This window comes from Epinephelus fuscoguttatus, linkage group LG23 (genome assembly GCF_011397635.1).
Source record: "Epinephelus fuscoguttatus linkage group LG23, E.fuscoguttatus.final_Chr_v1".
Taxonomy (NCBI): domain Eukaryota; kingdom Metazoa; phylum Chordata; class Actinopteri; order Perciformes; family Serranidae; genus Epinephelus; species Epinephelus fuscoguttatus.
In genome coordinates, this window is record NC_064774.1 from 6,660,108 (window position 1) to 6,731,999 (window position 71,892).

A 71,892-nucleotide genomic window follows, 5' to 3' on the forward strand; every position below is an offset into this window, starting at 1 on the left:
CTCGGGAAAGTGGGCGAGAGGTACCCTCTAAAACGCGGGCTGACTTATGAAGTGTTACCCAGTTTTTTTGCTCTATCCAAAAAAGCAGCAGCTAGGGCAGCCCGGTGGTTTAGTGGGTAGAGCAGGCATCCAACATACAAGGCCATAGTCCATAGGCATAGCAGCCGCTGGTGCGATAGCTTAACCTAGTTAATTTTGTTATCTTCACTTGCCTATTAGCTATGTTAGCCACTTTAGCTTAGTAGTTAGCGATGCCCCACATGTTGCTCAGCGTGTCAGATGTTTACCTATTCCACTGCCTCCTGTAGGAATAATTATTTGCTGCATTGGAGGCGAGGCTCAGTGAAGTAGAAGCGCGGCTCCACACCATGGAAAACCATTCAGTAGCTGCAGTATTTTGCCAGTCCCCTGTAGCCGGAGCGGAGCCACATAGCGTAGCCTCTGGTAGCGGTCCCCCAGTAACACCCGTGCAGCCGGGAGCCTGGGTAACTGTCCAGGAGAAGCGTAGCTCCAAGCCAAAGCCCATCAATCAATCAATCAATCAATCAATCAATCAATTTTATTTATAAAGCCCAATATCACAAATCACAATTTGCCTCACAGGGCTTTACAGCATACGACATCCCTCTGTCCTTATGACCCTCACAGCTGATCAGGAAAAACTCCCCAAAAAACCCTTTAACGGGGAAAAAACGGTAGAAACCTCAGGAAGAGCAACTGAGGAGGGATCCCTCTTCCAGGACGGACAGACGTGCAATAGATGTCGTACAGAACAGATCAGCATGATAACTTAACAGTAATCATATGACACAATGAGACAGAAAGAGAGAGAGAGAGAGAGAGAGAGAGAGAGAGAGAGATGCAGGACAGACAGTAATGACAGTAGCTTACAACAACATTAATGAAAGTAATAATATTATGATTAATAATAATATATTAATATCTGATAGTATACATATGTCACAATAATCATATGTGTATAATAACAGAAGACGTATGACTAATGACTAATGATAACAGCAGCAGCAGGAGGCATCTGGCAGGACCACGGCAGCAGCACAACCACACACGTCACGCTGTCCAGGCACCGCTGCGATATGAGTTAATCTGAGAGGCAGTGGAGCACAAAGGCTCCGGAGAAGAAGCCGAGTTAGTGACATCCAGAATGGCCGGGTTAGCAAGATACAGTAATAGGATGAGAGAGAGAGAGAGAGAGAGAGAGAGAGAGAGAGAGAGAGAAGGAGAGAAGGTGCCCGGTGTATTATAGGGGGGTCCTCTGGCAGACTAGGCCTAAGTCAGCCTAACTAGGGGCTGGTACAGGGCAAGCCTGAGCCAGCCCTAACTATAGGCTTTATCAAAGAGGAAAGTCTTAAGTCTAGTCTTAAATGTGGAGACGGTGTCTGCCTCCCGGACCGTAACAGGAAGATGATTCCACAGGAGAGGAGCCTGATAGCTGAAGGCTCTGGCTCCTGATCTACTTTTGGAGACTTTAGGGACCACGAGTAACCCTGCGTTCTCAGAGCGCAGTGTTCTGGTGGGATAATATGGCACTATGAGCTCTCTAAGATATGACGGAGCTTGACCATTTAGAGCTTTATAAGTTAACAGTAGGATTTTAAATTCAATTCTGGATTTCACAGGGAGCCAGTGCAGAGAAGCTAAAACAGGAGAAATATGATCTTGTTTCTTAGTTCCTGTTAGTACACGTGCTGCTGCATTCTGAATTAGCTGGAGAGTTTTTAAGGACTTACTAGAGCTACCTGATAATAGAGAGTTACAGTAATCCAGCCTTGAGGTAACAAAAGCGTGGACCAATTTTTCTGCATCTTTTCGGGTCAGGAGAGGCCTAATTTTCACAATATTACGCAGATGAAAAAATGCAGTCCGTGAGGTTTGCTTTAAATGAGAATTAAAAGACAAATCTTGATCAAATGTTACTCCGAGGTTTCTTACGGTAGTGCTAGAGGCCAGAGCAATGCCATCTAGAGAAACTATGTCATCAGATAAAGAGTCTCTGAGTTGTTTGGGGCCAAGAACAATAATTTCAGTTTTGTCTGAATTTAACATCAGGAAATTGGTGCTCATCCAAGTTTTTATGTCTTTAAGGCAATTATGGAGTTTAGTTAATTGATTGCTTTCTTCTGGCTTCATTGATAAATACAACTGAGTATCATCCGCATAACAATGGAAATTTATAGAGTGATTTCTAATGATGTTACCTAAAGGAAGCATATATAGAGTAAACAGGATTGGTCCGAGCACAGAACCTTGCGGAACTCCAAAACAAACTTTGGTACGTAAGGATGATTCATTGCGAACGTCAACAAATTGAAAACGATCAGATAAATAAGATTTAAACCAGCTTAGTGCTGAACCTTTTAAGCCAATTAAGTGATCCAGTCTCTGCAGCAGAATTTGATGGTCAATTGTGTCAAACGCTGCACTAAGATCTAATAAAACAAGTACAGAGACGAGTCCTTTGTCTGAAGCAATCAGAAGGTCATTTGTAATTTTAACTAGTGCTGTCTCAGTGCTATGATGCACTCTAAATCCTGACTGAAATTCCTCAAATAAATTATTATCATGGAGAAAATCACACAGCTGGTCTGCGACTACTTTCTCAAGGATCTTTGACATAAAGGGAAGATTAGATATTGGTCTATAGTTGGCTAACACCTCTGGATCCAGGGAGGGCTTTTTTAGTAGAGGTTTAATTACAGCTACCTTAAAAGACTGTGGTACATAGCCTGTTAATAAGAATATATTGATCATATCTAATATATGAGTGTTAACTAAAGGAAAGACCTCCTTAAGTAGCCTAGTTGGGATGGGGTCTAAGAGACACGTTGATGATTTGGATGAAGAAATCACTGTGGTCAATTCTTGAAGAGAAATTGGGGAGAAGCAATCTAAATATATATTAGGTTTTACAGCTGTGTTTGAGGTTAGATAGGTACTATCTGAGGGCAGGAGGTCATGAATTTTGCCTCTAATAGTTAGAATTTTGTCATTAAAAAAGCTCATAAAATCATTACTGCTAAGGGCTAAGGGAATACGAGGCTCAGTAGAGCTTTGACTCTCAGTCAGCCTGGCTACAGTGCTGAAAAGAAACCTGGGGTTGTTCTTATTGTCTTCTATTAATGCTGAGTAATAGTTTGCTCTGGCATTGCGGAGGCCCCTCTTATAAGTTTTGAGACTGTCTGTCCAGATTAAACGAGATTCTTCCAGTTTGGTTAATCGCCAATTCCTTTCAAATTTTAGTGATATTTGCTTTAACTTACGGGTTTGACAGTTATACCAAGCAGCAAACTTTCTTTGCTTTTTTAACTTCTTTTTAAGAGGAGCTACAGAGTCGAGAGTTGTTCGCAGTGAGCCTACGGTGCTATCAACAAAATGATCAATTCGGGAGAGGTTAAAGTCGGCACAGGAAACCTCTGTTACTGAAGGTATTGGTATTGAATTTTGCCTAAGTAATCCTTTCAGCACTATCTGATAAACATCTAGTATAGTAACTGTTGCTGAGTGGCGTGTAATCGAGTAAAAAGAAATCAAAAGTAATCAGATAATGATCCGATAGCGAGGGATTCTGTGGAAAGACTGTTAGGTTATCAATTTCAATTCCATACGTCAGAACTAGATCGAGGGTATGGTTAAAACAGTGAGTGGGTTCATGTACACCCTGACTGAAGCCAATGGAGTCTAATAATGAGATAAACGCGGTAGCCAGGGAGTCATTATCAACGTCGACATGAATGTTAAAATCGCCTACAATAATAACTTTATCTGATTTTGTTAAGGCAGTTCAATATTAGGACCCAAAAGCAGACACCACCAGAAGACTGAACAGTTTAGACAGTTTATTTTTTTGGGAAAAAAGGAAAGTTGGTTGAAGGCTTGGCTGGAGTGGACAGGTTGGGTTCGGCGGAGCAGGGCAGGTGGTGGAGTTGAAGGAGGAGAAACCAAATTGGCTGCTGAAGACAGAATTGAGGCAGGTCGAGTCTTGTATAGTGGTGGAGCTGGCGAGGAGGATCTGAGGCACAGAGAAAAAACAGGTAAACTGGTTGTCCAGGAAAAAACACCAAAAATACAAATGATCCAAATAGTCTTAGGAAAGGAAGCCTAGACGTCTGTACCGCAACGGAGACTGAACGATCTGGCGGAGTCTGGAGGTCTGAACCAGGGTTATATACACTGCAGGGCTTGATTGGAGATTAGGTGCAGGTGAGGAGAACCAGCAGCTGCAGGAGATCAGATGGGCAGGCAGGAGGAGGGAACCCAGAGTCCACGCCCAGCAACACAGACAGACTGAGACAAACATGACACAATAGGGAGGAGAAAACAGGAAAACACAAGGAAAGGGAGAAGCTACGCCCAAACTCTAACAGATTTAAGAACTAAACTGGATAAAAACTCTGAGAAGTCAGATAAAAATTCAGAATACGGGCCAGGAGCACGGTACACTATAACAAATAAAAGTGGCTGCGAGGTTTTCCAGGTCAGATGTAAAAGACTAAGAACGAGGCTTTCAAATGAATTATAATCTAGTTTAGGTTTAGGGCTGATTAACAGGCTAGAGTTAAAAATGGCTGCAACTCCCCCTCCTCGGCCGCTGCCTCGAGTAATGTGGGTATTATCATGACTGGGAGGAGTGGATTCATTTAGACTGACATATTCATCTGGACACAGCCAGGTTTCAGTGAGACTGAGTAAATCAATATGATTATCTGATATTAATTCGTTTACTAACACTGCTTTAGACGATAGAGACCTGATATTTAACAGTCTGCATTTAATTCTCCTGTTTTGTCTTTCTGTCACAGAAGAGGTTTTAATTTTTATGAGGTTGTTATGCACAACTCCTCTTTGTTTAATTTTAGATTTAGATAATTTAGGCGGTCGGGGGACAGACACCGTTTGTATAAAACTATTAAAACTATGGCTGGGTAACTGAACTAGAAGCTCAGAGAGGCGTTTAGGACTGCGTCTCCGAGTCCTGGTCTCAACTCTGGGTTGTCAGGGATTTAAATTACTAATAAAGTTTGCCAGGTTCCTAGAAATGAGAGCAGCTCCATCCAAAGTGGGATGAATGCCGTCTCTCCTAATAAGACCAGGTTTTCCCCAGAAAGTTTGCCAATTATTAACAAAACCCACATCGTTTGCTGGACACCACCTGGACAGCCAGCGGTTAAATGATGACATGCGGCTAAACATGTCATCACTGGTCAGATTTGGGAGGGGTCCAGAGAAAACTATGGAGTCCGACATCGTTTTTGCGTATTCACACACCAAGGCAATATTAATTTTAGTGACCTCCGATTGGCGTAACCGGGTGTCATTGCCGCCGACGTGAATAACAATCTTACTGAATCTACGTTTAGCTTTAGCCAGCAGCTTTAAATTTGATTCAATGTCGCCCGCTCTGGCCCCAGGGATACATTTGACTATGGCCGCTGGTGTTGCTAACTTCACGTTCCTCAGGATAGAGCTGCCAATAACCAGAGTTTTATCCTCAGCGGGTGTGTCGCTGAGTGGGGAAAAGCGGTTGGAAACGTGAACAGGCTGCTGGTGAGCCGTGGGCTTCGCTTGAGCTGTGCTTCTGGCGAACCGTAACCCAACCTCCCGGCTGAACGGGGTTACCGGAGGACAGTTAGCAGAGGCTAAGGCTATGCTATGCGGCTCCGCACCGGCTACAGGGGACTGGCTAACTACCGCAGCTGCTGAATGGTTTTCCATGGTGCGGAGCCGCGCTTCTAATTCACTAAGCCTCGCCTCCAACGCAGCAAATAAGCTACACTTGTTACAATTACCACTGTCGCTAAAGGAGGCAGAGGCATAACTGAACATTTGACACACCGAGCAGGAAAGAGCAGGAGAAGGAGAAGTCATGGCTAAGCTAATGTAGCTACCAAGGCTAGTAACGTGCAAACAACAGCTAAGAGATTAGCGAGAAAGTCGTAGAAAGGAGGAGAGCTATAGGTGCTTAAACAGAACCAGTGTGGGTTATGACTTGAAGTAGACGTTAAAGCAACTGAGGTGAGAAAGCAGGCAAGTGGAATTCACCAGAGCAGTACAGAGACGCTGTCACAGAAACACCGGAAATGACACAACTCGCTTACCGCAATACGTCAGCCACGTATTAGGAGCAGCTGGGCAAGGAGCAGATTGGCCTGTTCTCACTCCGGATTGGACTATTGCTACTCCAGGCCCGCATTACCCCCCCCCCCCCCCCACCCACCCTTACAAGCACCATCCCAAGATGGACCCCCGCAACCCAATGATCATAAAGACATGTTGCCAATAGTTTCCCCCGCCTCATCCGCCACGACAGAGGACAGTGCTGATTATTCACATAGTTATTCACCAACCACCCCACCACCTGTTAAGCTGCGTCAGGCTAGCCCACCACCTCAGAATGAGGGTCACCTGAGCGTGCATGGGCTAACACCGACAACCCGCACTCTCCTAGAGCAGGAGTACAATGTGGATCCAGACGCAGTAGAAATCTGCCTCCGATGTCTGCCAGATGGAGCACCAGTAACAGCACAACATCTGAAACTGACAGCCGAGCTGCGTAACCAGCTTCATTTTGTTCCCGCGTTGCCTTTTCGCCGGCTGGTGCGTAGTCTTCCTCTCAACCTGCGAAAGAGGCTTCACAGAGTCCGCCACAGTACCTACGCAATCAGGAAGGGAGAAAATAAGGGAATGCACAAGGCGCACTTGCATCAACTCGAGCAGCAGGTGCTGGATCTGCGTGGCCAAGTCCGTGAACTGACTCAGGCCAGGGACACCTTGCAGCAGCAAATTAATGCTTATGAGGCCACACAAGAAGAGGTCGACGCGCTAAAGGGTCAGCTGGCAACATACAGACGTCTGCGGATGCCAGCCTACGGGTTCAAAGGACTGTAAGGGGACAATGTTAACAGCCACGGTAGCTATAAATCCTGCCAACTGTAACCGCTATGTGTGACATGTTAGTACTGACTGTAGTCACAATCACTGTATACGAATGTCATTCTACACCCTCATGCCACAAGATGACATTACTAGGCTAGCTCTTATTCTCTCTGACTTATGTGTGATATATGTGTGATATCTACTAATGATCTACTGATATAATCACTGGAAAATGAAATTATGTATGGTGCTAACAAATCTTAAGCTAATGTTATGGGACTATATAGTCCCAAAGGGGGGATATATATATTTTCACCCCTTTATCTGTGATTTAAAAGTGTTGTGTGGGACTATGGAGCCCCAAAGGGGGGAATGTAGTGTAAAAGTCAAAACCCTCATCAGGTGTTAGACCATATAAGTTGGATAAGATACAAATAGCTATATAACCATGTTAGTGTGTAAGACTCTTACAAAAGTTAATACTGCATTTATGAGTAATATGCAATATAATGGTGTGAAGTCTGAGTGACATCTCAGTTGTGAACTCTTATTGACATACATAACCTATCATGCTCTGTGTAATGATGTAATGCACCAACCTACACTCACATGATGTTGTGAACTTACAGTGACACTCACTTGACTGTATTGCCGAATGCACTTAAGAGTTTCTATCACACGGGAAAGGTCACACACACACACTCAAATGATTGTATTGCTTAATGTGCATATAATGGTCCATATTACACGGGAGCACGAGGGACTGTAGCAAGTGAGTCCCCAGATCACATGTTTTTTTTTTTTTAAAAATAGAGTGAGAGCGATTCCGGAAATACTGGTGGCAGATTCCAGTTTGAGCTGGAACAAAGGCAAAGTCTGCCACCAGTAAAAATGGATCGAAATGGGAAGGACTACAGAAATGGGTGGAGATCTCTTTGACCTCCACCAGCATATAAGCGGGAGCGCTGAAAGCAGGTAGTCAGTCGTTAGTTAGAGGAACCAAGGAGGACAGGGTCGGGAGCCGTCAGGCCCAATTCCAGGCACCGATTTTTGTCACCTCAATCCATACACATACATACAAATATACCTATGTACATGCATGTCTACACACATACACATACACACCCACATACCCATGTATACATGTATATACATATACTCATATGCCCACATGTAACACGTTAAACAGCACCCACCGGCCCTCTTCCTTAGTTTGTTTTCCTTATTGTTAACCAGTCTTCCTTAATTTAAGTTACAATAAACTGCTTTACCTTTTAACATCTGGGTTTTTGTGTATGTGTATGTGTTCTGTGCTGCTGTCCCTTTTCCCTCCTTGTAGATCTGCCCAGGTGTGCTGCATTAGTTAACAAGGTGCAGTGCACCTGGCATGGAGGAGATGCTTCAGAGCTCCTGTGCCAGCAGCAGAGGAGAGAGGCTCTGGTGTGGGACTGCTGGTCCTGCTGCTTCTCACCGAGGGGTTTTTGTTGTCTTGTTTGCCTGTTTTAATTCTAATAAATCCCATGGATTTGATTGTTTTAAAGGTGTTTATGTGGTTGTTAATGGGTCAGTGATTGAGTTTTGTTCGCCCCATAGGGCCGCCTAAGGGTGGGGTGTAACACTGTACCTGGATTTGGCTATGTGATTTACAATTTCCAAATGTCATGTATTTTGTTTTACTCAAATTTAATGATAGCTTGTTTCTATCAAACCATTTTTTAACTTTATTCAGTTCCCCAGTGATTGTGGACAAAAGTTGCTGTAAGTTCTCATCTGAGCCCAAAATGTTTGTGTCATCTGCGAACAAGATCAATTTTAATTCATCAGATAATTTACATATGTCATTCATGTACAGATTAAAGAGTATTGATTCCAACACTGACCCCTGGGGGATTCTCGCCCCACTTCACAAATTGATGTCTGCTCTTTAAATAGCTTCCCACCCAATTCAGAACTAACCCCGTTCTAGTTTTTCCAGTAATATATCATGATTTATTGTGTCAAATGCTTTCTTTAAGTCAATAAATGCCCCAACAGCGTGTTTCTTTTGGTCTATGGAATTAGTCATTTCTTCTATGAGTTCAGATATGGCTAATGATGTTGAGAGGTTAGTTCTGAATCTGTACTGGCTGTCTGTGAGTAAATTGTAATTATCTAAGAAACTGCATAATCTGTGAGTTTTTTTCAGAATTTCTGAGAATTGTGGTCGGAGAGAGACCGGCCTGTAATTTGTGAAGTGGTGTTTGTTGTCATTTTTATATATCGGTATGATTTTTGCTGTTTTCATTTTACTAGGAAATTGTCCGGATTGAAATGACAAGTTACAAATATGTGTCAATGGCTTAGAAGTCCCCTGAGAAAATCAAGATTTGTCCCACACGATGTATTGCTGCTCCCGTGCTTTATTCCCACACCAAATCATGTAGGAGGCTTCATCAGGTTTACAGAGTAGAGGGCAGTCCCTCGTTCTGGATCCATAAATTAAAGACACTCCAACCCCATGGGATGAATTTGGACTTTGATATTAGATCATTTTTGTAAATAGTATTTTTTTTTTTTAATAAATGTTTTTTATAAATGTTTTTTCATAAGTGTATTAATTGAATGTGTGAACAACATGGTAAGATGCATCTGTGATTGATTGATTACTAATATTATTCCTGTATGTATTTTGTAGGTCTCCAGATAGCCTCACTCCTATTGGAGGACAGCCTTTAGGATATTGTTACGCACCCGTCTAGGGGCCGGGAAGTGTAACATAAAAATGAGCCGACACAAGAAAATGCACAATCAAAACGGGTGAGTTTATTCACCATCACACAAAAAAGAAATAATTTTTATAAATAAAGAAGCTTGTCTTCAGGGTGAGCCCAGGCCAAAACAATAAACAAAACAAACTATCTTTCCCCAAAGTACTAGCTAAACCCTATGTGAAAGAAAAGAAACAAAAATACAATTACTAAACCTAACTCCCTAAACTAAACAAAAACAGGAGAAAACAGGTCAACGTAAATGGCAGCTCACCCCTACTGCTTAGTGCTATGTGCAAATATTTACAAGTGACGTGCAAGTGACAATAAAACTGCTGCTTAGCGCTGCAACAGGTCGGCAGCAGACAAACTGTTCCCCGCTCGTAGCGGCAGAACACAAACAACAAGCTCACAGTTCAAAAATAAGGCCCACCGCTCTCCAGTCAAAAAAACACACAACAGTTCGCAAAGGCACGGGCAGGTTTGGTGTCGGGATGCGGAATAACGCTGCTGTCAAGACGACCCTCGAGCTTGATAGATGGCCGGGGTTTAAAAGAGGCCAAGCCCCCGCGACAGCCAATCAGCAGCAGCCACGACGAGAGCCAAGCCCTCGCGACAGCCAATCAGCAGCAGCTACGACCAGAGCCAAGCCCTCGCGACATCCAATCAGCAGGAGACGGGAGCGGCACCTGGCACAGATCCTCAGAAAGAGAAGAGGACTTACTCTCACATAAAAAAACAACATACATGCAATAAATGTCACAATATACGGCCGCAGCCCTAACAATATGCTATAAAAAGAGGGACTGCCCCTACTCTGTAAGCCTGATGAAGCCTCCTACGTGAGGCGAAACGTTGCTTATTTGTTTGGTGTGGGAATAAAGCCTGGGAGAAGCAATACATCGTGTCCGACAAATCTTGATTTTCTTAAGTTTTTCCTTTGATGTCAGCACCGATTGGAAAAAGTCTATTCGGAAGATGTGCATTCTTTATGTGTTTCACCATTAGAAATCCCCTGAACGACCCTTTTTACTATTTTCATGTCAATTTGATCACAATCAGTAGATGTTTTGTTTTTGTATTTATTAACAATCTCAATAATTTCTTCTTCTTCTATCAGTTTAAGAAACATTTTTGCACGTTTCTTTCAGTAAGAGTATCTTTTGTATGTAAGGATGTCTCTGGATCAGGTATTTGTTTGGCTAAATTGCGTCCAGCGTTTACAACAAAAAAGATTAAATTTATCAGATACATCTTCCATATTACTTATGTTCATCTCATTGTCTATAAAATACTGAGGGTAACTAATTTGTCTAGAACCATTTGTAATTACTATATTTAATATATTCCATATACCTTTAATATTATTTTTACTATTTTCTAATCATTTACAATAATACTCTTTCTTAGCCTACATGTTCTCATAATACTAGTTAACTTGTTTTTGTATTTCTTATGTTTAGTTTCTGTTTCTATATCTGTGTTTTATAAATTCTCTATAAAGTGTTTTTGTTTTAATCCCTTTGAAATCCACTGGTTATCATTATATTTACTATTTCTACTATGTTGTTTAATTTAAGTTATTATCATATAGTAGTTTAAATATTCTTAAAAATTCATTATAAGCTATATTAATTTCTATTTCTTTATATATTAAGTCCCAGTCATAACTCATCAAATCGTTTTTTAATGCCTCCATAGATTCTCCAGTCGTGACTCGTCTGTACTGTGGTTTATTGTCCTGAACTTGGTTTTTATGATTATAGTTGTGAAGACTGATTAGTGATATCGTTTATTAATGATCCACTTGCTATAATGTTATCTATGACATTAGTGAAGATATTGTCAATTAAAGTTGCACAGTGAGGAGTTATATGGCTCGGTCTGGTGATTTTGGGATGTAAACTGAGACGATACAAAGTATTGATGAATTCATCTGTCTTCATATGCTTAATTGGATCTAATAGATCAGTGTTAAAGTCACCACAGATAAACATGACTGTCTGATGTGATTTAGTGAAATGTTCTTCAGTCCATTCCTTGAATGTGTCTATGTTAGTACCTGGTGTTCTGTATATACAACTCACTATAATATTTTTCTTGTTTCCATTAATATTTCTGTTGTTACACACTCTAGTAAATCATCCACCACACTTTTCCACCACTTTGTATTTGAAAGTCCTGTCCACAAACAAAGCCTCCCACCTCCATTCTTGTTTTCTCTGTTCATACAGACCATTTCATACCCTTCATATTCAAAGTCCTTGCCTCTATCACTGTTGATTCAAGTTTCTCACATAGCAATAATACTGAAAGGTTGTGTAAACTGACTGAGGTAATACTTGATGCTCTGGAAGCTGGCGTACAAGCTTCTGCTGTTAAAGTGGGTTATTGATATGTTGTTTCTGTCTTAATGGTATTTTTAAACTGTTCTCCAGTATAATAGTGACAGTTGCCATTGCTGGTGAGAAAAAATTGTTATCGGGATCAATGCTGTTTTCAATGTCGTGTGGATGCTGATCGTTATGTTAAAAAGTCATTATTTCAACATCATCATATTCAGCAATCCTTTGTGCTAACTGACTCTTATCAGACAGTGTGGGAGTTAAGTTTGTCGTCATTCAGAAGTCATCATACCTTTTAGTGCTTACTGGTCTCCAGGTTGATTTGGTGTACTAGTGTGGGGATGAATGATCAGCTTGTCGTGTTATAAGTAGGCGATATCTCCTCTCCCTCTCTCGCCGCTCTCAGCGCCAGCATCAGATCCTTCCTCTTTCTCCTCACGGTGTCTGTGAAGTCCTCGTTGATGTAGATTTTAGTGCCTTTAAGAGAGTTGGTACGTTGTAAGATGGCAGTTCTGTCTTTGTACCTCAGGAATTTCACGACGATGGGCCTCGGTCTTCCTCCTCCAGGTTTCCCTGTACGATGGGCCCTCTCCATCTTGATCACCTGATTCATTTGAAGCTTTTCAGCCAAAACCTTCTTCACTTTCTCCTCAGGTCTCCCCCTGTGACTCCGTGAACCCGTCAAACACCAATTTGTTTCTCCTGGACTGGCCTTCCAGATACTCCATCTTATCAGTGAACGCCAACAGGCTGTCACACACTTTGAAGACGTCTGCCTGTACTGAGTTACAGCGTTCAGCTTGCTTGGCGTTATCAGCTTTTATGTCACCCACATCGTTTGTGTATATTGCAGGCTTGTTTTTATCTCCTGTATCTCCTTTGATAACGCATCCATTCTGGTGTTTGTTGAGTCCATGGTCACTTTCACAAAGCCTTTGAAGTTATCCTGTTGTTGTTGGAGCAACACGTGAACATCTCCTTCTGCTGCTGCAGTAACTTGTAACTCGTAACCTGAGTGAGTGACACGTACTCTTCGTCCGTTTTCGCCTCTGCCTTTGACGCTTTTGGTGGCATTCTTAGGACTTAATGCCCCAGCTCTCAGTGTTATTAGCAGAGCTCAGCCAGTGGCAGTTGTTATTTGCCGTGCTGCTGGAAGCACCACTATCTGCAAGTTGCTAGCTAACCAGCTGGCTAGCTTAGCTGCTAACTCTGCTCCCATGTTTCCAGTCCGTTGTTCTTTATCCACAAACCAAATCAGCGTCATACAGCAGGTAGAGGTCTTATCGAAGCCAAGCACTTAATCCAGTGTCCTTAATCCAAAATCAACTGTCAAAGATCCAGGAAAATAGTCCAAGCACAAGCACAGAGAACACTCAACGAACACTCAACACTCATCTGAATATGGTGCTGTCCATGACATGAGGTTTAATGCAGATAAGAGTGTGGTGATGATCTGTAGAACAAAAGAGGACAAATGTCTAATGTTTCCTACTTTCAAATCCTCAGATAACAATTTGAAAGTAAATAGTAAAGTAAGGTATCTTTGACATTTCATCACAGGTCAGTTGAAGGTTGACCAAGATATTTACAGGCAATGCTGTGCTTTCTATGCTTAAGCAAATAGTTTGATTCACAAGTTTGGTGCTTGTACAAAAAGAGTGAAGGTGGCTTTGTTCAGAGCACACTGCACTCCTCTCTATACTGCCCACTCGTGGTTTAATTACAGTAAAGCGAGCCTGCGTAAACTTCATACAATGATGCTATGAGAACTCTGCTGAAAAGACCTCGTTGGTGTAGTGCCAGCGTTTGTGGCTGCAGTAGTTAACATGCTGCAAGCCACCTTGAGAAATGTTACGTATAAATTAATATGTCGGCTGAACAGCTCAGAAAATGGTATGATTAGAACTAGATCGAGGGTATGGTTAAAACCGTGAGTGGGTTTATGTACACCCTGACTGAAGCCAGTGGAGTCTAATAATGAGATAAACATCATTATCAAACATATATAATAATATATAATATATATAATAACGTAATAATATAATATAATATAATATAATATAATATAATATAATATAATATGATATGATATGATATGATATGATATGATTCAATTCAATTCAATTCAATTTTATTTATAAAGCCCAATATCACAAATCACAATTTGCCTCACAGGGCTTTACAGCATACGACATCCCTCTGTCCTTATGACCCTCACAGCTGATCAGGAAAAACTCCCCAAAAAACCCTTTAACGGGGAAAAAACGGTAGAAACCTCAGGAAGAGCAACTGAGGAGGGATCCCTCTTCCAGGACGGACAGACGTGCAATAGATGTCGTACAGAACAGATCAGCATGATAAATTAACAGTAATCCACATGACACAATGAGACAGAGAGAGAGAGAGAGAGAGAGAGAGACAGATAGAGAAACAGATAGAATGTCAGAGCAGCAGAGCAGTCATGCTTCATGATAGCTCCTGAATCAACCAGTTGTTTTCTGTCGAAAAGTTGGATGAACACAGAAGATTTATGAGAAAATTGTAAAAGGAGTGATGAAAATCCATCAGAGGAGAGAAAGAGAGCAAAAGGAAGAGGAAGAAAGAGAGGAAATACAGTTGGAGGAAAACTTCAGAGAGAGAGAGAGAGAGAGACATCAAACAAAGGAAGAAAAAAGCAAAACAAACAAAGAAGGAAGAGGAAGGAGAGGACAAGGAAAGTGACAGCAATCAGCCAGCTACTGGACACTGAAATCAGTGAGTTTTGTCAATTATATCGATAAAACAAGCTCCAACTGAAATATTGAAGCTAACAGCTAACAAGCTAATCCTAGCTAAACAACAGTTGGCTGTGTGTGGTTGCCTAACGCCATCAATAGCAGCAGCAGCAATAGAAGCCTCCCTATTTCAAGGCAAAACATACAGATACTTGAATATCAACAACTGTGTCAAGATGTCTACCTGCTCTGAAACAATCGATTATCCTCCAGCTGTTAAGAGCAAAACAGCAAGGAACAAATATAAACAAAAAACACTGCGAGACAGACCAGAAACCCTGTTCCTGGACCACTACAAAGATGGCAGGACCTGCAATCTAATCTTCTGGACTGATGAACCCTATGCCTGGCTGAATGTCATCAGCTCTTATTACTCAACAGTAAAGAGAGCAGGCATTTGTAATGGATGGAAAATCAGTATATTGGAAGACAATGATCCATACTCAACCAGAACAACAATCAACCTGTTCAAAAATGGAACTGCCATGATACAAGGATACCTTGGACAGTTTGAGCACGATTTTGCTGCTATGAAACCAAGTGTTGAGAAGGAGAAAGAGAATCTCACAGGCACACCAACAACCCTGGGAGTCAAAGCGTCCTGTTCTCCTCCGGCTCCAGACAAACGGCCGACAGATGCCGACAGCGAGTTTCCTCTCCTAGAGCGCTCTGAGGACCTGGACTGCATGAGGGAACAGTTCTCCCAAATGGAGATCGAGTTAGTCCAGCTCAGGGAGCAGATGGACCAACAACAACCTAACTCTCATCCCAAAAATGACATCGTAACAACACTCAAGAGAGAACTGGACAATGTCAACTCACAACTGAGAGAGATTCAACAAGAAGCAACCAACCAGAGGAACCAGCTGGATCATCTCAGGAAGAGGTGAAGGAACTACAGAAAGACAGAGACGACTGTAGAGCTGAGCTGGCCACATTGAGAGAGGAACTGAAGGAGAGGGACAGAACATTGTCCAGTCAGCAAGTAAGACTGAACTCTATACAGTCCCTTATGTCCACAGACCCCCCTCAGATCCAGACCAGGTCCAGCCAAACTCAGACTACACCGGCTGAAGAACAACATAGTCCTCTCCTCGAGGGCTCACTCCCTCCAACGCAGCCGAATGTAGCCCCTACTCACCTTCCTCTCCCAACCAGCTCCCCCACTATACATATACCAAGTTCAACCTCTAGTCACACCTCGGGGCAAGTCCTTGACCCAACCACCAGCCAACCCCCCATGTCCACTGGAGACCCAACCTGCAGCTCTGGACCTGAAACTACCGCAGCAGCAGGAACAGCCCCACATCCAGACACAGCCCAGAGTCAACAAACACTCCCAGGCAGAAGGGCTGACATCCTCCTCCTCATGGACTCTAATGGAAAGTTCCTGGATGAACAACCCTGTTCCCAAGGCACAGAGCAGAAAAGATCTGGTGCCCCAACACGAAGAAAGCTCTGGAGCTGCTGACGGTGCGTGAGCTCGGTGAGCCGAGCCACATCATCATCCATACAGGCACCAACGACTTAAGGCCCCAACAGGACAGAGTGGCAGACTCTCTGAAGAGAGTGATCGAGAAGGCCTCCACCACTTTCCCCAACAGCAGGATCGTCATCTCCACACTGCTGCAGAGGAGAGACTTCCACCCCCGCACCATAGACAGAGTGAACTTCAGCCTCTCCAGGGACTGCACTCAAAACCAACGTCTTCTTGGCTCAACATCCAACTCTAGACCTGGACTGCCTTTATGACAACGTCCATTTGCACAAAGAAGCAGTCCCCATCTTTGCCAAGACCCTGAAAGACGTTGCCCTCAGCAGGAACCCTACAGATACCCCAAGGAACAACCGCACAGCGCAGATCCCACGCAGACCATCAAGATCTCTTCAACCCTCCAGACCACCCAGACCCCCACGATACACTCACCCCAGAGCATCAGAGAGAATGGCCGGCCCACGACACCCGCCGCATCACCACCATCACAACGAGCAGCCTACACCACAGCTGATCCAACACAGACCTCCAATACCCAGCCGGAGAACCACCCTGCCTGGAGGTCCTGCACCCCTCCCAACAGCAGAGACGAGACTACAAGAGCAGCAGAACATCGGACGGAGCTACGCTGCAGCTGTGAGAGGAGCATCGGCCTCCCTCCTCTGGTGACATCAGGGACATACAACACATGTTAAACTTGCTATGCTCTCGCCTCATAGGGACGTGGTAGAAGAGCCCAGAGCTTAATGAGCAAATAATAGTTAAACATGATGTTTAGATTTTTAAATTGATTGTTAGAAGAGCAGAGAGCTTAATGATCAAATAATAGTTAACTGTTAAACATGATGTTTAGATTTTTTTTTTTTTTAAGTGGTTTGTTAGAAAACAACAATTCCTAACAATATTTCAAACCACATATTATCAGTTCACTTATATATTATTTCGCTCCTTTTATTTATCTACACATGATTTTTCTTTTCTTTCAGTGTTCATCTTATGCTTTTTTTTTAACAGATCACAATTACAGATGAAGTCACTCACAATAACATGTTGGAACATTCAAGGTCTCAGAACTTCTGCTTTTGGTCTAAAAGCAGAAACTCTGACTTTATTAGAGAGTTAAAAGACTCTGACATCATTGTCTTACAGGAGACATGGTGCAGAGAAGACGTTTCCACTGGTCGTCCTCAAAAATACAATGAGATTATTATCCCATCAACAAAAATCCCACAATCACACAGGAAGAGACTCAGGAGGCATGATTATATGGTATAAATCAGAACTCATTCACTCATTAGAAATAATTAAAAAGTAGAATCATATATTTGGCTGAAAATTAACAAAAGATGCTTTGTGTTGAGCAACATGTCTACATGTGTGCAGTCTACATCCCACCATCAGAATCCCCATACTATAACCCTGATGTTTTTCTATCCTTGAGGAAGATATTAACCATTATAAAAGCATGGGAAATATTCTGATCTGTGGAGACTTGAATGCTCGAACAGGGGAAAGAGCAGACACTCTGAACACCCAGGAGACAAACATTTACCTGGAGGGATATACTCCCCCCTCCCTGAATGCCCAACCAGAAAGAGCTTTGATAAAGTCACAAATACAAGTGGCATCCAGCTTCTGCAGCTCTGTCGTGCACTGGGTCTGTACATAGTCAACGGCCGGCTGCGAGGGGACTCTCTGGGTCGCTACACTTATAGTTCAGCTCTGGGCAGTAGCACAGTAGACTACTTCATCACAGATCTACACCCAGTGTCTCTCAGAGCCTTCACAGTCAGCCCCCTCACACCCCTCTCAGACCACAGCAAGATCACAATCTATCTGAAAAGGGCACCATCCAACAACACAGTCCCCGACCATGTCAGCTTTATAACTGCACACACTCATTCAGATGGAAACCAGACAGTGTAGGGAAGTACCAGGAGGCGCTGGAAAATCAGCAAATACAGAGTTTAATTCATTTATTTCTGTCTGAAATGTTTCCTCATAATAACATTGGTGTAAACTTTGCTGTGAACAAAATCAATTCAATTTTTCATCATTTGGCTTTATTATCTAATTTGAAAATCTCCGAACAAAAACATAAACAAATAAACAACAACAAATGGTTTGACATCGAATGCAAAAACTTGAGAAAAACTTTAAGAAGATTATCCAATCAAAAACACAGAGATCCAGATAACCAGAACATACGCCTTCAGTATGATGATGTTCTGAAACAATACAAATATACCCTAAAAACAAAGAAAGAACAGCACACCAAGAACCAGCTCTGTGAAATCGAGGAATCCTTAGAGTCCAACCAGTTCTGGGAGAAATGGAACACCATAAACAAAAACCAGAAAGATGAACTGGCACTTCAAGATGGCAATACCTGGACTAATCACTTCAGAGATCTGTATAGTAATATCACAAAAAATAATGATCAAAACAATATCTACAATAAATGGAAAACCCTGGAATCTGCGCTAAAGAAAAACCAAAACCCCCTAGATTACCCAATAACAGAACAAGAACTCACAGAAACCATCCAATCCGTCAAAACAAAAAAGAGCTGTGGAGTCGATGGAATATTAAACGAAATGATCAAATACTCAAACAATAAAATTAAATCGGCGATTCTCAAACTATTCAACATAATTATATCAGTTGGCACTTTTCCAGACATCTGGAACAAAGGTTTAATAACTCCAATTCATAAATCTGGGATAAATATGACCCAAATAACTACCCGGATCTGTGTCACTAGTAACCTGGGAAAAATATTTTGTAACATCATTAATAAACGAATAGTAAATTTTCTTTCTGAACATAATGTTTTACATAAATGCCAAATTGGATTTTTGCCAAATTCCCGCACAACTGACCACATATTTACTCTCCACACCTTAATTGACCAAGAATTAAATGTAAAGAAAAGAAAGGTCTACGCCTGTTTTGTTGATTTCAGAAAGGCCTTTGACTCCATCTGGCACGTGGGTCTTTTCTACAGGCTCCTTGAAAGTGGAATTGGGGGGAAAACATACGATTTCATCAAAGATATGTATACAAAAAGCAGATATGCCATAAAAATTGGAGACAAACAAACAGCCTTCTTCTCCCAGGGCCGGGGGGTCAGACAAGGATGCAACCTCAGTCCCATCCTCTTTAATTTATATATCAATGAATTAGCAAACCAATTAGATCGGTCCACAGCACCTGGCCTCATCCTGAAAGACACAGAGGTCAAAAGTCTCCTATATGCAGGCGACTTAGTGCTGCTCTCACCCACTAAAGAGGGTTTGCAACAGCACCTGAACATCCTGCAGGACTTCTGTCAGACCTGGGCCCTGACTGTAAATACCACAAAAACAAAGATAATGATCTTTCAAAAGCAATGCACAAATCTAATGAACACACACAATTTCTATTTGGACAACACTAAATTACAACAGACAAAAAACTACACATACCTCGGCCTAAACATCACATACACAGGAAACACCAACATGGCTGTGAAGGATCTGAGAGACAAAGCCAGAAGAGCTTTCTGCGCCATAAAAGAAATATAAAAACAAACATTCCAATTCGAATCTGGCTAAAAATATTCCAATTTGTAATTGAACCAATTCTCCTGTATGGAAGTGAAATCTGGGGTCCTAAATTAAATCAAAATTTCGACAAATGGGACAAAACAGTCATAGAAAGTTTCCACACTGAGTTCTGTAAGAACATCCTACAGGTCCAGAGAAAGACCCCAAACAACGCCTGCAGAGCAGAACTCAATACCCCTTATTTTAAAAATACAAAGAGATCAATTAAATTTTACAACCACCTGAAGTCAAGTCACCCACAGACATACCATCACAAAGCCCTCAGCTGCCCAGAGAAGAGTCCCCTCGGCCGGCTGGTCCTGAGGCTCTCTGCAGACCAAAACACCAACCCAATCAGACCCAACCAAATGATAAACCATCAGAAAGAAAAATACATTACATATTGGAAAGAAACAACCAAAACGAGTAAATTACAATGTTATCTGGCCCTAAAAAGAGAATACACGTTAGCAAATTATCTGAGCACAATCCAAAGTGCTTCAGTGAGGAAAGTGTTGGCTATGTACAGACTCAGTGGACACAGTCTTGCCATAGAAACAGGTCGCCACAGACAGAACTGGCTGCCAGAGGAGGACAGACTCTGCTCCCAGTGTGACAGAGGACAGGTAGAGACAGAGCTCCACTTCCTCACCTCATGTCCAAAATATCAAACGTTAAGAAACAAATATTTCACACATATAACACAAACATGCCCCGAATTTGAATTTAAAACAGACACAGAGAAACTCCCTTATTTACTGGGAGAAATCCCCAAATGTTTAACGACTGCAGCAAAATTCATCTGCTGCTGTAACGAGCTACCAGGCTGAGAACGACCAGTTGACACTGAGATACACAACTAATACACACACACACACACACACACACACACACACACACACACACACACATGAACACACACACACACACACACACACACACACACACACAATGTAACACTTCAACCCTCAGACACACATACATGTATATAGTTTAATGTTAAATTTTATATATCACTTGTTATTATTTATTATTACTATTATTTACTACTACTTTTACTACTAATACTATTACTATTATTGTTGTTATACTATTTTTACACTTATTTTATTTTATGTTATTAATTCTCTAAGTGCTTTGACAATATTGTTATTATAACTTTCATGTCAATAAAGCAAATTTGAATTGAATTGAATTGAATTGACAGAGAGAGAGAGAGAGAGAGAGAGAGAGATGCAGGTAATGACAGTAGCTTACAACAACATTAATGAAAGTAATAATATTATAGTTATAGTTCTGGCTACTGCGGTACAATATGTTGAAAGTATGTATTAATACCTGGCAGTATACATGTGTGACAATAGTCATATGTGTATAATAACAGAAGAAGTATGACTAATGACTAATGATGGCAGCAGCAGCAGCAGGAGGCATCTGGCAGGACCACGGCAGCAGCACAAATTGGTGCTCATCCAATTTTTTATGTCTTTAAGGCAGTTATGGAGTTTAGCTAATTGATTAGTTTCTTCTGGCTTCATCGATAAATACAACTGAGTATCATCCGCATAACAATGGAAATTTATAGAGTGATTTCTAATGATGTTACCTAAAGGAAGCATATATAGAGTAAATAGGATTGGTCCGAGCACAGAACCTTGCGGAACTCCAAAACAAACTTTGGTACGTAAGGATGATTCATTACGAACGTCAACAAACTGAAAACGATCAGATAAATAAGATTTAAACCAGCTTAGTGCTGAACCTTTTAGGCCAATTAAGTGTTCCAGTCTCTGCAGCAGAATTTGATGGTCAATTGTGTCAAACGCCGCACTAAGATCTAATAAAACAAGTACAGAGACAAGTCCTTTGTCTGAAGCAATCAGAAGGTCATTTGTAATTTTAACTAGTGCTGTCTCAGTGCTATGATGCACTCTAAATCCTGACTGAAATTCCTCAAATAAATTATTATCATGGAGAAAATCACACAGCTGGTCTGCGACTACTTTCTCAAGGATCTTTGACATAAAGGGAAGATTAGATATTGGTCTATAGTTGGCTAACACCTCTGGATCCAGGGTGGACTTTTTTAGTAGAGGTTTAATTACAGCTACCTTAAAAGACTGTGGTACATAGCCTGTTAATAAGGATATATTGATCATATCTAATATATGAGTGTTAACTAAAGGAAAGACCTCCTTAAGTAGCCTAGTTGGGATGGGGTCTAAGAGACATGTTGATGATTTGGATGAAGAAATCACTGCAGTCAATTCTTGAAGAGAAATTGGGGAGAAGCAATCTAAATATATATTAGGTCTTACAGCTGTGTTTGAGGTTAGATAGGTACTATCTGAGGGCAGGAGGTCATGAATTTTGCCTCTAATAGTTAGAATTTTGTCATTAAAAAAGCTCATAAAATCATTACTGCTAAGGGCTAAAGGAATACAAGGCTCAATAGAGCTCTGACTCTCAGTCAGCCTGGCTACAGTGCTGAAAAGAAACCTGGGGTTGTTCTTATTGTCTTCTATTAATGCTGAGTAATAGTTTGCTCTGGCATTGCGGAGGCCCCTCTTATAAGTTTTGAGACTGTCTGTCCAGATTAAACGAGATTCTTCCAGTTTGGTTAATCGCCAATTCCTTTCAAATTTTTGTGATATTTGTTTTAACTTACGGGTTTGACAGTTATACCAAGGAGCGAACTTTCTTTGCTTTTTTAACTTCTTTTAATCCATCCATCTATCCATCCATCCATCCATCCATCCATCCATCTATCCATCCATCCACCCATCCATCCATCCATCCATCCATCCATCCACCCATCCATCCATCCATCCATCCATTCATCCATCCATCCATCCATCCATCCATCCATCCATCCATTCATCCATCCATCTATCCATCCATCCACCCATCCATCCATTCATCCATCCATCATCCATCCATCATCCATCCATCCATTTTCAGCCTCTTATCCGGGGCCAGGTCTCGGGGGCAGCAGGCTGAGCAAAGCACCCCAGACATCTCTCTCCTCAGCCACACTCTCCAGCTCCTCCTGGAGGACCCTGAGTCGTTCCCAGACCAGATGAGATATATCATCCCTCCAGTGTGTTCTGGGTCTGCCCCGGAGCCTCCTACCAGTGGGACGTGCCCAAAACACCTCCAGCAGGAGGCGCCCAGGAGGATCCTGATCAGATGTTGAACCACCTCAACTGACCCCTTTCAAAGTGAAGGAGCAGTGGTGAGCACAGAGGACGTCAGGAGGGTGCTCTGAGGTGTTAACTCCAGGAGAGCTGCTGGTCCTGATGGCAGCCCAGGAGGGCATTAGAGACTGCAGCGACCAGCTGGCAGAGGTATTCAGCAAAATCTTTAACCCCTGTCTGTCTGCATGAACTGTCCCCAAATGCTTTCAATCTGCCACTATAGTCCCTGTCCCCAAAAAACATCCATCAACAGCCTCAGTGACTTCAGACCAGTAGCTCTCTCACCCCCCCCACCCGGGCCCCGCAGGGCTGTGTGCTGAGTCCGGTTTGCCCTCTACACACGTGACTGTACACCAACACAGCAAAACACCATCATTAAGTTTGCAGACGACACCACTGTGGTCGGACTGATACAGAGCAGAGACCAGTCTGCCCATAGAGCGTCCTGACATACGACATGTTAGTGTGGGTTTCCAGCTGCACGGCTGCTGAAAAGAAGGCTCTCCAGAGGGTCACCAAGTCAGCCCAGAACATGACTGGTACGCAGTTGCAGCACTTGAGGACTTGTACCATAGCAGCTGTTTCTGTAGGGTCACAAACATAATTAAGGACCCCAACATGTCACACTGCTGCCCTCTGGAAGGTGACACAGCTCTATGAGATCTCACACTTACAGACTCCTCAACAGTTTTGATCTGAGTGCTAATAAGATAATTAATTCATATTAATTCAATATACAATAGAGCATAGTGTGTGTGCTCCTTGGCTGGGCCAGATGTGCAGATCAGCCTACACTGCTGCTGCTCTCATCACACTGCACTGATTTATATCATTTATTTATTTATTGCTGCATTATATATTCGACTTTTACCCACAGTGTATTAAATGTGTCTCACAGTTGCTGGTTATTGTTATTATTATTGTCTCTTGCTGTTTTTATGTGTAATAGCCCAGAGACTACAACATGTCATTGTACTGCTGTGCAGTGACATTAAAGGCATTGAACTGAATTAAACTGAATTGATTTTGGTTTCAAATTATTTTGGCAACATTTTTTTTGGGTGACACTTTACAATAAGGTACACAAAATTAAAGTAGTTACTGAGGAACTAATGAGGAACTAATGAGTAATGAATGAGGAACTAATGAGGAACGAATAAGTAACTAATGAGGAACTAATGAGTAGTTACTGAGGAACTACGGTACACAAAATTAGAGTAGTTACTGAGGAACTAATGAGGAACTAATGATGAACAAATGAGTAGTTACTGAGGAACTAAGCTACACAAAATTAGAGTAGTTACTGGGGAACTAATGAGGAACTAATGAGTAGTTACTGAGGAACTACGGTACACAAAATTAGAGTAGTTACTGATGAACTAATGAGGAACTAATGAGGAACTAATGAGGAATGAATGAGGAACGAATGAGTAACTAATGAGGAACTAATGAGGAACGAATGAGTAGTTACTGAGGAACTAAGCTACACAAAATTAGAGTAGTTACTGGGGAACTAATGAGGAACTAATGAGGAACAAAAGAGTAGTTACTGAGGAACTAATGAGGAACTAACTATTGGTTAATGGTCAGTTCTTCATTAACTCATGATCAAATTTCATAGAGGGGTTAATCACGACTTAATAATTAGTGAACTAGTTACTTCATCAGTGCAGAATCATTACTCAATAAACCGTCCATTAGTTAAACTTTTTATGTCCTAAAGTAAAGTGACACATAATGAGTAGTCCTTCATTACTTCATCATCTTCTTTACAATTAGTTCCTTAACAAATAAAATAATCAGACAGCAGGATTCTTGAGAAGAGGTTTATTAATTATTTTCAGACCACATACACATTAATATGATCATCCATGTTATTCTGTACAAGGTGCGGACACACCAAACCGATTCAAAGAACTAGCAGCGATTCAGTCGTCTACGTCGCCTCACGTCACCCTGTGTCAGTTGCATTTGAACGCACTACAAAGACTACACCCAACGCTTGAAACTGTTACTCATTTATTTTGGCACTGCCCCATTGTCAAAAGACCCTGGAGTGATGTTTGTAATTTTATTGTGAACAATATTAAAAAATAATTTAAGCTGTTTTGAGGGACGTGCTGTTTGGACTTTTTGAATTTAACAGAAATACGGCAAAACCCATTTATTATTAACTTTTGGCAAGATTTCACATTCACAAATGTAAGTTTAGACATAGAAAACATTTTATATTTTTAATATTTTCTTGTAAACTCTTATCCCCCCTGGCATATGTGATATATGACATATATGTGTAATGTTGAAGATCTGCATTCTGTAAACTTCCTGTCTTAAATAAAGTTGTGGGGAAAAAAAGAAGACTACATCCGACGGCCAAGTAGCACGTACGTTCTGCGCCTGCGTGAGAGAGAGCGGAGTGAGAGAGTGGTACATCCTGTCAGCCGAGGGGTTTCCTATCTGTGCAGCCGAGCACCGCAGCACCTCCACGGACTATTACATCCAGACGGTCCCGGTGTTTCCTCCGCAGGCTCCACTTCACTCAGCTGCTTCTTCCCACTTTAACCTGAATAACAAACCAGGGCTCGGTGCTCCGGTTGGATCCAAACGGAGAGCCGGGGCTAGCTCAGAGACTAGCGGAGGCTAACTGGCTGTGCTTCCCTCCGGTCATGCTGCGGCTAACGCTCCGCTAGCCGCTCCCAGCTAGCTCCGGTTTGTTATTCAGGTTAAAGTGGGAAGAAGCAGCGGGTCTGTGGGGCAGCTGAGTGAAGTGGAGCCTGAGGAGGAAGCACCGGTTAGCCCCGGTTTCACTACAGGCAGATTCACTCGCTACAGGGGCGAGGAAATAAAACCTGAACAGCCAATCAGAGTGATCTCTCTCACCGACAAGCTCTGCCGCTGATTCAACATGCTCAATTGACCGAAAATTTGGAATGAATGATGAACTAACTATTACTTAATCATTACCTACCTTTTTTGTGTACCCTAAAGTAAAGTGAGACATCAAAATGAGTTGGTAATGAGTACTGAAGCATTACCTAATCATTAGTTACTCTTTTTGTGTAGCCTACCCTAAAGTAAAGTGAGACATCAAAAAGGGCAGGTAATGATTAACTAATAGTTAGTTCCTCATTAGTTCCTCAGTAGTTACTCCTCTGAAATTTGATCAGGAGTTAAATGAAGAACTGACCATTAACTAATAGTTAGTTCATCATTAGTTCATCATCAGTTCCTCAGTAACTACTCTAATTTTGTGTACCTTATTGTAAAGTGTTACCATCTTTTGTTTCATATTTAAGAAATCCAGTATTTCAATAATTAACTAATAAAGCATCATCAGATTGTATCATGACTACCACTCTGTGTGTGTTCTCAGCTGTGTGTGTACATTACTTTTATTGATGACTGATGAAACATCTATGGCCCCAGAATATTAAAAGACACATACATGTCACAGATTATCTGATAACTCTGAATGTGAAACAAAGACTGGAGATAAATGACCAATACAGAACTTCAGATCTCTGACAGTCTGCAGTGTGACTGTGACTGTGTGTGTGTGTGTGTGTGTGTGTGTGTGTGTGTGACTGTGACTGTGTGTGTGTGTGTGTGTGTGTGTGTGTGTGTGTGTGACTGTGTGTGTGTGTGTGTGTGTGTGTGTGTGTGTGTGTGTGTGTGTGTGTGTGTGTGTGTGTGTGAGCTCCAGCAGCAGACTTTACTGTGAACTGTCTGCCTGGCAACAGCTGATGATGATGACGTCATCACGCCCTCTGGTATTTAGAGCAGCTCTCAGTGAGACTGTGTCAGTGTTTGTCCGGTGAACAGAGGAACATGGCTTCATCCTTTCTCAGCTTCTCCCTCCTCTTCATCAGCCTCTACACAGCAGGTACGACCAACACACTCATCAACACACTCATCAATACACTGATCACTCATCAATACACTGATCACTGATCAACACACTCATCAATACACTGATCACTCATCAACACACTGATCACTCATCAATACACTCATCAATACACCGATCAATACACTCATCAACACACTCATCAATACACTGATCACTCATCAATACACTCATCAACACACTCATCAATACACTCATCAATACACTGATCACTCATCAATACACTCATCAATACACTCATCAATACACTGATCACTCATCAATACACTCATCAACACACTCATCAATACACTGATCAATACACTGATCACTCATCAATACACTCATCAATACACTGATCAATACACTCATCAACACACTGATCAATACACTCATCAATACACTCATCAATACACTGATCACTGATCAATACACTCATCAATACACTGATCACTGATCAACACACTCATCAACACACTCATCAACACACTGATCACTGATCAACACACTGATTACTGATCAACACACTGATCACTGATCAACACACTCATCAATACACTGATCACTCATCAATACACTGATCAACACACTCATCAACACACTGATCACTCATCAACACACTCATCAACACACTGATCACTCATCAATACACTGATCACTGATCAACACACTCATCAATACACTGATCACTCATCAATACACTGATCACTGATCAACACACTCATCAATACACTGATCACTCATCAATACACTCATCAATATACTGATCACAGATCAATACAGACTTGGTACTGTTCATACAGTGATGTGAAGCTGCAGTTACACAATGAGTCAAACTGTTTTTGTTCCTCAGATGGATTTCGGAGTTATTTTATGAACCGCTGTGTGTTTAACTCCACTGATCCAAAGGACATCGAGTACATCAGGTCTTATTACTACAACAAGCTGGAGATCATCAGGTTCAGCAGCAGTGTGGGGAAGTTTGTTGGATACACTGAGTACGGTGTGAAGAACGCTGAGTACTGGAACAATGATCCTTCAATACTGGCTCAGATGAGAGCTGAGAAGGAGAGGTACTGTGTGAACCACGTTGGGATTTTCTACCAGGCTGCTCTGACTAAGTCAGGTGAGTCTGTGTTTCTGTAACATCCACACCTTCATCACCATCATCATCATCATTAACACCATCATGTCATTAATTCATTCATTACCACAGTGAGTGAATCTACATCACCTCTACTGATTCACCTGACTGACAGGTACAGATTTGTTTATCTGATAAACAGTTTAAACTGCTGAAGACGCCTCAAACACAGCGTCACGCTCCACTTGTTTATTGACATATAATTTATGTAAAGGCTGAATGTTGTTCCTTCTGATCACCATGACCAGTGGAAACATGTCATATTTGACATGACACGCCTCAAACACAGCGTCACGCTCCACTTGTTTATTGACATATAATTTATGTAAAGGCTGAATGTTGTTCCTTCTGATCACCATGACCAGTGGAAACATGTCATATTTGACATGTCACGCCTCAAACACAGTCACGCTCCACTTGTTTATTGACATATAATTTATGTAAAGGCTGAATGTCGTTCCTTCTGATCACCATGACCAGTGGAAACATGTCATATTTGACATGACACGCCTCAAACACAGCGTCACGCTCCACTTGTTTATTGACATATAATTTATGTAAAGGCTGAATGTTGTTCCTTCTGATCACCATGACCAGTGGAAACATGTCATATTTGACATGACACACCTCAAACACAGCGTCACGCTCCACTTGTTTATTGACATATAATTTATGTAAAGGCTGAATGTTGTTCCTTCTGATCACCATGACCAGTGGAAACATGTCATATTTGACATGACACGCCTCAAACACAGCGTCACGCTCCACTTGTTTATTGACATATAATTTATGTAAAGGCTGAATGTTGTTCCTTCTGATCACCATGACCAGTGGAAACATGTCATATTTGACATGACACACCTCAAACACAGCGCCACGCTCCACTTGTTTATTGACATATAATTTATGTAAAGGCTGAATGTTGTTCCTTCTGATCACCATGACCAGTGGAAACATGTCATATTTGACATGACACGCCTCAAACACAGCGTCACGCTCCACTTGTTTATTGACATATAATTTATGTAAAGGCTGAATGTTGTTCCTTCTGATCACCATGACCAGTGGAAACATGTCATATTTGACATGACACGCCTCAAACACACATATGTTTATTGACATATAATTTATGTAAAGGCTGAATGTTGTTCCTTCTGATCACCATGACCAGTGGAAACATGTCATATTTGACATGACACGCCTCAAACACAGTGTCACGCTCCACTTGTTTATTGACATATAATTTATGTAAAGGCTGAATGTTGTTCCTTCTGATCACCATGACCAGTGGAAACATGTCATATTTGACATGACACGCCTCAAACACAGTGTCACGCTCCACTTGTTTATTGACATATAATTTATGTAAAGGCTGAATGTTGTTCCTTCTGATCATCATGACCAGTGGAAACATGTCATATTTGACATGACACGCCTCAAACACAGCGTCACGCTCCACTTGTTTATTGACATATAATTTATGTAAAGGCTGAATGTTGTTCCTTCTGATCACCATGACCAGTGGAAACATGTCATATTTGACATGTCACGCCTCTGACACAGCGCCACGCTCCACTTGTTTATTGACATATAATTTATGTAAAGGCTGAATGTTGTTCCTTCTGATCACCATGACCAGTGGAAACATGTCATATTTGACATGACACACCTCAAACACAGCGCCACGCTCCACTTGTTTATTGACATATAATTTATGTAAAGGCTGAATGTTGTTCCTTCTGATCACCATGACCAGTGGAAACATGTCATATTTGACATGACACGCCTCAAACACAGCGTCACGCTCCACTTGTTTATCGACATATAATTTATGTAAAGGCTGAATGTTGTTCCTTCTGATCACCATGACCAGTGGAAACATGTCATATTTGACATGACACACCTCAAACACAGCGTCACGCTCCACTTGTTTATTGACATATAATTTATGTAAAGGCTGAATGTTGTTCCTTCTGATCACCATGACCAGTGGAAACATGTCATATTTGACATGACACGCCTCAAACACACATATGTTTATTGACATATAATTTATGTAAAGGCTGAATGTTGTTCCTTCTGATCACCATGACCAGTGGAAACATGTCATATTTGACATGACACGCCTCAAACACAGCGTCACGCTCCACTTGTTTATTGACATATAATTTATGGAAAGGCTGAATGTTGTTCCTTCTGATCACCATGACCAGTGGAAACATGTCATATTTGACATGACACACCTCAAACACAGCGTCACGCTCCACTTGTTTATTGACATATAATTTATGTAAAGGCTGAATGTTGTTCCTTCTGATCACCATGACCAGTGGAAACATGTCATATTTGACATGACACGCCTCAAACACAGCGTCACGCTCCACTTGTTTATTGACATATAATTTATGTAAAGGCTGAATGTTGTTCCTTCTGATCACCATGACCAGTGGAAACATGTCATATTTGACATGACACACCTCAAACACAGCGTCACGCTCCACTTGTTTATTGACATATAATTTATGTAAAGGCTGAATGTTGTTCCTTCTGATCACCATGACCAGTGGAAACATGTCATATTTGACATGACACGCCTCAAACACAGCGTCACGCTCCACTTGTTTATTGACATATAATTTATGTAAAGGCTGAATGTTGTTCCTTCTGATCACCATGACCAGTGGAAACATGTCATATTTGACATGACACGCCTCAAACACACATATGTTTATTGACATATAATTTATGTAAAGGCTGAATGTTGTTCCTTCTGATCACCATGACCAGTGGAAACATGTCATATTTGACATGACACACCTCAAACACAGCGTCACGCTCCACTTGTTTATTGACATATAATTTATGTAAAGGCTGAATGTTGTTCCTTCTGATCACCATGACCAGTGGAAACATGTCATATTTGACATGACACGCCTCAAACACAGCGTCACGCTCCACTTGTTTATTGACATATAATTTATGTAAAGGCTGAATGTTGTTCCTTCTGATCACCATGACCAGTGGAAACATGTCATATTTGACATGACACGCCTCAAACACACATATGTTTATTGACATATAATTTATGTAAAGGCTGAATGTTGTTCCTTCTGATCACCATGACCAGTGGAAACATGTCATATTTGACATGACACACCTCAAACACAGCGTCACGCTCCACTTGTTTATCGACATATAATTTATGTAAAGGCTGAATGTCGTTCCTTCTGATCACCATGACCAGTGGAAACATGTCATATTTGACATGAGACACCTCAAACACAGCGTCACGCTCCACTTGTTTATTGACATATAATTTATGTAAAGGCTGAATGTTGTTCCTTCTGATCACCATGACCAGTGGAAACATGTCATATTTGACATGACACGCCTCAAACACAGCGTCACGCTCCACTTGTTTATTGACATATAATTTATGTAAAGGCTGAATGTTGTTCCTTCTGATCACCATGACCAGTGGAAACATGTCATATTTGACATGACACGCCTCAAACACAGCGTCACGCTCCACTTGTTTATTGACATATAATTTATGTAAAGGCTGAATGTCGTTCCTTCTGATCACCATGACCAGTGGAAACATGTCATATTTGACATGACACGCCTCAAACACAGCGTCACGCTCCACTTGTTTATTGACATATAATTTATGTAAAGGCTGAATGTTGTTCCTTCTGATCATCATGACCAGTGGAAACATGTCATATTTGACATGACACGCCTCAAACACAGCGTCACGCTCCACTTGTTTATTGACATATAATTTATGTAAAGGCTGAATGTTGTTCCTTCTGATCATCATGACCAGTGGAAACATGTCATATTTGACATGACACGCCTCTGACACAGTTTGTTTTAAATGATACAGTCAGAAGTAAAATATCACTTTCATTTCCTTTAAACACACCAGACTACAGTCTGTATCTCCACCTGCTGGTAAAACTCTGCTACTGCAACTACTCATACTACAGCTGATGCACCTACTGATACAACATGAGTTGATGAGTTAATGATGTGTGATTTGTAATATTGAGCTTTATAAAGTTGACTGGAGCCAGGTGATTTATTTCAAAAGTAAGAAAATAAGAATTCACATCTTTAGAAACGTCACTTCTGTGTCTAACCTGCTGCTACAGAGCTGACCAGCTGACCTGAAACATCTAATGCATCAGACCAAGGGCGTAGGAACTGGGGGGGTGGAGGCAACGTGAAATCTTTAACTCACTTGCTTTTATTTTGAAAGTGCAACACAACGTCAACACAACATGATTGTTCTATTAACCCATGTAACTTGAAAACCAGTACACACTTCCAATATCCAGAAAGGAGTTAGTCTGTCTGTGTGATTTTCTCTTGTTCTGGGCTCTCCCAACAGTATTTTTATACCTACACCTTATTCATGTCAGCTGCTTTCATGTCAGAGATCAGATGAAGTTCAGCTGGCAACTGACGTTAGAGAGGGCGAGGCAGCACCTCAGAGAGTCATGTAGGTCATGCAGTGAATGGCATATAAAACATAACATGAGTTGAACAACAGAGAGTAGAGATAAATAGCGAACTAGTGTAAAATAACATGTGATGGAACCAGAGAGGAGACCAGGTGTGGACTGATGTCAAGTTGCTGCCTGTTCAGTGCCAGTTTCCTCTGAATCCCCTTTGAATTTGTTTTCAAGCAGCTTTTCACACAGTTCTGTGATGTCAGCAGAAGAAGGGACGTCTCTCTGACTTCTGACTGAGTATATGTGAAAATACAGAAACACACACCGTACAGTGACTGCTGATAGATTCACTGACGCCTCCTGCACTCAGCTGCACTAGAACACAAAGACACAGTAACATGTAACAGTACATATTTTACAAGCTTAAAATGGGATTGTTTGCTTGTAGTAAGTGCAGTCTCAGAGCAGGGACAGACAGCTGAGAGACACTGAGGACAGAGGACAGAGGACAGAGCCATATCAGCCACACCCAGAATTCATAGACACTCAAGTTCTGTCTAACAGAACTGTCTCTGTCCAAGAGAGGAGGTACAAGGACTTTCCCTGGCTACATGATGATGCAGTGCAGAGTGGGGGGGTGTTTTTATTGCCCACCTTCATCACTTCTGGATTTAAAAAGTGGAAAAAGGCAACTGAAAAATGTTACTGATCCACGCAGCAACAGCACATGCAGAGAATCCATCATGCACTGCAATAAACCCGTCTGTCCCACAAGATGGACGGTACGGGGCAAAGCCATCACAGCTGTTCTGTCCCAGTGTGGGTCAGTGCTGGCTAGCTTGCAGGAGATGGCATGTGGTGCCTCACATACTGCATCTGCTGCTAACGGCCTGCCAGGGCAGTTTAGGAAAGGAAACAGTTTTGGGTCTCCTCCTTGACTCACCAGTGATTTGTGAGCTTGAACGCCTGAACACCTCTTTTCACAAGAGAACTGAAACCACTGCTGACATGAGGACTGCTGTCCACGTTGTGAGGACCTCACTCAAGAGAGATGAGGCAAGTTTCAAAGCTCTGTTTGAAGAGGCGACGGCTGTGGTTCAGTCTGTAGGCGTTAAGCCCATTACCATTCTACAGACCAGACCGCCCCCAAAACGCTTCATTGAAGGAGCTGAGGCACATCAGCCTCAAAGTGCCAAGGACCAATTCTTTAAAGTCCTGGATGTTGTAGAGGCACAGCTCAGTGAGCTATTTAACCAGGGTGACTTGATGACCTGGACCTGATGCTGCAGTCATTGAGAAACACCCGAGTTGAACAGAGAGTCACTTTCAGTGCAGCTTTCTATGTTGCACCTGAACTACTCATTTAGCAGCAGTGCAGAGGCTGCAGGGATCATTGGTGGATTGTCTGTAGAGTACGGAGACTATTTGGCCAAGTGGAAACCCAGGTCAGGTTGCTTTTGGTCGTCTCTGTTTCATCCTCTGAGGCAGAGAGAAGTTTCAGTGTCCTCCGCAGGCTCAAGCTTGGCTCTGGTCTACAATGACTCAAACCAGACTGAACCATGTTGCTGTCCGTCATGTCCATCAGGATAAACTTGACTCACTGGACAGGAAGTCAATTTGCAAGTGACAGGAGGAAAAAACATTTTGGCTCTTTTGCCTCGGCCAGTGTTTCTCAACCTTTAGTGCACCACAGCACATGTTTGACACTGAATAATCACATGGCACGCTAATGATTAGATGCAGGACTGTGCAGTGCTGTAAGACTTCTGTTGGTGACAGAAAACTACACAGGAACTGATGTCATCTATCAGTTCATTACATCCATTCAGTGTCTTCTCCTTTACCTTTACACATGTGTCTGTTCAGCAGAATAAAATTTACTTGTGAATGTTTTGCAGTGTAGTTAATTTATGACGTATTTCTGCTCAAACAATTTACGGATCTGTCAGGTTCCTGATATGTGTCCCCCCCAATGTTGAACTCATTCCTACGCCCCTGCATCAAACCAACACCAGACTGGCTGCTGAGACTTTATAAAGTCTGGATGTGTTCACCTCACACTTCATCTATCAATGCTAACAACACTTTGACCTTGTTGTCCTGTCCTGACGACAACGTCTGAGCGCCAGGTCTCACTGTTATGAGTTTCTCCACAGCTGCTGAAGAACTGCATCATTGATTTCAGACTAGTTTAAGAATGAAACACGACTGCAACAGCTGATAGTGACTCAAACACTGCAGGTGGTGCCACTGATCCTGATGAACCCTTTAGAGTTACTGGGTTAATGATCATATCACAATGCTTCATCATACTGACTGTCATCATCATCATCATCATCATCATCCTGATGTGTGTTTCAGCTGAGCCGTATGTCAGACTGCACTCTGTGACGCCCTCTGGTGGTAAACATTCAGCCATGTTGGTCTGCAGCGTCTTCGACTTCTACCCCAAAAAGATCAAAGTCAGCTGGCTCAGAGACGGAAAGGAAGTCACCTCTGATGTCACTTCCACTGATGAGCTGGCAGACGCTGATTGGTACTACCAGATCCACTCTCACCTGGAGTACACGCCCAGGTGAGTACACCTACAGGTCCAGGTCCACATCAAGGTAGCTACAGGTCCAGGTCCACATCAAGGTAGATACAGGTCCAGGTCCACATCAAGGTAGATACAGGTCCAGGTCCACATCAAGGTAGCTACAGGTCCAGGTCCACATCAAGGTAGATACAGGTCCAGGTCCACATCAAGGTAGATACAGGTCCAGGTCCACATCAAGGTAGCTACAGGTCCAGGTCCACATCAAGGTAGCTACAGGTCCAGGTCCACATCAAGGTAGCTACAGGTCCAGGTCCACATCAAGGTAACTACAGGTCCAGGTCCACATCAAGGTAGATACAGGTCCAGGTCCACATCAAGATAGCTACAGGTCCAGGTCCACATCAAGGTAGATACAGGTCCAGGTCCACATCAAGGTAGCTACAGGTCCAGGTCCACATCAAGATAGCTCCAGGTCCAGGTCCACATCAAGGTAGATACAGGTCCAGGTCCACATCAAGGTAACTACAGGTCCAGGTCCACATCAAAGTAGCTACAGGTCCAGGTCCACATCAAGGTAGCTACAGGTCCAGGTCCACATCAAGGTAGCTACAGGTCCAGGTCCACATCAAGGTAGCTACAGGTCCAGGTCCACATCAAGGTAGATACAGGTCCAGGTCCACATCAAGGTAGCTACAGGTCCAGGTCCACATCAAGGTAGCTACAGTTCCACATCAAGGTAGCTACAGGTCCAGGTCCACATCAAGATAGCTCCAGGTCCAGGTCCACATCAAGGTAGCTCCAGGTCCAGGTCCACATCAAGGTAGCTACAGGTCCAGGTCCACATCAAGGCAGCTACAGGTCCAGGTCCACATCAAGGTAACTACAGGTCCAGGTCCACATCAAGGTAGCTACAGGTCCAGGTCCACATCAAAGTAGCTATAGGTCCAGGTCCACATCAAGGTAGCTACAGGTCCAGGTCCACATCAAGGTAGATACAGGTTCAGGTCCACATCAAAGTAGATATAGGTCCAGGTCCACATCAAGGTAGCTACAGGTCCAGGTCCACATCAAGGTAACTACAGGTCCAGGTCCACATCAAGGTAGCTACAGGTCCAGGTCCACATCAAGGTAGCTACAGGTCCAGGTCCACATCAAGGTAGCTACAGGTCCAGGTCCACATCAAGGTAACTACAGGTCCAGGTCCACATCAAGGTAGCTACAGGTCCAGGTCCACATCAAGGTAGCTACAGGTCCAGGTCCACATCAAGGTAGCTACAGGTCCAGGTCCACATCAAGGTAGCTACAGGTCCAGGTCCACATCAAGGTAGCTACAGGTCCAGTTTTTCTCAGAGAGTGTAACAGAATCACTGATGTGTTTTGTGTCAGCAGGTCTGGAGAGAAGATCTCCTGTGTGGTGGAACACGCCAGCCTGAGAGAACCTCTGGTTACTGACTGGGGTAAATACCTGCTCACCTGTCTGTCTCTCCACCTGTCTGTCTGCTCACCTGTCTGTCTCTCCACCTGTATATCTGCTGACCTGTCTGTCTGCTCACCTGTCTGTCCTCAGACCCGTCCATGCCTGAGTCTGAGAGAAACAAGATTGCCATCGGAGCCTCAGGACTGATCCTGGGTCTGGTCTTATCTCTGGCTGGATTCATCTACTACAAGAGGAAGGCCCGAGGTCAGAACACTACACACAGTCTAAAACCAGTTCACACCAGTTTGGACCAGTTTTAATGACGTGGTGTCTGTCTTTGTTGTTGACCCTGTCCTCGTCTCTTTAATCCAGGAAGGATTCTGGTCCCCAGTAACTGATCCTGGACCTGTAGCTGCTTGTCAGATGGAATAAAAAGCAGCTGCTGCTTCAACCTGCTTCATGACTGTCAGTGCTGCAACACCTGATTCTCTGCTGATACTGAGCTGGTCTGAACCCTGATCCAGGACTGTGGTCTTTACTCTGACAGTCCTGGACCAGGTTTAGTCTGGACTCTGATGATACTGAGCTGGTCTGAACCCTGATCCAGGACTGTGGTCTTTACTCTGACAGTCCTGGACCAGGTTTAGTCTGGACTCTGATGATACTGAGCTGGTCTGAACCCTGATCCAGGACTGTGGTCTTTACTCTGACAGTCCTGGACCAGGTTTAGTCTGGACTCTGATGATACTGAGCTGGTCTGAACTCTGATCCAGGACTGTGGTCTTTACTCTGACAGTCCTGGACCAGGTTTAGTCTGGACTCACAGCTGGATCTCATAAAATGCTTCACTGGCTCAAATCTAGATTTTACAGACGCTTCTATCGACAATCTGACTCTGAGTTTAGTTTCAAATCAAATATGATCCAGTTCTTTAAATGATTTTGGGGCTCGTAGGTTGTCTGATTGTTGGATTTATATATTTTACTGGAGTGAACATTTTTCTAACCACAATAAACAATCAGAAAACTCTCTGACACACTGTGGAGTTATTTAACCATGTTAATAAACAGGAAGTACCACATCTATCATGTCTGACATCAACAGGTCATATTAGAGCTGCACGACTCATCACATGTCATCACTGTCACCATTTTGGCTCCCCACGGTTAAATGACCATGAGGCCATGGCACCACTTTGATGGTCAGATCTGGACGTCAGCAGGAACGTAGCACAACATGAGAGTGAAGCAGGGCTCTGTTTATTTTAATGTGAAACTGAAAATATGTTGATGTGCCTAAAATCAAAGAGTCATCACAATAAATTACGCTGATCTTAATATTGATCAAAATAACTGATTATAATTTTGACCGTTATCATGTCGTCCTGCTTCACATCATTCTGTGTCTCTGTTCCCGACAATTAATCAATCTGAATTAATCACAAACATCAGGTTTTGCTGTGAAAGTGTTTAGAAATCATCATTCAATTGAATGTTGTCAGACGTGTCGTAGTGAAGCTGCTGGATGTTGGACACAGTTGTCCCCCTGTCCTCGACCACCCAAACTGTCTGTCCGTCACAGGTAGACTGACTAAATCTGAACACCTGGTCCAGTCTGGCTGCTAGCGTTAGCATCAGAGGCTCTGCTAGCTCAGACCTCTGGGTTTGCTGGTAAATGCTTTGTGTTGAGCTGATATTTCAGGCCGAGCAGTGGCGTCTTGTCTGCCTTCATCATGGACAAAGACACTGTGGCCTTCAGTGATGCACCAGGTCAAAGGTCACCACGGGACGCCATGAATCAGTGTTAAATTCTGTTTTTAAACATGTTTTCACTGAATATTTCTGTAGTTTTTATATTGTTTATTGAAGAAATATCTGATCCTGTCACACCTTTAGAAACTTCATCATAGAAGGGGTTGATTCGTCATCTTATTTGTCAGTTCATTTCAGGGGTGCAAAAGGTGACATGGATGATACATAATGATTCCCTGTGTCAGCAGGCTCGTTTGAAATGAATTTCGCCAGGCAGAAAGTGGACAAGAGCCGGTGTGCAAGATTAACTGGTGTGTGAATCAACTGGTGACAGATGTGGTGTGGGCGTGGCCTTTGAGAACCTGTTGTCAGCTAACCAGGAAATAAACATTGTGATCACTTTGTGTCTGTATTTCATTCATCTAAAGCTGTTGTTTGCAACATTATGGTACTGAAAAAGGGGGGAAAACGCCAGCACTCTCAAATGTCCTTTTGGTAAGTTTAATAAACCAGCTTGGATGGCAGTACCAGCACACAGACGTTTCGACAGGAAGTCTTCTTCAGTGTGTTACTATGGTTACGGAAGTGGCGTTTAAGTACGCTCGAAGCAAACAGAGCAGGAGTGTGAAAAACACTACACACTTCCGCCATAAAATGTAGCACCAACTCACAGGCGAAAGTATGTCACAGCTAATAGCAGCCTAGATGCACCGAAAACAGATATACATATGCATAATATACTCTGTTCATACAAAGAGGCACTGTGAACAACAGTAAAAACTGTGTGCACGAGGGGGCAGAATCTCAATTACCAATCAGATCAGTGCGTATACAGAAAAGCACAGAAACCAGCAAAGGTATGTGCATAAGTTTTTCCCATTTCTGCTCTGTTTGCTTCGAGCGTACTTAAACGCTACTTCCGTAACCATAGGTACACACTGAAGAAGACTTCCTGTCGAAACGTCTGTGTGCTGGTACTGCCATCCAAGCTGGTTTATTAAACTTACCAAAGGGACATTTGAGAGCGCTGGCGTTTTTCCCTTTGTCACTGTTTTTGGCCGTGCACCTTACGAGTGTATTTATTTTCAGAGTGCTTGCTTTTATACGTGATTTTGAACATCATGATACAGTATACTGGTCTGGACATCAGTCACATTAATGAGTCGCCGTTTCCACTGATATCCTCCAAAGACACGTTGAGCCACGGAGACATCAAGCCAAGACGAGAGCCAGGAGAGCATGATTCCCTGTGACATTCAGCAAACACTTCACAATAATGAAACCTGAATGCATCCAAAATGTGAGCGGGTTGATATATTATAGTCACACGATATAAGTCTGTAGGCTACAATACTGACGTTAGTCCGTGCCTCTGATGATTAGCGTCTCCTACACCTGTGCGCACCTGTGCATCCATCTCTCTCTCTAATATGCTGACAACCTCCATACAGTTTCTGGCTACATAAAAGGCAGAAACTAGCTTACTGTGTTGCACAAAACTAATACTGCATCAAAGCCAATGTTGTCTGAAACATCCAAGACTTACAAAAGGTAAAAATAAATATTCAGCCTCCAATAACTTTTATATTGAAAATAAGTCCTTTGGTGCGTGTGGTTTTTTTTTCTTCCCCTAATCCGCGCTGCAGCCGCCGGCTCTTGTCCACTTTCTGCCTGGCGAAATTCATCTCGAACGAGCCTGCTGACACAGGTAATCATTATTTTTCTATTTTCGGTGACAAATGCAAAGTCCGAGCAGAGAATAACACACAGGCCTGAGTGATCTTGAATTAACCTGGTGTCTCCAGCAGATGGTGCTGGCGCATCACCATATGTGTCTTGACTTTCATTTAAGGGACGCCTAAAGGCACAGTCTCCAACACGCTTCATTTAAAGGTCCACATTTGTTTACTTACATTGGTTGAGTACTTGCTTGAAGGTCCGGGTTGGTTTATAGTTGAATAAATGAGTACGTGGGGTGAATGAGTGTGTGTGTGTGTGTGTGTGTGTGTGTGTGTGCGTGTGTGTGTGTGTGTGTGTGTGTGTGTGTGTGTGTGTGTGTGTGTGTGTGTGTGTGTGAGTGTGCTCTATCAACAAACAAAATAAAATACGTATGCATGCATGCATCAAAAATAGCGCTTATCAAGGTATTCTACAAAAAACATCGCTCAAGTATCAATGAATGAAAAATATATAACGTAAAGCAAAAGGCTCTATACACACTTCATTTACGAGTGCTTGTAGCGGCTGAAAAACAATTTCTCTTCTCAGCGTCCACAGGTCTCACACACCTGTGCCTATTTCTATTAATGACAGACGCGTGGCGATTACGTCATCGACTGAACTCAAAAATGCAACGCCTTGTAGTTCTTATACAAAAAAACAAAATGGCTCCTTCGATATGGTTGTTGTGCATCTGCAAATGATATGACAGCCAGAAAATCGATTTCTATGCACAACTCTATGTAGAGGGTTGCACAAAACTAATACTGCATCAAAACCAATGCTGTCACTAATCTTTGAAACTGACTGTTATAAAAGGTAAAAAAATAAGTATCCAGTCTCCAATAACTTTTTATACCGAAAATAAGCCATTTTGTGTGTGTGTGTGTGTGTGTGTGTGTGTGTGTGTGTGTGTGTGTGTGTGTCTCCGCTCCATGCCGCTGTTTACACCGGCGCAGCAGAGCGCTCCCGCCCCCCTCTCTGTCGGTCCCTCTCCAGCCACTTCATCGCCTCTGGTGAAGTCTCCTCCACCGACCTCTTCTCCCACCTCATCCAGCCGTGAGACCCCACATTCAGCATCCCCTCGCCCCCTTTGTCCTCCGACTAATGATGCGAAGCCTGCGGAGCTAGTTCAGGCAGACAACTCAAGTGCGCCAATCCTGATCAGCTAATCAGCCACATGCTCTCCTCAGCTGATAGGGCGGGCTATTTAAACCCCCTGTGCTTACCTGATCATTCCTTGCTGCTCTGCTGCTGCATGCTGCATGGTGCTACTGCTGCTCTGCTGCATGCTGCATGGTGCTATTGCTGCTGCATGCTGCATGGTGCTACTGCTGCTCTGCTGCTCTGCTGCTGTTTCTGCTGCCACCGCTGCTGTGTGCTGCCTATGAAGCTTTTCATCTTGACGTTACTGGGGCCTCTGATCCTTGCCATCATGTCCTCCGTCTCATCCGAGTCCGGAAGCGAAGGCGGGTTGTTGGAAATCCCGGACACCGACAACGAAGCACGTTCTCCTTCTGGGGATCAGAGAGCCCTTCCCGCAGCTCCTCGTCGCAGCTCTCGCCTGGTTCTCAAGCAACTGAGCAACTGGCCCACGATCCGGATCCTCGAGACTCTGTATGCCTGGCGGCGTCTCTGCTCCATGAGGCCTCAGTCATGAAGAACTGTTCGAGAGCACGTTCCCAGTGCGATTGAAGATCCAGAGCCAGAGGGCCCCGCCACGAAAAGCAAGACGGGGAAAGCCCCTGCCAAAAAACGCGCAGTGAAGTCTACTTACACTTCCCGGAAGAAGGGGAAATTGTCTTCCACTCAGGCGTTTGTTCAGCCGAATGATGAACTGTTGTCGGCTCTGTCCGATATTAAATCCTCCTTAATCAGCGTGAATAAGCGTCTTGTTGTGCTCGAATCCACCGCAGCAGGCTCCACTTCCGCTTTCCCTCCGTGCGGGGAACCCTTGATGTGCTGTCCTTGCCCCGGAGGACTCTGGGAACTGCAGTTCCTGCGCCAACTACGGGTGTGCCGTTTCTGTCCCCAGCTGGGGCTATTCCTGATGCTCTCAGGAACCAGATTATCGCAGGGCAGGACGTTAATCTGGTCAAGATTTTGATTTGTGTTTCTGACACATCAGATAAACGGATGGTGGACTGCAGCGACTTCTCTGTCTTTAAAGGATAATGACCCTAGATTGTCAAATCACTGACACTAGCTGAGTTCAATGTGGCTTTTGGCGTCTTTAGAGACACTATTTGTGAAGTCTTTCCTGAACGCAGACAAGAGCTGGACACGTACCTTGCTATTATTTCTGACTTGGCTACGTCATACGGAGGGACTCTTTTCTACGAGTACCACAAGAGTTTTTCATCTAAATCCGCTATGTACATCCAGAAATTTAATCAACAGATAGACTGGTCAGTCGTAGATCTAGCTTTAATAAGCAGACACTTCACCGGACATCAAGCCTTATCGTGCTCTATCTGCGGATCATTTAGCCACGGCCCCACTCTTTGTCCTGAGACTGCGTTTCAGACGCCGCTCCCTCTGTCGGTTTCTTCAAGGGCGAATGGTTTTCTGCAGCTTGGCCTGAGGAAATGCTCTACTTACCGTCAGACTGCAAATCATTATTGGAACTGTACCCAATTGTTGTGGCTTCCTTATTGTGGGCCAGCAAATGGTCTCGGAAACAGATTGTAGTCTCGTGTGATAATGAAGCTACTGTTAACATGATTAACAAAGGGCGCTCCAAGACGCCCACAATCAATCGTTTTCTCAGACGCCTCACCTGGACATGCATGACAGGTAATTTTTTAATGCGCGCTGTCTATATTCCTGGTCATGACAACAGTGTAGCTGATGCTCTCTCTCGTTTTAGATTTCAGAAATTCAAAACCTTGTGTCCAAACGCCAAGCCCAGTGGCCTGCCCTGCCCTCCGTTCTCTCAAGTCATTCTAGATTAGGATGCAAAGGCCCTCTGCCCTCTCTGCTAAATTCTGCTGCCAAATACATGAGGAAAGGTCTGTCAAAGAACACATTAAAAACTTATGATTCTGTTTGGTGGTTCTTCTCTTCTTTCTGTGCTCGTTTTGCTTGCCCACCCTTGCCAGTCAATATTCCCTTCATTTGCACATTTATTGTCCACTCTTTTGAGTCCCGTAAGTTGCAGCCTCTCTCCATTAAAGCCATGATAGCCGGCATTCAGTTTCATCTTCGTTGTCAAGATCCTTCAGTCTGTAGCCTGTTAACACATCCCAGCATTCGCCTGCTTCTCAACAGCCTCAAAAGAGCGACCTCCAGGCTATGATAAACGCTTACCTCTCACTTCTCCTTGGTGCACAGGATGATTTCAAAGTTAAGATCTGGGCTGTTCACTCCTGGAGTTAACAAAATGTTGGAAGCCGTTCTTTTAAAGGCGTTTTATGGTTTCATGAGGTGTGGGGAGTTCACCACTCGGTCTCTTTCTTTCAACCCTCTGCACGACCTCTGTTTTTCTGATTTAATATTAGAATCTGATCATTTCACTGTTTATTTAAAACATTCTAAGACAGATGGGATGAATAAAGGAACGCCTGTGGTGACTGCAAAAATGAATTCTGCTTTCTGTCCATTAGCCTCCATGCTGAGCTGCCTGAAAACCCGACCTGCTCCCGCTCTGAGTGACCCGCTTTTCACCATTGATGGCAGCAAGCCATGACCAGATCTTGGTTTTCTGAAAGGCTGCGTGAACTCTGCTTGAGCTGTGGACTGTCTCCAGCGGCGTACACTGCTCCCTCCCTCCAAATTGGGCCAGCTACAACTGCAGCGCTGCTCGTGCCCACGCCCTCCGTTAAGTCTCTGTGCCGATGGTCTTCGGCTGCTTACGTCAGATATATTTGCTTCAACAAAAATGAAATTCTGCAGGCTCAAAAAATGATGAGTGCTCATGCCCTGTAATCCGGCTTCAATAAATGTTCAGCGGCACATTACGGTTGTATCTGATGGATTGTTGGGAAGGGGTTTGCTGGTAATTATCCTCTTAGGCTTAATAGACTGACAGGACTGATTCTGTGGTAGATGCTCCACCATTCTCATAATTGGGCAGCTTCAGGCTCTGCATCTCAAGCTGTTGGGGGTCTGCTATTCATTCCCTGTAATGTCTGTCATGCAGATCATTTTCAGGGAATGAATAAATTGAGATAGAGCCTGACGCCAATCTTGCTTCAGCCATGCTAAAACTATTCATGCTCTGCTTCAGTATGCAAATATTTATGCTCAATAAAAATGCTAAATTCAATCCAGAGTTGTCTGACTGAACTTTAATTATTGGGGACTCAATAACATGACACAAACACTTTTTTAATGCCGTAACACATTGTTTCCCCGGAGCCACAGTCCCTGTCATCCTGCAAAAACTCCCCGATCTGCTGAACACATTGCCGTCCTCCATCCACAGGATTATTGTTCACGTTGGAATTAATGATTCGTCCCTTCGACACTCTGAGGTGACCAAATCACAGTTCAGACAACTCCTACAGTTCCTAACCAGCACCGGCAAATCCATCTTCATCAGTGGACCGCTCTCTCCTCACGGCTGTGGGATAGAAGAGTTCAGCAGAGTCCTCCAGCTCCACACCTGGCTCCAGTCTGTCTGCAGGGCACTCAGTGTAGGCTTCATAGATCATTTCAACTTGTTCTGGAATCACCAATCCTTGTTAAAACCCGACGGTATCCATCCAAACAGACTCGGCAGCTACATGTTAAAAGCCAACCTGCAGCACGCTGTCCAATCATACCCACCTGACTGACTGTTTACTCACCTCTCCCACCCACTCACACAGGTCCCTCCCTCTTCTTCTACTGTGCCTTCTCAGTGTACCACTGTCTCCGTCTACTCCCCCTACAGGCCCCTGCTGTCACTACACCCCTCTGCTGCTGCTCTCCCCATTGCCACCATTGTAACTGTCAGACCCTTCCGCCCTCAGTCCACCTTCAAAGCTGTAAATAAAAATAACCTCTCCTACATAAAACTGAGTGCCCCTGCCTCCTCATCTCACAAGCATGATAACACCAATACCAATTTCAGACTGTTAAACAGCCGCTTGCTCACGAGCAATGGTCAGCTAATACAGGATCTCATCACGGACCATAAGCTTGATTTTCTCTGTTTAACAGAAACGTGGCAACTGCCCAATGATCTTATTCCACTTAATGAATCCACTCCCCCCGGATTTATTTACAGCTGTCAAGTGCGTGGCAAACCAGATCTGTCACTTTCACCCGCTCCTCACCATGGTTCACTCCCACTCTCAGACAACTTAAATCCAAAGGACGCCGACTGGAATGCCTCTACAATAAGACTGGTCTTACTGTGCACAAGGAAATATATCACAACCACATTGTCCACTACAAGGACTGCATCTCACAGGCTAAATCCACCTATAACTCTGGTTTCATCAACTCAAACGACGGCAACTCAAGGGCCCTGTTTTCACTCCTCAGCAACATTACTCAACCTCCAGACTCTCTTCCTCCACAGATGTACTCTACTGTCTTTTGTAATACCCTTCTATCTTTTTTTACTGCTAATATTCACAACATCCATCAGCAACTTGCTCCCAGCTCCTCTCACAATTCATCTTCCTTATTCCCCTCTGTGTCCCCTTCCCAGTCACTCTCAGCATTTGCTCTACCTTCCGTTTTCAAAACCACTGGTCTGAACAAAAAATCCAAATCATCAACCTGCCAGTCAGATCCCCTTCCAACTGCTCTTGTTAAAGCCACCGTTCCCTCTCTGGCCCCTCTCATCATGCACATAATCCATTCTTCCCTCACCACTGGAATTGTTCCCTCACCCCTCAAAACAGCTGCTGTCACCCCAACACTCAAGAAACCTGGCGCAGATCCCAATAACCACAATGTTGGGGTCAAAATATATTTACCTCACATGAAGGTACCATAAATGTTGGGGTCAACACACTAGGCTTCACACGGAGGCACCAAATATGTTGGGGTTAAATTGGCTATCAGAAATAATTAATGATTATTATTAATAATCATGTTAAATAATGTGACTTAATTAACATTAAATCACCTCGTGGGGCACCATTCCCGTAAAGGGAAAAATGATAGCCAGTTAAAGATATCAGTCTCATAAAATAGGCTAAACTATTAATTTGGAGTTTGATTAATAATTAAATTAATGACAACAACCAGAATTAACAGTAACGCCTGAAGGATTTCGGAGTTCTTGACGCAGCAGAGGTTGACTGTTCATTCACTCTTGTGCAACATTAAACAGACAGCAGGCATGATTCCAAAGAATTATATTTATTCACATATTAGCAAAGCAAACCAAAACACACAAATTCTAACTAACTATATACGAGCTTGGTGTGTGTGTGTGTGTGTGTGTGTGTGTGTGTGTGTGTGTGAGAGAGAGAGAGAGAGAGAGAGAAAGAAGAGAAAGACAAAGGCGGGTGTGGTGATCAAAGAGCAAAACAAAAACAAAATGGCTGACAACAGAGAACTACCAAAATGGCCAAATCAAGGCTGCTTCAGTTTCAGGGGAGGTGTTTGTCTGACTGTGTGGTCAGGACAAAGACAAAGGAAAAGAAGCGGGAACTTTGAGATGCCTGTTTGGATGCAGCTCTGTTGAAAGCCTGTTTGTTAATGAGTCTGTGTCAATGTGACGTGTGTTGCTAACGGTCTGGATTAGTGCAGAGATTGTTTAGTTGTGTGCAAGAATCTGTTTGTGAACAGTATTAGCAAACTAAACACTTAGCTGTGGTGAAGCCAACTAATCAATGACCTAACTGCCAACAATCACAACAATAACTCAGTAAACAGCATCAAATCACATACAACAAGTCAAACAGTCTTGCTTAGCCTGTACAGCTGTGATAAGCTATGCCCAGTTGTTACATTACCGATCCTTGAATGGATGGAGGAAAGAGTCACTTGGTGGTGCTGCTGTTAGCCGGCAGAAGAAGGCTGGGAAGATGGTTCCAGCTGCAGTCTTTGTTGGGTCCTTTGTTCCAAAGGTTCTGATCCGAGGAAGCTGGTTGCTCAGGGTCCTTGCAGAGTTAGACGCTGGGTGCTAACTCACTTAGTTCCTTGTTGCTGGAAAGCTGGTTGCAAACCTTGTGTTTGCAACAGAGTCTGTGATCAGTTGCCCTCCCTTTAGTGGTTTGGGCCTCTGGGCTGGTCCAGGCCCAACCAGAAAGAGGCGGGAGCTGTTGAAGCTCCTGGAGCAAGAAGAGGAAGAAGGCTTGGAGGGAGCAGATCTTGTACAGATGCCTGTGACATCACAGAGTCACATGTCACTGTAAAAGGTCTTGTCCAATCAAGTTTTGGGACTTGAGTCTCACTGAGGTGTGAGGTGAGACCTCCTGTGGAGATGGGTGTCACCTAGCTGTCTTTGTTCGGAGACAAAGAGCATGCAGAGGAAAAAGCCTTGAAATCAGTGATGATTTTACCAAATGATAAACCATCTGTGGTCCTGTGAATCCCAACATCCCCCCTTTGGTCTGAGGATTGCACTTGATGTGTGATCCTGAGGGCAAACACATCTTCAGTCCACAGTTGACAAAGTTCAGTTGTCAGTCCATTCACATTGTAACATCTGGGCAGTTTGTTAACCAGCTGGGCATTTGTTGGTACTATCTATCTCGGCTAAGCAAGAATAGTCTCTAAGTACAAAACAAAACCTTCAGGTTACAGAACAACTCCAGATAAACAACAATGACACTGGCATGGAGTAAAATAACTAACTTGAGTTTCTCAGAAGGTGTTGGGTGATTCTCTGAATTCGGTGCACATTGGGTTCTCTGGTTACTGAAAAAAATACCACAGATAATTGTGTTTCTGAACATTGCATCTGATGAAGGACTATTTGAACCTCTGAGAAAATACGTTTTCCCACCATAGGCATGAAATCCCAAACATTATTAGGAATTTTTTTGTCACTAAGATTGTTTTAAATTCAACCCTGTGACGGGACAATTTCATTCCTGTGTGAATATAATTCTAAAACATATTCAAACTAATTCTTGCAGTGTCTTGGTAATCATCTGTCCCTTGTGTAAAATAAATTATTATAAGCATATTTTATTTGATTCTAAATATTAATAATTTGACTGTCAAGTAGGATATGGCAACTTATATGGCGGTCTTCATGAATCATGAAAATAAACTTTAACATAAACATTAGATTAGGCTTTCATATATTCTCTACTTTTCTTCTAAACTCTGCATACAGTTCAACAAACATTTATCTAATATTTGTTATTATTATCAAAAAATGTATGAAAATGTATCAAGTAACAGGGTTGAACACACTGTAACAGGGTTGAACACACTGTAACAGGGTTGAACATACTGTAACAGGGTTGAACGCACTGTAACAGGGTTGAACGCACTGTAACAGGGTTGAATGAATGACACAACATTGATGTTTGAGTTTCCTTTTTAGTTCTTCTATTTCTTCACGCAGTTTGTCTCTTGCTTTTCTGGATGCTTTCTTGCCTGCTGAATGACTAAGATGAAACCATACAATGCATGGAAAGGGGATCGTTACTTTTACAGATTAGTAGTTACATTAGTAGTGACATAGCAATTACATATTATACACTGGGGTGCAATAATTGACCACCATGGCTTTGTATGTGTTTGTGAATGTGAATGTGTGTGAGTGTGTGTGTGTGTGTGTGTGTGTGTGTGTGTGTGTGTGTGTGTGAGTGTGCATATGTGTGTGTGAAAGGGGGGGGGGGGTCTGAATTCACTACTAAAAACAGTAACAGTTTGTACGACATCTATTGCACGTCTGTCCGTCCTGGAAGAGGGATCCCTCCTCAGTTGCTCTTCCTGAGGTTTCTACCGTTTTTTCCCCGTTAAAGGGTTTTTTGGGGAGTTTTTCCTGATCAGCTGTGAGGGTCATAAGGACAGAGGGATGTCGTATGCTGTAAAGCCCTGTGAGGCAAATTGTGATTTGTGATATTGGGCTGTATAAATAAAATTGATTGATTGATTGATTGATTGATTGATTGACTGATTGATTGATTGATTGATTGATTGATTGATTGATTGACTGATTGAGTAAACCATGGCTCCCTTCCTACAAATGTGCATTTCTTAGGAGCTACTAGAATAATCAGGTTAATCATGTTTAGAGCAGTGTATATAGCAGTGTTTTTTAAACAAGCTATCATAATTAAAACCAAGCACTATCTCTAACCACATATTTCCCTCACCGTGAGGACTCTGGTCTGGCTTGCACTGCATCTTGAATCTCACTGTCAGGACGATGTGGAGGGGTTAGAGAGATAGGCCCACTGGTGTCAATCTCAGCTTTCCTTTTCTGTCTTTCTTTAGCCTTCTGCCACTCCTTCCGCTTACGTCTTTGAGCTCTCTTACTCAGGTCATTGAGCCCGTTTATATGCACACAATAAACTGATCATTATCTAATTTCTGGAGTTATCAGATTATTGAAGTGGTCATGTACACAGCATAATTCAATGTGCTTTATCAGATAAAAGCCATTATCGGATTATGAGAAATGGGATAAACACACATAGCTTTTTCCCCAATAGTCCGTTTTATTCGGTGCATGTATACCATTAATCTGGTATCTTTCGTTCTTTTACATCTGCGCATGTGTGAAAAGTCGTAGAAAATATGCCACTTGCATTTCTAGAGGTACAGGGGGACGTACTGTTGTCTCATCAGGGGTCATGACATCCTTCATCAGATCACACAGTTTCACAAATGCTCTCCGAGACATCCTGAAATTCTCTCTCCATTCTGGATCTGAGAATTCCTTGAGGACCACTCTCTCCCACCGGTCTTTGCTCCGGACGCACATCCAGCAAGCACGGTGTTTTGGTAGGAGTGGAGGACCCATCATGCTGAGACCAAGGGCAGATGCTTGCTGAATGAAAGCCCTCCATATTCTTCTTATTCCTCTTTGTGTAGCGTTGCCATGGTGAAGAAGACAGGATGTTTTGAAACTAACAGGAAGTTTCTTCTTCTTGTTCTTCTTTTCGGTATTATGGCGAGTGGCAACCAGTGTTAAGGTGCATTACCGCCAGCTGCAGTAATGTCATGTACTTGGACAGAAATCCGACTAACAGACTGAATCATGTAAACCAGGGTTTTGTGATTATTGCATTACTGAAGTGCATGTAAACGTGCCAGATCAGATTATTACCATTACCTGATTATTCCCAGTTATCTGATTATTGTGTGCATATAAACAGGCTCATTGATGGATTTCTTTTTCCCTGCTTCTGTATCTCTTTTCTACCGCTCACGCTCTTTCCTGAGGTGTTCTTCCCTTCTCTGTGAACCTGCATTTCTCCTCGCCCTGTACTCTCTTTGCCTCTCTGCATTTGATTTAGCCATCTGATATCTGAAAATAATAAACATGAAATAACATTTAAAGAAAAGGGGCTGGCTGGCTTAAGAACAGTTCAACCTTCAGCCCCGTAACAATGATTCAACACCGTAACAGTGTTTTTTGTTCCGGGGTTGAGGATTTTAGCTAAAACTAGCCATAAGTCCACATTAGCTAGGGTATGGAGCACCACATGGCATGAGGAAAACAAGAAATTAATATATTTTTCCAACACTATTGTTTGCTTTTTCCCAAACAATAGTAAATATAATTTATGCATGTAACAGTGTTGAAAGGTTGAGCTTGACGATGTCAATCTGACGATAAAAACAGTGTGAGTGATGTCACTTCCTGGGTGCTGAGGAAGTTGTACTGAACCATTATTTTTAAAAAGGGGGAAATTGGTATGCTGTTACCGGGTTGAACAAAACTGGGGGACATGATTAAATAGTGCTATTTTATAAATAATTCATGTATTTTTCTCAGGTTTCTTTTATTTGGGTTAGAGTAGACGGGCAAATGATTATATTAGCAGAAAAAACTTGGGGTTACTGGCTGTTTTTATTTGTTTTATATTCAGTGAAAAAGGAACTTTGGTCAGTGGGGACATGCACATTTGGCTGACCTCTACTCCTTAGCAACCCATTAAATTTTTCAAAACATAATTATTAAAAATATGTTTGTGTGTTATAATGCAGAGACACATAGATCTTTCCATTTCTTGCTTTAAAATGCATTTTGTGGTTTACTTTATATGAAAATCTTTGAGGTAAACCTGTGGGACACAAAGTGCACCGAATTCAGAGAATCACCCTGTTAGTGAGAGCAGGAATGTTAGTTATGTAAAGGTGTTAGGTGAGATGGAGAGAGGGTGTCACCTACAATGACAATGGTGTGTGTATGACTGTGTGTGTGGAGTCATAACGTGGTGTCCTAACCTAGTGTTTGAAACCAGGGGTGTAACTGACAAGAATTTACAGAAATAATCCAAGTGTACCTGCAAAGTTGGACAGTGGTGTCTCAGTCCAATCAGAATGTAGGCTGCCTAAACTAATAGCAGGGTGTCTGGCTATTACTGTTTAGAGCTACTGAGATTGCTGCTGTTGCTGGCAACTCAAGTCTGCCCAACTGCAAGAAACAAGGTACTTTGGATTAGCATTTGTGTTACTGTCAGTACAGGGGTGGACTAAACAAGGGGCGAGCTCTGGAGTGCCTGTGCTTAGCTGGTGGCTCAGGGCTGTAATGCTCCCGGTAGCTAGAGGCAGAGAGGCATTCAGAGGTGCTGTCACTGTCTGACAGATTCTGACTGTCGTCTGAACTGTGGTCAGACATGTCAAAGATGCTCTGCTCATCATCTGACTGGTCACTTGGCAGGTCACAGTTCTGGGCCAGAATCTCTGAGGATGGCCTTCTACAGCTTCTGTTCTGTGGATGGCCATCTCGACGCAGGTGGGGGACATAGCGGGTACGCTTCTTGTCTCTCTGCTGTCTTTTCACACCCCCCTTTCGAGCTGTTGTGAGGGTGGTGTTTTGGGGCAGAAGATCTGTGTGACACTGCAGGATTTGAACTGACAGGTTCAGTTGGTATCCCCGTGGCTTTGGAAGGGACGGCAGTTTCCAAAACTACCTGTGTCAACTTCCTGAGCTCATGCATGGATGGGATACCATTACAGGTCATGAGTACAAGGTGAGTGCGTACACAAGGATGCAGGTTACGCAAGAACAAGGACTTGAAGCTTGGGTTCTCATCTAAGCCTGGTGCATTCTTGCCCTGAAAGTATGTGTGTCTCAAATGGTTGTAATATTCCCTAGGATTCTCAAGACGTGAATGTTTAATTTGGAGGGCTGCAACCATAGAATCAACCTCGTCAGCAGTGGCAGAAAATTCTTCTTTCAGTGCTTGATAGAGCTTTCTGTAGTTACTTCTGACACTGGGATGCTGACACGGAATAAACTGGTGGACAGCTTTGGTGCTGGTCTTCCACAAAAGTTTAATCTTCTCCCTTTCAGTTGCCTGGTGCAGGGGCCTGTATCACGAAGCGAGATCAACCTTTCCTGGGTTACCCAGACCCATCCTGGGTTGACTAACCCTAACAATGGCAATCGGGATAATCGGTTTCACCATGCTGGATATCAACTCGGTAACTCAACCCAGGGTTGCTTTATCAAGAGCCGTGAACGCGCACGCAGCGGACCAATCACAGTCATGAGAGAAGCGCAGCGTCACTGAGCGTCACTGAGCGTCCTCACAGAGCGCCGTATGTGAGGAAAAAAAGTATTTCTCATGTGAGGATCAGAGATTAATTCTACTAAAATATAAGGAGGAGAAAAGCAACATTAGAGAAAAGGCCAACACCGTGGCAGCTGCAGGAGGAGGAAACATGCGTGGCAACGCATAACGGGATGAATAATGTTTAGTTTTAGTTTAGATTAGTTTATTTGCACATAATGTTAAAAACAGACAGTATAACATTTACAAGATTAAAAAAAGAAAAGTGCTGGAGAGGTTAGAAGCCACTAAAAGCTTATCAAAGAAATTCCCCTGTCAAAACATCAATGAAATCACATGATAGAGAAGAAAAAGAAACGGGTGAGGAAAGAAGAAATAGAGGAGGAAAGAGGGAAAAATCAAGACAGCACAAGGCAGCAAATAAAATGATGTGTAGGTTAAATGACTCATCACTGGTTCAAGTAGCTACAGTACCTGTACCTGTACATCTGACACTGATCACACCCTTGAATCCCATGAAATCAATGCTGCGCAGATGAACTGCGTGTATTACAATTATCGTCTAACATCATTGCGTCTGATAAACTGGTCTTCTTTGTCATAAGGTTATATATGCTACAATAAAGCTTAAAGCTGACGCCACAGTTAAATCATATCAACACCAAACTGATAGTCTGAATAAAATCATCCTGATATTGAGCTGTGTTAGAAATTAACAGCTGTGCAGAAATATACCTAGTGTCCCTCTTTAAGAAACAGAAAGGAAAATCCCTCAAACACCATGAAGTGTAGACATGATAGGCTACTTTCCACATTTCCAGCAGCAAAGCTGTCAGTTAGGCCCATTATCTTTAACAGGGATCATTTCCTCCAACAAAACAAAATGTTGGCACTAATTAATGGTGCTATTAAGTGTCTGCTAATGATCAGTTTCTTTCTTATGAAGGGGTGGGATGAAAGTTCCACTTCTTTCCACTCCTTTTTGAACAATCTTTTCATTGTCTGTTGTTGTTGCTTTCTTTTCTTTTTAATGTTCAAAATAAACTTTCAAATCAAAATCAATCAAATGAATTAAACTTCCCGTCATGACTGGGCTGCATTTCTGTCAGCCATCAACAGCTGATTGGCCAGTGGGTGGTGCTTTTTATAGGATCAGATTCAACCCTGAACTTACCCTGCTCCGGAGCAGGATAGCCGTTCAGAGTAAGTTACCATGGTGATCTACCCCGATAAGAACTGAACCGGCTTCGTGAGACCGAAAACCCAGGGTTAACCCTGAAGTTACCTCGCTGAGACATTAATCCTGCTTCCTGATACAGGCCCCAGGTCAACTAGACAGTTGTCAGTCTCTCTCAGCTAATCATCCACATGTTGATCCCAGCTGTTTGGATCAAACAGTTCAATGTCTTTAGCTAAAAACTCAAACACTTCAAAGCGAGAGCAGTCAGATGTCCTGTCTGGTGAAGGCAAGACTAAATTAGCATTCCTAAGGAGGTGTGAATCACATGCTGCAGGTCTCTGGGGTGGGAAGGCCGAGGTTAAATGGTTTTCAACCCCCCTTTCCCCCTGCGCATGGGTGAAATTGTCAAAACTCAGTTTCTGTGGAATACATGGGACAGAATATCCTGAAGATAAACTACATGTTTCCTCCACATCTGTGTTTGGGACATGGGAAGCCAGGTCACTGCTACCTCTGTCTGTTGGTGGAGGTTGGGGAGCTGACTTGATTCCCAAAGACTTAGGGTCTGGTGGGAAAGATTTCCACTTACTGAGTGGAGGAGGTGTTGACCTCTCATCCAGGGAGGAGTGGGAATCATAAAGCTGGAATCACACTGGCTGTAAGACTGTGCTGGGGCTAGATGTTCTGATCTGAGCCTAAACAGTTCTGCTTTATGTGAGCAGAGGTCTAACTCTGCTGAATGCAAATCATCTAAATAGCGCATGGCTTTCTTGTTAGCCATCTGTGCTTCATGGAGGAGGGAAGCATTTTGCACTCTTGGAGTTTCTACCTCCTTCTCTAGAGCTGCTTTGCTCTGAAAGGCAAGGGTGGTTTGCCTGTGAAAGATCAGAAGTAAGCATTTTAACAATGTATTGTTGTCAATCTGCTGATGAGTTTGGGTAGGCCAGAGGTTAGGCTCTGTGCAATGGAAGAGATAAACTGTTCTAAACAGGGGTTCTCCATTGTTAGGTCTTAAAAGGAGGATAAGGACAAAACAGGTTGTCCTAGTGCAAGTCAAATGTTAAGTTGGCTGTGGTGTTGCTTGGCAGACACTTTTGAGTGTAACTTGTGATGTACACTAGCCTAACAAAAGAATGTGCTGTTCTTCACTGTGGGGGTAGCGTCCTTTGGAGGAGGGGTGGCTACAACACAAACAGGCACTAAAGATTAGGGACAGGAATTTATGACAGTAAATTTGCCTGCAAAGATAACAACATGCACTAACTAAATGCGTGGCAGTATCAGTTAAAGAGTTGTTTCTTAAAGTTAACTCAAGCTGGAACTTGGGTCGTAACAGCGAGGTACAAACTTCACAGGGCTGGTAGCACACTGTGGCTCTTATGCTCTGTCTTTACTGAGGCTGAAATGCTTGGCAGTAACAGCCAGTTCCCACATAAACTCTCTGTCACAGGGCCGGCGGCACGCTGTGATGAATGTCAAAGGTAAACAGGAACAAAAGAATCAACTGCAAAGTTTGACAGCTTAACCAGACTGCACTGAATATGTGGTATTCAAATGCTGAACCAAAATCTCACAAGTTTCTACAGGGTAGGTCAACTTGAAAAGCCAGCAGCAATAACAACTCCAGTGTAACACTATGAGGCTTAAGACAGCGGTGATCAGTTACACAATGTCTCTCAAGTTGCTTTGTCTTTGTGAATAAAATAATTCTCACCACAGTGTACTTGTCTGTAAGTACAGCTGAATGTCTACTGCTGTAGCAGACTAGTGGTGAATGTAAAGACTTTTGGGTAGTCTTAAGAGTGGAATCAAAGATTTTTGGTGTGAACCAAAAATGTATGCCGATATTAATATTGCACAAATATGAATGAATGTCAACAGTACTACGCCTCACACAGGGCTGCAAGTATGTTGGGAATCAACACACTAGGCTTCACTCGGCGGCACCAAATATGTTGGGGTTTAATTGACTATCGGAAATAATTAATAATTATTATTAATAATTAATAATTATGTTAAATAATGTGACTTAATTAACATTAAATCACCTCGTGGGGCACCATTCCCGTAAAGGGAAAAATGATAGCCAGTTAAAGATATCAGTCTCATAAAATAGGCTAAACTATTAATTTAGAGTTTGATTAATAATTAAATTAATGACAACAACCATAATTAACAGTAACGCCTGAAGGATTTCGGAGTTCTTGACGCAGCAGAGGTTGACTATTCATTCACTCTTGTGCAACATTAAACAGACAGCAGGCATGATTCCAAAGAATTATATTTATTCACAAATTAGCAAAGCAAACCAAAACACACAAATTCTAACTAACTATATACAAGCTTGGTGTGTATATGTGTGTATGTGTGTGTGTGTGCGAGAGAGAAAAGAGAAAGACAAAGGTGGGTGTGGTGATCAAAGAGCTGTTTGGCCTACAAAACAAAATGGCTGACAACAGAGAACTACCAAAATGGCCGAATCAAGGCTGCTTCAGTTTCGGGGGAGGTGTTTGTCTGACCGTGTGGTCAGGACAAAGACAAAGGAAAAGAAGCGGGAACTTTGAGATGCCTGTTTGGATGCAGCTCTGTTGAAAGCCTGTTTGTTAATGAGTCTGTGTCAATGTGACGTGTGTTGCAAACGGTCTGGACTAGTGCAGAGATTGTTTAGTTGTGTGCAAGAATCTGTTTGTGAACAGTATTAGCAAACTAAAAACTTAGCTGTGGTGAAGCCAACTAATCAATGACCTAACTGCAAACAATCACAACGATAACTCAGTAAACAGCATCAAATCACATACAACAAGTCAAACAGTCTTGCTTAGCCTGTACAGCTGTGATAAGCTATGCCCAGTTATTACATTACCGATCCTTGAATGGATGGAGGAAAGAGTCACTTGGTGGTGCTGCTTTGTTAGCCAGCAGAAGAAGGCTGGGAAGATGGTTCCAGCTGCAGTCTTTGTTGGGTCCTTTGTTCCAAAGGTTCTGATCCGAGGAAGCTGGTCGCTCAGGGTCCTTGCTGAGTTAGACGCTGGGTGCTAACTCACTTAGTTCCTTGTTGCTGGAAAGCTGGTTGCAAACCTTGTGTTTGCAACAGAGTCTGTGATCAGTTGCCCTCCCTTTAGTGGTTTAGGCTATGGAGCAGGGGTTTGGGCCTCTAGGCTGTTCCAGGCCCAGCTGGAAAGAGTTGTGAGCTGTTGAAGCTCCTGGAGCAAGAAGAGGAAGAAATCTGATGGAAGGGAGCAGATCTTTGCAGGATGCCTGTGACATCACAGAGTCACATGTTACTGAAAAAGTTCTGTCCAATCATCTTGTGAGACTTGAGTCTCACTGAGGTGTGAGGTGAGACCTCCTGTGGAGATGGGTGTCACCTAGCTGTCTTTGTTTGGAGAACAAAGAGCATGCAGAGGAAAAAGCCTTGAAATGTCCAGTTATGATTTTACCAAATGAAAAATCATCTGTGGTCCTGTGAATCCCAACACAGGAAAGTTTTGCTTTAAGAAAAGAAGCCCTTGTTTTGTGATGTGTTTCCTCTCAGGTCGGTCTCAGCTCATCCGTCCACCTCCTCCAACAGTGGCATTAGTAGGTGATGACATCATCTTGCCGTGTCACCTGCAGCCTGCAGCAGATGCTGTCCCTATGATCCTGGACTGGGGGAGACCTGACCTGGAACCCAGATTTGTTCATGTGTGGCATGAAGGTCAGGACCTCCTCGTGAACCAGAACCCGTCGTACAAAGGAAGAACATCAGTGTCCACAGAGAGACTGAAGCAGGGAGACCTCTGACTGACACTGTCCAACGTTAAGCTGTCTGACGGTGGAACGTACAGATGCTTCGTCCCTAAACAGAGCAGAGAATCTACTGTGCAACTTATTGTTGGTGAGTCTACGTTCAAATGGAACTACCTATACAAGTCATGTGTGTTACTGTGCTACTGTTAGTGATGTTCACAGTGATGTTGAGTGGAGACTCTGAAACGTGTCCTCCTCCTGTCACCAGGTGCCGTCTCCTCACCTGTCATAGTGAGTGTCAACAGAGTCAGTGACAAAGTGGATCTGCAGTGTGAGTCTGCAGGCTGGTATCCAGAGCCTGAGGTGTTGTGGCTGGACGCTGAGGGAGACCTCGTCTCTGCTGGACCTCCAGAGACAGTCAGAGGTCCTGATGACCTCTATACTGTCAGCAGCAGAGTGACTGTGGAGAAGAGACACGGCAACAGCTTCACCTGTAGAGTCCAGCAGAGGAACATCAACCACACCACAGAGACACACATCACAGTTTCAGGTGATTGATTTCGTTCCTTTTTCTTTTCTCTCTAAAGGTTTTTAAATATTCACCGTGGCGTTCTTTGATTTCTCGTCTCAGATGAACGCTCCGCAGCTTCATCAGGTGCTGCTGCTCGTATCAGTATTACCCTGGCTGCTGTCTCCATGTTCACGCTGGCAGTCGTCTTCATGGTGTGGAAAATGAAAGCAAACAAAAGCAGTAAGTCAGACTTTGATTTGTTTTTTTCCAAAATGTAAAGATTGTACAGCTCTGTGACTGTAAATGACCCAGGACATCATGTCACAGCCTGCCTCGCTCCTCACAAGTAGTGACGGCCAAATGAAGCCTCATGAACCACTGTCTTTATTCTCTGAAGCCACTGGATGGTGCTGTCTGTTCAACAAAGGTTTGAAAGCACACTTCACTGCCAGACCTTCAGCCTTTATCTTTAAACCAAGAGCGCCATCTGGTGGAGGAGGAGAAGCTCCTGGACCAACTGGTGGTACTCCCCATGATCCAGCCTCTTTTTTAGGGTCTCATGTACCCACACAGATCTCTGTTTATCTGCTGACAGCCTCTCACCCTCAACCAGAGCTACAGACAGTACCCTCTGCCTCAACATGGCAGCAGCTACACACTGATTACTGCAGGATAGACTGATGACACAGGAAGATGAGGGTGAGGAGGTGATGGGCTGGTTGCCTGGCAACAATAAAAAGGTGCAGCAAGTCTTTTTCTCATCAGTGGCATTCAATTAAAAACAAGGCAGTGCGGCACACCTCACACTTTGTGTGATCGGGGCCTGAGTAACACAACATCAGACACTTCTTCCTGTGTATTTACAGATGCTGAGCTGCACCCTGCAGATGACACTGAAGAGACCGGACAAAGAGAGCAGCTCGTGGCAAACAGCAAGAGCCAGGAGGATTTAGAGGAGATGAAACAGAAGCTTGGCCAACAGCAACAGGAGAGAGAGCAGCAACAGAAACACTTTGCTCTGGTAGTTGGTACGTTAAAGGACCAGGTGGAACAACTTCAAACACTGAGAGAGAAACTTGATCGTCAGAAGAAGGACATGGAGAAAGAGGAGGGTGGAATTGAAGAGCAGGTTCGGGCAGTGGAGGAAGAAACAAAACGTGACAAAGCAAAGGGATTCCTCAGACTGAAAGGACTCATGTTGGAGGAGAAAAGTAAAGTGCGTTGTAGAAGAGGAGAACATGAACTGTTGTTGCTGAGCACAGATAAACTGCTGATGAGAGCAGGGAAGGTGCTGCAGGGGAGAACCACAAAGTCAATCAGTCTGTGACCAGAGCAGGTGGAGACACAGGGAGCGGAGGTCCAGAGAAAACTCAGGTTAATCCTCAGTGAAGGCAGAGACAGGGACGACAGACAAAGGACTGGACCCTGCTCTGACTCACACTGTTTGCTTTACAATAACAGACTGGGTCATTAAATGTTTCTGATGTTCAAACAGGTGTCGGGTTTTATATCAGGTAAAATGTGGTTATAATCAGACAGAGCATTAACAAAGCACTGACTCTGTGAGGATTGAAATTCTTTAATCTTTTGTCTACGTTTGTCTTTTTCAATAAGAATTGTTTGTTTATCTTTGATGCAGTTTGTAATTTTTGTGTTGTTTTGAAATAAACTGTAGAAATGCTTCAAATGTGCACGCTCATGAGAAACAACGGACACGTCTGTCCAGACAGAAGAGAAGAGATCTGTACTTTGATTCCAGAATGTAATATCATGTTTATTATAGATCCATGAACACAATGAGCTCCAACAACCACCGACTTTCACCCACGAGAAGATTGTAAAGCCAAACCCTGTTCTTTGTTCCTGAACATAACCACGTGTGTGTGTGTGTGTGTGTGTGTGTGTGTGTGTGTGTGTGTGTGTGTGTGTGTCGGCTAAACGTAACCGTGTGTGTGTGTTGGCTAAACATAACCACGTGTGTGCCGGCTAAACGTAACCACGTGTGTGTGTGTGTCGGCTAAACGTAACCACGTGTGTGTGTTGGCTAAACGTAACCACGTGTGTGTGTGTGTGTTGGCTAAACATAACCACGTGTGTGTGTCGGCTAAACATAACCACGTGTGTGTGTCGGCTAAACATAACCACGTGTGTATGTGTGTCGGCTAAACATAACCACGTGTGTGTGTCCGCTAAACATAACCACGTGTGTATGTGTGTCGGCTAAACATAACCACGTGTGTGTGTCCGCTAAACATAACCACGTGTGTGTGTTTGCTAAACGTAACCACGTGTGTGTGTCGGCTAAACATAACCACGTGTGTGTGTCCGCTAAACATAACCACGTGTGTGTGTTGGCTAAACGTAACCACGTGTGTGTGTCCGCTAAACATAACCACGTGTGTGTGTCCGCTAAACATAACCACGTGTGTGTGTCGGCTAAACGTAACCACGTGTGTGTGTCCGCTAAACATAACCACGTGTGTGTGTCGGCTAAACGTAACCACGTGTGTGTGTCGGCTAAACATAACCACGTGTGTGTGTCCGCTAAACGTAACCACGTGTGTGTGTCCGCTAAACATAACCACGTGTGTGTGTCCGCTAAACGTAACCACGTGTGTGTGTCGGCTAAACGTAACCACGTGTGTGTGTCGGCTAAACTTAACCACGTGTGTGTGTCCGCTAAACGTAACCACGTGTGTGTGTTGGCTAAACGTAACCACGTGTGTGTGTCGGCTAAACATAACCACGTGTGTGTGTCCGCTAAACGTAACCACATGTGTATGTGTGTCGGCTAAACGTAACCACATGTGTGTGTGTGTCGGCGAAACGTAACCACATGTGTGTGTGTTGGCTAAACGTAACCACGGGTGTGTGTCAGCTAAACGTAACCACGTGTGTATGTGTGTCGGCTAAACGTAACCACGTGTGTGTGTCGGCTAAACATAACCACGTGTGTGTGTCCGCTAAACATAACCACGTGTGTGTGTTGGCTAAACGTAACCACATGTGTGTGTCGGCTAAACGTAACCACGTGTGTGTGTCCGCTAAACATAATCACGTGTGTGTGTCGGCTAAACGTAACCACGTGTGTGTGTCCGCTAAACGTAACCACGTGTGTGTGTGTCGGCTAAACGTAACCACGTGTGTGTGTCGGCTAATCGTAACCACGTGTGTGTGTCAGCTAATCGTAACCACGGGTGTGTGTCAGCTAAACGTAACCACGTGTGTATGTGTGTCGGCTAAACGTAACCACGTGTGTGTGTCGGCTAAACATAACCACGTGTGTGTGTCCGCTAAACATAACCACATGTGTGTGTCCGCTAAACATAACCACGTGTGTGTGTCGGCTAAACATAACCACGTGTGTGTGTCCGCTAAACGTAACCACGTGTGTATGTGTGTCAGCTAAACGTAACCACGTGTGTGTGTGTCGGCTAAACGTAACCACGTGTGTGTGTCAGCTAATCGTAACCACGGGTGTGTGTCAGCTAAACGTAACCACGTGTGTATGTGTGTCGGCTAAACGTAACCACGTGTGTGTGTCGGCTAAACGTAACCACGTGTGTGTGTCCGCTAAACGTAACCACGTGTGTGTGTCCGCTAAACATAACCACGTGTGTGTGTCCGCTAAACGTAACCACGTGTGTGTGTTGGCTAAACGTAACCACGTGTGTGTGTCCGCTAAACATAACCACGTGTGTGTGTCCGCTAAACATAACCACGTGTGTGTGTCCGCTAAACATAACCACGTGTGTGTGTCCGCTAAACGTAACCACGTGTGTGTGTCGGCTAAACGTAACCACGTGTGTGTGTGTGTCGGCTAAACGTAACCACGTGTGTGTGTCGGCTAATCGTAACCACGTGTGTGTGTCGGCTAATCGTAACCACGTGTGTGTGTCGGCTAAACGTAACCACGTGTGTGTGTTGGCTAAACGTAACCACGTGTGTGTTGTTGAAGGAAAAAAACATCAGTTGGTGGTGTTGTACCGACGTAGTGCTTTTATTTTGAAAGAGACTGTATCAAACTGTACATTTCCTGTGAAAACAGAAGTGTATTTTGAAAACAGACAATGCATGTAACAGGCTGAAGTTGACACGGCGTCCCAGAACGTCAACAACCAACACACCCAGGGTACCTTGGACGTCATATGTTAATGAGGCGTGGTCACAGTGAGGGTGTGATGTCACTACTCCTCCTGCCCTGTAGAGACTTTCCAGCTCCTCATATCAGGTCATTACTGGTAGTGTCTCAATCTGACGCAGTCCATCATACTGATGTGACCGGTTCCATGTGGCCATGTTACCAACTGATGCTGCCCGGTGGCGGATCATACCTCTGTGAAAGTTTCCATTTGGGGTCAGTGTGCGACGCTGATGTCGCCGACAGAGCCGTGATATTTGACGAGTCTTGAATGAGGACAGGCTGCAGTTGTCCAATCATTGTAAACCTTTAGGTATTACACAGCCACGACTGCAGACACAGAGAGTTTGAAATGTTCCTATATGTGTGTTGTTTCTGTGTCTTCAGGTTCATCAAAGTTCATGTGTGTCAGACTCTGTGTTCTCTGACCCTGTCCCTGACTAATTTAGTCCTCACTTGGTGTTTAGCTGCAGACAATATTTCAGGACATCAACGTTTCAGCAGCTGTCAGCATCAAACCAAAGTGCACAGCTTCAGTGTGGTGTGAGTGACCTGACAGGACCCACAGGCTCTTTTCATATCTGTACAGTGATGGTGTGGTTTTCCTGCAGCGGGTTAAAGACACGCTCTGAGTGGATATGCTGAGTATGTAGACACAGACAGACAAAACCTGAACACAAACAGGAGCTGTTTTCACCCTGACAAACTTTCTATGGTGATTTACAGTGGTCACAGAACAACAGGTCTGCGTGAAGGGCTTTTACATGTTGACGTTATTTATTATCACTATTTTAGTAATTAAATCAAAGTATTTTTATGACTGTTAATAAATAAGTACAAATCTTGACTGAAGTTGGGCCTCATGCAGGAAACTATATACACAAACAAATGTTCTGTTTTCTATTTATTTGTCTTATTTGTTAGTGCCCACAGAGGGATCAACATGTTGCCTTGTTTTTTCTCTTTTCTCAGGGAGCAGTTAAAATGACAGGTGGTGGAGAGCACTCTTAGTAACACTTAATAACAGTTCAAATTATTTGTCCAACACAAGGAAACATATGTTAACATCTGACGAACACACAAAAAGGCACGAATAACGTATAATTAAATTTAAATTACTAAATATTTTGTAGTAATTGAAATGATTGGATTGTTATTATGTTTAAGGAGAAATGCTAATGGTCCATTGATCCCAGTTTAGACTATAAAAACCCTCTGGTGCTTCTGAATTCTGAAACCAGCTGCTTTTAAATGCTTTGACCATCCATCCCTTCCATGTTCACAGAGATCACACAGATCTGTTTGATGACGGATGAATGGATGTTGAAGCGTTTCAGATTGCAGAGCTTTGCTTTTAGATTTGTACAATAATACTGGATTTGTGCCAAATGAATTGTGTTTTGGGTGTGAAGTATAAAAGGGTTTAGCTCCTTGTTTCGTGTGTCTGCTGTGACACAGATGGGAAATCTCATGCTGGACGTCCAGACACAAAATAAACACTTTGCTCTTTATTTTTCTGCACTGGTGGAAATAACACCACAAACAGCAGAGCGTTCACACTTCATCTGTCTGTGCACTGCTCAGCTATATTTAAGAGATCAAATGCAATCAATCAATATATATATCTATATATATAAATATCTATATATTTATAAATTTACATAGCACTTTTCACACAAACAGAATGCAACACAAAGTGCTTCACACGATTAAAAATACTCCAGCACACATGACAAACGGTAGGTGACTAAGCACTACCACTGAGCAGGTGTAGATCTAAACCAAAGAACGTGACCTGAGTCTTCTGAGTTCGATGAGTCTTCGCTAAAACAAACCCACAGCGTCTCCTCACAGAGCTGCAGAGGCGCTGTGGTTACTCTGCACGCGGTCCGTCAGGGTTTAACATTAGAAAGAAAGAAAGATATTCTGATTACAGACAGATGGTGTGGTTTAAACACAAGAAATATCTTGAGCTTCACTCCTGAGAAACTTCATCTTGTGTTGCACAGTGATCACAGCACACGACTGACACACCAGCCAAGACATAAAATATGCTAATGAGTTATTTTCTGTACAAAACACAGTTATAAATCTGTACATCACTTTAAAGAACACGTCGTATTAAACACATAATGATCATGTCAGAGAGCATGCAGGGTGAAAAGAGACTGGGTGCATTAAAAGTGTGTGAAGCGTCACTCATTATTTGGTTTGTCCAGCTTCTTCTCTGTCCAGATTGGTCAGCTGTAGAAAAAAGACAAATGTGTCTGTTATTTCATTGTAAACTATAAGTTTTTAAACAATCATCATGACTACAGTAATAACAAAATAAAGACTTATTATCTTTGCATATACGACAAGCAGAATTCCCAAGACACATTAATTAAACCTTCAAAGCTCTCACTGCAGAGGGTCAAATTATACAATACAAATAAAACAAGATAATCTTTCATGTTACGCAGACGACACCCACATTTATTTCTCCAACTCTGTCACCAAGCTGCAATATTTTTACCACCCTACGTCGTTTGCTGCAGCTCAACAGTTAAATCACAGCATGTGTATTACCCAAACTGCAAATAACCAACTTCATTAGCAATAGAAAATAAATAAAATGTATGTGCTAATGTTCTTTCAGCAACATGTTGTACAGTACATGTGTTAAAATAATCATATCGATCAATTATCCATAAAAAAGAGCTACAAATGAACTTGTTCAGAAGAATAAACAATTAAATGATACATGACTGTAAATTAATTAATAAAATGTACAAATTAATTTTCTAATTGAACCATTGATGCACCGATTTTGAAATTCTGGGCTGATACTGATACCAATGTGTAAATTACAGTTTCACCAACAGCTGATACAGATGTTTTTGTTGTTTGTTGTTGTTATTTATTATTTTATTTCCAGGGAAACACAGAAATCTACACTATAAAAAATAAATGGATCCAGTCCTTCATCACACGAACTCAATAACACACATTTATGAAACCTTTAACAGAACCTTCTTTCACATGAAAAACATCTTTAAATATTTTGAAAAGCTTTTTTTTACTTTATCTGATCATCATAATTCACCTCTCATATCGATGTGATAGTGCTGTGAAAACATCGACACATTTCTCCTCCAATCAGCTGTTTTATTCAAGTTTCTCAACAAAAGCTAAATTTTACAGGATTACAGTGAACACATCATGAGAATATAGCGGTTTAAAATACATATCATACATATATTTATACTTACTTATAGTGTAGTTATATAGTATCTACAAATTTATTGTGTGTGTGTGTGTGTGTGTGTGTGTATTGGGTCTGTTCTTCATCATCCTTCAGGTCACTGTCGGCAGGCAGAGTGTGTGTTGTAATGTGTGTAAAGTGATACTTGTCTGTTGGGTTTTTGATTCGACCACCAAATGTTCCCTTATTAGGAGACAATGTCTCTGCTGAGGTTTTGAGATGGGGGACGAATAAGGGTTATAAGACACACAGTCAGAGTTGTGACTGCAGGCTGCTTAAAGGTAACGATAACTAGCTGCTAACAGCTACCAGCTAACTTAAGGAGCTCTCCTCCTGCTGATCCTCTCAGTAGTGTCGTGGTAGTTGAGTCATTTTCACATGATAGCGATACAGTGTGTTTCAGGGTTCAAGTGACGTCAGATAACTCCGCCCACCTCCCCCAGAGAGCAGGTAAAGTGTAATGGGGGGGGGCAGGGGGGCAGAAAAAAGGCCTCTCTGTTATGTAGTCGGCTCTGACATGTAGTTATGTTGTTGTGACCTCATGTCGTATTTCAGAATAACAGCAGTAACAGTTTCAGTAAAAACTGGTAAAACATAATCACTTAGATTTCTGTTCTTCCCCCATCTGTAGCGCCCCCTGTGGATGACATGTACATGGATGACCCATGTACTGCCCATGACATGAGCCACCACTGAAGATTTCCATAGTCTTCATCATTGTACTGATTGAATGAGTCTAAATATACAATTAAATGCAACTTGAGTTTTTGTTGCCAAAGCTGGTCAACAAACCTGGAAGACGTTGCTCTATGTGTAGTTTTTGGCTGATGTATGTCGTATAGCCTCGTAATGCTTCTAGCAGCTACTTTTGGCATGTCAGTTAATACCTGTGTACTTTCCCCAGAGTGACGTCTCCTCAGCACCAACAGCAGCAGAGCCACCCATAAAACTGTGCCCACCGTCCTGACGAGGAGGTAGAGGAGAACAGGAAGTTGATCCGAACAAAAGGGCATAGCCTCGTCATGATATCCTGGAACAACAGTGCTGGTGTCAGAGCTGTGGCGCCCTCTGAAAGCTTCTTTCACACATGTACTGATTTAATTATTTCTGTTGGTGCCTTTGAGTTGGATCTCATTCAGGTTAATGTCTCACCTGTGACAGCCAGCCGGCTCTCTGCTGACTCTCCACCTCCAGAGATGAGACACCTGTAGAGTCCTTCATCAGACTTGGACACACTGTGGATGGTCAGGTTTCCTGCAGAGACGTTCTGGATGAGGCGGCCATCTTTATAGAAGGAAGCAGAGATGTTGGCAGGACCTGTCTTGTTCCTGCAGCGTAGAGTCACAGTGTCTCCCTCCATCACAGGAGGGATGGGAGTCTCCAGGATCACTGAGCCAGCTGAACAACATACAGTATTATTATTATTATTATTATTAGTTTGATGGACATGACTGTTGGAGCTTCACAGACATATACAACTGAAAACTGGTGATCGTAGCGCAGCAGGTTGATGGAGGATGTAGCCATACATCATAACTTTATCTGTGACACCCTGAAAGTTGTTTTTCATTGGCCCACGTCATGTGACTGACGACCATCCGAGTGGCAGTACCTGATAAATATGATGTTATAGCATGAAATTTCCAGACTTTACAAACCGACCATGACTAACACTCTGAAACCATGTGGGACGGATGGTAGAGAAGAGAAACGGCTTCAGACAACAGACTGTGGCAGATATGAGGCGTCCATGTTTGTTGGGTTTTCAGAGACGATTCTATTGTGATGCGCCAAGTCTGAGATTTCTGAATCTGAATTTTCAACCTGTTCTCGTATCACTGTGTTACAGTCGCCTCTCATGGCTATATATTACATGCAAGGTATCAGCTGTTTAGTTCCAGGACCAACCAGCACCAGAACACCAGCAAAAGCTCATGGTAGCTGTAGAAAGACACATCATGGTACAGGAAGTGAACACCGGTCTCCCGCGTGAAAGTCCAGGATTTGTTGGACCCATCCACCCCCCCCCGGCCCACTCTACAGGGACATTCCTGTGTTTCCAACTGAGCGGTGTCTCATACCACAGCAACAAGTGCCATCTGACTGCTTTATGAACTGACGCTGTCCATCCACGTGTCACGCTGCTCCAACAGGTGCCGACTGGCAGCATATCGCCACACCGTGAAAGTTCTGTCATGGACTTTCCACGTCCACATATGACGTCCAAGGGACCCTGAGTGTGTTGGTTGTTGACGCTCTGGGACGCCGTGTCAAGTTCTCGTCTTTCAAGATACAAATTTAACAATTTTATACAGTCAAACAATAAAAGCACTAAGTCGGTACAACACACACACATGGTTGGGTTTAGGCAACAGAAACACGTTATTGGCTTCGGGGAATAAGAACCGGGTTTGGCTTTAGAATCACACGGGATGGACCGCTAAAACTCTCAGGGGAAAGTCTGGTTGCTGGATCCATCTGTCACCCCTCCCGACAGCCTGACTGTGAGTTCCATCGGCTTAACTTTCACCCTTTCCCCGCTACGTTTCCCCGTCGTTGCTGGGTGACGTTAAACTATAACCACAACCAGCCACGTATCATGCCAACGTTAAGGGATGCTTTTTTTTGTTGGTTTCTGATGCCTTAAGTCACTGCCCAAGAGCTGGATTCTGTCGACCTCAGAGTGAGACCGGCTCAAGTTTACAGAAAGGTTGTGCTTTTGGTTAAATGTTGCTGTATTGCCAAGTTGCCTGTTTTGTTATTACTTTAAGTATCACCATTTCTGCGACTTGCCAGTCTGTTAATTTGCAACATTTCCTCATTGCTTTAATACTAAACATAATTTGTTCTGCATCATGTTTCCCTCAAAACATATTTGCAGTTTCACATTAGTTGTATTTAATGGCCAGCAGCTGATCTGCAGAGTTGCCCCACCTGTCAATCACCTGACTCAGTCTCTAACGAGCACAGTCTGAAGCTGCTTAGCTGGAGGACTTTAGTGAGCATCCTCTGTGGGCCCACAGAGACGCCATAGGAAGCCATGAGGCCTATTAATACACTTTTTAAACAATATGAATGAACAATACAAACATGCATGTGAGTGAACACAGTGTCTGTGACCCTACCTGTAACAGTGATGCTGACAGTGTTGCCTGTCCTTCCGTCTTCAGTCCGACACCAGTACTCTCCACTGTCGTCTACGTAGGTATTGGTGATGCTGCAGTGGGACCCATTGAAGGCTCCCCAGCTGGTGCCACATGTGCTGTTTTGATTTGGGATCTTTTTCATCACTGTCCATCCACGAGACCCATCAAACCCTGCACAGCTAAAATGGATGGACTCGTATTCAAAGTACTGAAGTCTGGCTGGATCCACACGAGGAAAAGCTGCGTCTGACGCCAACGAGACAGACGGAGACGTTAACAGAGACGTGAGGGGACAGTTTTAGTCAAATCAAAACATTAAGTTGAATCTCAGCCTCTGATAAGTTTGTGATATTATCCAGAGAGTTAATGATGCAAAATAATGAAGGTCAAAGGTAACAATGGAATTGAATCATAAACATGTACTTACACACATTCTGAGAATAACTGTCCTGAACTTTCATCACCAGCAGCAGCCACAGATTCATCACTGTGCACACAGATAAAGAAATAATAAATCAATAAATCAGATGTGCATTAAAAACATATCTGCTGTTAAAAAACTATTTCAACAACTATTGTTTTGGAATATTAATCTGTAAAATAAATGATATTTTTTGAGTGCACACTTGATCTGCAGAGTATTTAGTAAATCTATCTGCTGGATAGGAGTGAAGTTCAAAGGACGAAATACACCTCTGAAATATAGTCGAGTATAAAGCAGCATAGCAGACAAGTTACCATCATGGATGCCTTATATGTGTACAGCTCATATGGAGGATATCAGTATCTCTAAAATAACATAGTATCTGAGCTGAATTTGACGTCTGGTGGTTGAAAGGAAGGTGACTGGCGTGACACCGAGATGAGATGGCTGCCAAACTGACCACCACTGTTCAAGATCAACATAAAGCACCTGGAGGAAACCCACGCTGACACAGGGAAAACATGTCGGAGCACCTGGAGGAAACCCACGCTGACACGAGGAGAACATGTCAGAGCACCTGGAGGAAACCCACGCTGACACAGGGAGAACATGTCAGAGCACCTGGAGGAAACCCACGCTGACACGGGGAGAACATGTCGGAGCACCTGGAGGAAACCCACGCTGACACGGGGAGAACATGTCGGAGCACCTGGAGGAAACCCACGCTGACACGGGGAGAACATGTCGGAGCACCTGGAGGAAACCCACGCTGACACAGGGAGAACATGTCGGAGCACCTGGAGGAAACCCACGCTGACACAGGGAGAACATGTCGGAGCACCTGGAGGAAACCCACGCTGACACAGGGAGAACATGTCGGAGCACCTGGAGGAAACCCACGCTGACACAGGGAGAACATGTCAGAACACTTGGAGGAAACCCACGCTGACACAGGGAGAACATGTCAGAGCACCTGGAGGAAACCCACGCTGACACAGGGAGAACATGTCAGAGCACCTGGAGGAAACCCATGCTGACACAGGGAGAACATGGAAACCCACGCTGACACAGGGAGAACATGTCAGAGCACCTGGAGGAAACCCATGCTGACACAGGGAGAACATGTTGGAGCACCTGGAGGAAACCCACGCTGACACAGGGAGAACATGTCAGAGCACCTGGAGGAAACCCACGCTGACACGGGGAGAACATGTCAGAGCACCTGGAGGAAACCCACACTGACACGGGGAGAACATCCAAAATCCGTACAGAAGTTTGCAGTCTCTTTCAAAATAAAAGCACTACATTGGTACAACACTGCTAACTGATGTTTTTTCCTCCTTTGAAAACAGAACAGAGTTTGATAGATGTCGGAGGTCACTGCTCAAGCGCTGGTATTAAACAACTTAAAGTGAGACCAGGTTGTTTTTGGCGACACGTTTCCACCGGTGTTTATGGTAAATTTTAACGACCTGGTTCTCTTCAGCAGATCATGGTGGAGTTGTGAGCCACAGTAGCTGTGTGTGCTTTTCTCCGACCTGTTCCTACTTTTCTAGCCGCGTTTGTGCCACCAAATTTGGGTGCTTCAAGCCAAAACCTGATCTCCTCTGAACCAAAACCAAGTGTTCTGTGACAAACCTTCAAAGTTTCAACATGTCGGCTACAGAATAATGTACACATATAATGTATCCATGGTTTACAGAAGTGTACAGAACAAACACTTTATGTCTGACGATCATGGAAACTGCAAATGGTTTGACATAAACACATTATCGACTCTTTCCAGGTCTTAAACTATGAACATGTGACACTGCTCAACACTGACGCCTTCACTCAGTGTTAACTACACTACGCTGTATCAAGGCCCTTAAAGACAGACTCAGTACTCACACAGTGTGACGCAGAGCGCTGTGACCTCCATGTTGTCCTCCTGCTGACTGACTGATCATCAGACTCAAACATAGTCTAAGTTTAATGTCGATGAAAGCTTCCTCTTCCTGTGTGGCTTACCTCTGCAGTATAGACACGTCCTGTGGAGGGACCCTGTGCTAATATCTGCTCTCACAGCTTTGTTATGTGGGTAAAAAAATCATCTTCAAACCTTCATTGTCACTGATACTGAAGTAGTGAGACTGAATCAGTGTCAAAATAACTGACACATGTCAAAGTAAAGTTGAGCACCTTGGAAATAAAGACAGCAACAGTGTGAAGGATCCTGTGGAGTAAAGCCCCCTCCCCCTCCCCCCCATCACATCACATCATCAACAGAAATCCAGCAGAGACATTAAAGTGTCCTGCGATGCTCATGTTCATGTGTTGTCTCTGACACATGTTAACAGGCCTCTTTATTCAGTGACTTGAGCTTTATTTTGTTATAAACGTCCCTCATTTATTCAAAGTGATGAAGAAGAGGTCCTAGTCTGCCCTCTGCAGTCAGCCTGAGTGACTCATACAACCACTGCTCTCTTTAGTTGTGTTACAATGACCTGATCTCGTTTGAAGTCGTAGAATTCCACCTCTTTGTCAGTGACCTCAGTGTCAGACACCGACGCCAGAAGCAGTGGTCAGTTGGTAAGGCAGCCAGATGTTTCATGGTGTTAAGAAATGTCAGTGGCTGCCTGGCACCTGCTGTGGCACCTGCTGTGGCACCTGCTGTGGCACCTGTTGTGGCACCCGCTGTGGCACCTGCTGTGGCACCTGCTGTGGCACCTGTTGTGGCACCCGCTGTGGCACCCGCTGTGGCACCTGCTGTGGCACATGCCTTGGCACCTGCTGTGGCACCTGCTGTGGCACCCGCTGTGGCACCTGCTGTGGCACCCGCTGTGGCACCTGCTGTGGCACCTGCTGTGGCACCTGCTGTGGCACCCGCTGTGGCACCTGCTGTGGCACCTGTTGTGGCACCCGCTGTGGCACCTGCTGTGGCACCTGTTGTGGCACCTGTTGTGGCACCCGCTGTGGCACCCGCTGTG

General features: G+C 43.3%; 3 protein-coding genes across 24 annotated transcripts; 1 reads left to right on the top strand and 2 right to left on the bottom strand.

Annotated features, from left to right (window-relative positions):
• The first annotated feature begins 26,800 nt into the window (after positions 1 to 26,800).
• LOC125884237 (H-2 class II histocompatibility antigen, A beta chain-like) lies at positions 26,801 to 37,519 on the top strand. Of its 20 annotated transcripts, XM_049569119.1 has the most exons (9): positions 26,801 to 26,922; positions 27,779 to 28,051; positions 34,891 to 35,148; positions 35,261 to 35,456; positions 35,569 to 35,624; positions 35,927 to 35,982; positions 36,095 to 36,525; positions 36,636 to 36,749; positions 36,858 to 37,519. In XM_049569119.1, exons 1-3 carry the CDS (start codon positions 26,868 to 26,870, stop codon positions 35,106 to 35,108), a joined length of 546 nt encoding a protein of 181 aa, XP_049425076.1. In that variant the 5' UTR covers positions 26,801 to 26,867; the 3' UTR covers positions 35,109 to 35,148; positions 35,261 to 35,456; positions 35,569 to 35,624; positions 35,927 to 35,982; positions 36,095 to 36,525; positions 36,636 to 36,749; positions 36,858 to 37,519. The 20 variants fall into 20 exon arrangements, with proteins under 20 accessions (XP_049425076.1, XP_049425073.1, XP_049425079.1 ...); XM_049569116.1 differs by lacking the exon at positions 35,261 to 35,456 and having other exon boundaries at positions 34,891 to 35,232; positions 35,597 to 35,814; positions 35,927 to 35,954; positions 36,123 to 36,525; XM_049569122.1 differs by lacking the exon at positions 35,261 to 35,456 and having other exon boundaries at positions 34,891 to 35,232; positions 35,597 to 35,814; positions 35,927 to 35,954; positions 36,235 to 36,525.
• On the bottom strand, positions 28,078 to 34,880 carry LOC125884234 (uncharacterized). Of its 2 annotated transcripts, XM_049569107.1 has the most exons (5): positions 31,344 to 34,880; positions 30,887 to 31,120; positions 30,547 to 30,780; positions 29,165 to 29,270; positions 28,078 to 28,230 (listed from the first exon to the last, which is right to left on the bottom strand). In XM_049569107.1, the coding sequence occupies exons 1-4, from the start codon at positions 31,905 to 31,907 to the stop codon at positions 29,166 to 29,168; spliced, it is 1,137 nt and encodes a 378-aa protein (XP_049425064.1). In that variant the 5' UTR covers positions 31,908 to 34,880; the 3' UTR covers positions 28,078 to 28,230; position 29,165. The 2 variants fall into 2 exon arrangements, 1 of the variants encoding a protein (XP_049425064.1); XR_007448670.1 differs by lacking the exons at positions 28,078 to 28,230; positions 29,165 to 29,270; positions 30,547 to 30,780; positions 30,887 to 31,120; positions 31,344 to 34,880 and adding exons at positions 29,766 to 30,195; positions 31,227 to 31,283.
• A 25,546-nt stretch (positions 37,520 to 63,065) lies between the features above and the next one.
• LOC125884235 (low affinity immunoglobulin gamma Fc region receptor III-like) lies at positions 63,066 to 71,730 on the bottom strand. Of its 2 annotated transcripts, none has more exons than XM_049569108.1 (7): positions 71,717 to 71,730; positions 70,814 to 71,608; positions 68,927 to 68,986; positions 68,479 to 68,745; positions 66,506 to 66,751; positions 66,241 to 66,383; positions 63,066 to 64,353 (listed from the first exon to the last, which is right to left on the bottom strand). In XM_049569108.1, the coding sequence occupies exons 2-7, from the start codon at positions 70,842 to 70,844 to the stop codon at positions 64,312 to 64,314; spliced, it is 789 nt and encodes a 262-aa protein (XP_049425065.1). In that variant the 5' UTR covers positions 70,845 to 71,608; positions 71,717 to 71,730; the 3' UTR covers positions 63,066 to 64,311. The 2 variants fall into 2 exon arrangements, with proteins under 2 accessions (XP_049425065.1, XP_049425066.1); XM_049569109.1 differs by having other exon boundaries at positions 68,927 to 69,500; positions 69,589 to 71,608.
• Between the last annotated feature and the right edge of the window lie 162 nt (positions 71,731 to 71,892).

What these genes read in the sequence shown, in the direction of transcription:
- LOC125884237 (XM_049569128.1), top strand. Translation starts at nt 26,868, where the DNA reads ATGGCTTCATCCTTTCTCAGCTTCTCCCTCCTCTTCATCAGCCTCTAC. An exon ending in CATCAGCCTCTACACAGCAG is followed by an intron (nt 26,923 to 27,778) that starts GTACGACCAACA and finishes TTTGTTCCTCAG; the next exon opens with ATGGATTTCGGAGTTATTTT. An exon ending in GGCTGCTCTGACTAAGTCAG is followed by an intron (nt 28,052 to 34,890) that starts GTGAGTCTGTGT and finishes TGTGTGTTTCAG; the next exon opens with CTGAGCCGTATGTCAGACTG.
- LOC125884234 (XM_049569107.1), bottom strand. Translation starts at nt 31,907, where the DNA reads ATGTTTCCACTGGTCATGATGATCAGAAGGAACAACATTCAGCCTTTA. An exon ending in AGCGTGACGCTGTGTTTGAG is followed by an intron (nt 30,781 to 30,886) that starts GTGTGTCATGTC and finishes TGTGTGTTTGAG; the next exon opens with GCGTGTCATGTCAAATATGA. An exon ending in AGCGTGACGCTGTGTTTGAG is followed by an intron (nt 29,271 to 30,546) that starts GTGTGTCATGTC and finishes ACTGTGTTTGAG; the next exon opens with GCGTGTCATGTCAAATATGA.
- LOC125884235 (XM_049569108.1), bottom strand. Translation starts at nt 70,844, where the DNA reads ATGGAGGTCACAGCGCTCTGCGTCACACTGT. An exon ending in CAGTTATTCTCAGAATGTGT is followed by an intron (nt 68,746 to 68,926) that starts GTAAGTACATGT and finishes CGTTGGCGTCAG; the next exon opens with ACGCAGCTTTTCCTCGTGTG. An exon ending in GAGCCGGCTGGCTGTCACAG is followed by an intron (nt 66,384 to 66,505) that starts GTGAGACATTAA and finishes CTGTTGTTCCAG; the next exon opens with GATATCATGACGAGGCTATG.